Consider the following 72,089-nt stretch of genomic DNA (forward strand, 5'->3'; position numbering starts at 1 on the left):
CTTCAGCCTTGAGCACTCTTGCTCAACATTGCCTTCAAGATAGTTCTTGATTCTCTGTCCATTAACAATGAACTTCTTATCAGAATCAATGTCTTGAAGCTCCACATAACCATATGGTGATACACTTGTAATCATATAAGGTCCCCTCCACCGGGATTTCAGTTTCCCGGGGAATAGCCTGAGCCTAGAGTTAAACAACAGAACCTTTTGTCCTGGTTCAAAGATTCTAGATGACAGCTTTCTGTCATGCCACCTTTTAGATTTCTCTTTATAAAGCTTGGCATTTTCGAAAGCAGTGAATCTGAATTCCTCTAGCTCATTCAGCTGGAGCAATTTTTTTTCTCCAACTAGTTTGGCATCAAAGTTTAGGAATCTGGTTGCCCAGTAGGCCTTATGTTCCAGTTCCATGGGCAGGTGACAAGCCTTACCATACACAAGTTGGTACGGAGAGGTCCCTATAGGTGTCTTGAATGCTGTTCCGTAAGCCCACAGAGCATCATCCAAGATTCGTGCCCAATCCTTTCTACGGGTACTTACAGTCCGTTCCAGGATTCTTTTTAGTTCTCTGTTAGAAACTTCAGCTTGCCCATTTGTCTGTGGATGATATGGAGTCGCCACCTTGTGGCGAATCCCATACCGGACCATGGCTGAGTAAAGCTGTTTGTTGCAGAAGTGAGTGCCCCCATCACTGATTAGTACCCTAGGGACACCAAACCTGCTGAATATATGTTTCTGGAGGAACTTCAGCACTGTTTTAGTATCATTGGTGGGTGTGGCAATGGCCTCTACCCATTTGGATACATAGTCAACTGCCACCAGAATATAAGTGTTTGAGTATGATGGTGGGAAAGGCCCCATGAAATCAATTCCCCATACATCAAACAACTCAATCTCCAAGATTCCTTGTTGAGGCATGGCGTAACTATGAGGCAAATTACCAGCTCTTTGGCAACTGTCACAGTTATGTACAAACTCTCGGGAATCTCTATAGAGTGTAGGCCAGTAGAAACCACATTGGAGGACCTTGGTGGCTGTTCGCTCACCTCCGAAATGACCTCCATATTGAGACCCATGGCAATGCCATAAGATGCTCTGTGCTTCTTCTCTAGGCACACACCTACGGATTATTCCGTCTGCACATCTCTTAAAGAGATAGGGTTTATCCCACAAGTAGTACTTTGTATCAGAAATTAATTTTTTCTTTTGTTGCCTGCTGTACGCCTTGGGTATGAACCTTGCAGCTTTATAGTTTGCAATGTCTGTAAACCATGGTATTTCCTGAATGGCGAACAAATGCTCATCCGAAAAGGTTTCAGAGATCTTAATAGAGGGAGAGGGCGCCCCTTCTACTGGCTCTATTCGGGACAGATAATCAGCCACTTGGTTTTCTGTCTCTTTTCTGTCTCTTATTTCTATATCAAACTCTTGCAGAAGCAATACCCATCTTATAAGCCTGGGTTTTGAATCCTGCTTTGTAAGTAGATATTTAAGAACAGCATGGTCAGTGTACACAATCACTTTTGATCCTACTAAGTATGATCTAAACTTGTCAATGGCATAGACCACTGCAAGCAATTCCTTTTCTGTGGTTGTGTAATTTTTCTGGGCATCATTTAAAACACGGCTAGCATAATAAATGACATGCAGAAGTTTGTCATGCCTCTGCCCCAGTACTGCACCAATGGCGTGATCATTGGCATCACACATTAATTCAAATGGTAATGTCCAGTCTGGTGCAGAGATAACTGGTGCTGTGACCAGCTTAGCTTTCAGAGTTTCAAACGCCTGCAAGCACTCTGTGTCAAACAAAAATGGCGTGTCAGCAGCTAGCAGGTTGCTTAGAGGTTTTGCAATTTTTGAAAAATCCTTTATAAACCTCCTATAGAATCCTGCATGCCCCAGAAAGCTTCTGATTGCCTTAACATTGGCAGGTGGTGGTAATTTTTCAATTACCTCTATTTTAGCTTGATCCACCTCTATTCCCTTGTTTGAAATTTTATGCCCAAGGACAATCCCTTCAGTCACCATAAAGTGACATTTTTCCCAATTTAAAACCAGGTTGGTCTCTTGGCATCTTTTCAAAACCAGTGTCAGGTGATCAAGACAGGAGCTGAATGAGTCTCCATATACTGAGAAGTCATCTATGAAGACTTCCAGAAATTTTTCCACCATATCAGAGAAAATAGAGAGCATGCATCTCTGAAAGGTTGCAGGTGCATTACACAGCCCAAATGGCATCCTTCTATAAGCAAATACTCCAGATGGACATGTGAATGCTGTTTTCTCTTGATCCTAGGGATCTACTGCAATTTGGTTGTAGCCTGAATAGCCATCCAAAAAGCAATAATAATCATGACCTGCTAGTCTCTCAAGCATCTGGTCTATAAATGGTAGAGGAAAATGATCCTTCTTGGTGGCTGTATTGAGCCTTCTGTAGTCAATACACATGCGCCACCCTGTAACTGTTCTTGTAGGAACCAGTTCATTTTTTCATTATGAACCACTGTCATGCCTCCCTTTTTGGGGTCAACTTGAACAGGGCTCACCCAGGGGCTATCAGAAATAGGATAAATGATCCCAGCCTCCAATAATTTGGTGACCTCTTTCTGCACCACTTCCTTCATTGCAGGATTTAGCCGCCTCTGTGGTTGAACCACTGGCTTAGCATTGTCCTCCAATAAGATCTTGTGCATGCATCTAGCTGGGCTTATGCCATTAAGGTCACTTATGGATCACCCAAGAGCTGTCTTGTGTGTCCTTAGCATGTGAACTAGTGCTTCCTCTTCATGTGGATTTAAAGCAGAGCTTATGATCACTGGAAAAGTATCACCTTCTCCCAGAAATGCATATTTCAGGGATGGTGGTAATGGTTTGAGCTCGGCTTTAGGAGGTTTTTCCTCTTCCTGAGAAAATTTCAGAGACTCTTTCAATTCCTCTGAATCCTCTAGATCAGGCGGAACATCTTTAAAGATGTTTTCCAGCTCTAATTCGAGACTCTTAGCCATGTTGATCTCCTCCACCAAAGAGTCAATAAGATCAACTTTCATACAGTCTTTTGGTGTGTCTGGATGCTGCATGGCATTGACAGCATTCAACTTAAACCCATCCTCATTGACTCTCAGGGTGACTTCCCCCTTTTGGACATCAATGAGAGTTCGTCCAGTTCTAGGAAAGGTCTTCCTAGAATGAGAGTAGCACTCTTGTGCTCCTCCATCTCCAGCACTACGAAGTCAGTGGGAAAGGCGAATGGCCCAACCCTGACAATCAGGTCCTCAATCACGCCTGATGGGTATTTAATGGAGCCATCAGCAAGTTGGAGACATATCCGGGTTGGTTTAACTTCTTCAGTTAAACCAAGTTTTCTGATAGTGGATGCAGGTATTAGGTTGATGCTTTCCCCAAGATCACATAAGGCTGTCTTGGTGCAATTACCCTCTAATATGCATGGTATCAGAAAGCTTCCGGGATCTTTAAGCTTTTCAGGGAAGCTTTTCAGAATGACTGCACTGCATTCTTCAATGAGGAGAACTTTTTCAGTTTCTCTCCAATCCTTCTTATGACTTAAGATCTCTTTCATGAACTTGGCATAAGAAGGTATTTGCTCAAGTGCTTCTGCAAACGGAATCTTTATTTTAAGAGTCCTGAGATAATCTGCAAAGCGAGCAAATTACTTATCCTGCTCCTCTTGGCAGAGTTTTTGCGGATAAGGTATCTTGGCTTTATATTCCTCAACTTTGGTTGCTGCAGGTTTATTTCCTACAGAAGTGGTTGAAGAAGCCCTTTTAGAGGGGTTGTCATCAGCACTTGTGTGTGTCTGATCCCGCACTGGCAATTGAGTGCCAGGGTTGGAAGCTGGAGTGACGTTAGACGCCAACTCCTCATCTGTTCCTGGCATCTGAACGCCAGAACTGTGCTTCCTTTGGGCGTTCAACGCCAGTTCCTTGCCTATTTCTGGCGTTGAACGCCAATCCTGAGCATGGTTTGGGCATTCAGCGCCAGCCTTCCACCTAATTTCTAGCATTTTAGTGCCAGAATTATTTTTCCCCAGGATCTTACTGTCCTCAGATGGAATTTGGGTAGTTTGCTCATTTCTTGGCTTCCTGCTGCCTTGAGGTGGGGTATTTAATGTTTTCCCACTTCTTAATTGAACTGCTTGGCATTCTTCTGTTATTTGTTTTGACAGCTGCTGTTTTGTTTGCTTTAATTCTTCTTCCATATTTATATTAGCCATCCTTGTCTCTTGTAGTCTCTCCTTGAATTCGGCTAACTGTTTTGTTAGAAAATCCAATTGCTGATTGAATTCAGTAGCTTGTTCAGCAGGACTGAGTTCAGTAGTAACTGTTTTAGCCTCTTCTTTCATGGAAGGTTCGCTGCTTAAGTACAGATGCTGATTTCTGGCAACTGTATCAATGAGCTCTTGAGCTTCTTCAATTGTCTTCCTCGTGTGGATAGATCCACCAGCTGAGTAGTCTAGAGACATCTGAGCTCTTTCTGTAAGCCCATAATAGAAGATGTCTAGCTGAATGCACTCTGAAAACATTTCAGAGGGGCATTTTCTTAGCATCTCTCTGTATCTCTCCCAGGCATCATAAAGAGATTCATTATCTCCTTGTTTAAAGCCTTGGATGTCCAGCCTTAGCTGTGTCATCTGTTTTGGAGGAAAGTATTGATTCAGGAATTTTTCTGTCAGCTGTTTCCATGTCTTTATGCTAGCCTTAGGTTGGTTATTTAACCACCTCTTAGCTTGGTCTTTTACAGCAAATGGAAATAGTAATAATCTGTAGACATCCTGATCTACTTCCTTATCATGTACTGTGTCAGCAATTTGTAAAAACTGTTTCAGAAACTCTGTAGGTTCTTCCTGTGGAAGACCAGAATACTGGCAACTTTGCTGCACCATGATAATGAGCTAAGGATTCAACTCAAAGCTACTGACTCCAATGGAGGGTATACTGATACTACTCCCATATGAAGCAGTAGTGGGGTTAGCATATGACCCCAGAGTCCTTCTGGACTGTTCATTTCTACTTAGATCCATGATGGAGAAAGGGAGATGATGTAAAATAGAGAAAATATATTTTTATTTATTTATTTATTATTTATTTCGAAAATAAAATAAATTAAAATAAAATAAATAAAAATGGGTGAAGATTTTCGAAAAATGGAGAGAGAGAAAGAAAAAAATGGTTACGAAGTTTTGAAAAAGATATGATTGAAAGGATTTGATTGGAAAAGATATGATTTGAAAAAGATATGATTTTTAAATTTGATGACTAATTTAATGCTAATTTTTCGAAAATTATGAGTAGAATAAGGAAAAGATATTTTTTTGATTTTTGAATTTTATGATGAAAGAGAAAAACACACAAAAGACACACAACTTAAAATTTTTAGATCTAATGCTCCTTATTTTCGAAAATTTTGGAGGGAAAACACCAAGGAACACCAAAATTAAAATTTTAAGATCAAAATACAAGAAAGACTCAAGAACACTTTGAAGAATCACAAGAACAACAAGAACATGAAGGTAGAACACCAAACATAAAATTTTTAGAAAACCAAAATAAAATTTTCGAAAACCAAAGAAAAATCAACAAGAAAACACCAAACATAAAGTTTGGCACAAGATTTAATAGAAAAATTATTTTTGAAAAAGAAGATTTTGAAAAGAATATACCCAATTACCAAAAACACAGACTAACGCTCTAGCCAACTGAGTTATGAATGTAACACTTGTTTTGAAGAAGTATTTTTAAATAACTAAGAATGAAATATTAAATTTTTTTTTTGAAACGAATATAAAAGACTCTGACCCAAAAGTCAAAATTTTCCTAATCTAAGCAAAAAGATTCACCGTTAGTTGTTCAAACTCGAACAATCCCCGGCAACGGCGCCAAAAACTTGGTGCACGAATTGTGAATCACACTTTTCAAAACTCGTACCACTAACCAGCAAGTGCACTGGGTCGTCCAAGTAATACCTTACGTGAGTAAGGGTCGAATCCCACAGAGATTGTTGGCTTGAAGCAATCTATGGTTACCTTGTAACTCTTAGTCAGGAAAACAATTCACTTATCAAATTGAATTGTGAGGAATAAAAGAGCTTGAAATAAATACTTGTTATGCAGTAATGGAGAATATGTTGGAGTTTTGGAGATGCTTTGTCTTTTGAATCTCTGCTTTCTCCCTATCATCTTCTTCACGCACGCATGTCCCTCCTATGGCAAGCTGTGTGTTGGTGGATCACCGATGTCAATGGCTACCATCCTTCCTCTCAGTGAAAATGGTCCAGGTGCGCTGTCACCGCACGGCTAATCATCTGTAGGTTCTCGATCATACCGGAATAGGATTTACTATCCTTTTGCGTCTGTCACTACGCCCAACACTCGCGAGTTTGAAGCTCGTCACAGTCATCCAATCCCAGAATCCTACTCAGAATACCACAGACAAGGTTTAGACTTTCCGGATTCTCAAGGATGCTGCCAATGGATTCTAGCTTATACCACAGAGATTCTGATTAAGGAATCTAAGAGATACTCATTCAATCTAATGTAGAACGAAAGTGGTTGTCAGGCACACGTTCATAGGTTGAGAATGGTGATGAGTGTCACGGATCATCACATTCATCATAATTAAGCACGAATGAACATCTTAGATAGGAACAAACGTGTTTGAATAGAAAACAGAAGTAATTGCATTAATTCATCGAAACACAGCAGAACTCCTCACCCCCAACAATGGAGTTTAGAGACTCATGCCGTTAAAGAGTACAAAGTTCAGATCTAAAATGTCATGAGATACAAAATAAATCTCTAAAAGTTGTTTAAATACTAAACCAGTAACCTAGGTTTATAGAAAATGAGTAAACTATGATAGATAGTGCAGAAATCCACTTCTGGGGCCCACTTGGTGTGTGCTGGGGCTGAGACTTAAGCTTCTCACGTGCTTGGGCTATTTTGGGTGTTCAATGCCAGGTTGTAACCTGTTTCTGGCATTGAACTCCAACTTGTAACCTGTTTCTGGCGCTGGACGCCAGACTACAACATAGAACTGGCATTGAACGCCAGTTTACATCGTCTATCCTTGAGCAAAGTATGGACTATTATATATTTCTGGAAAGCCCTGGATATCTACTTTCCAACGCAATTGGAAGCGCACCAATTGGACTCTTGTAGCTCCAGAAATTTTTTTCTGAGTGCAGAGAGGTCAGAATCCAACAGCATCAGCAGTCCTTTTTCAGCCTGAATCGGATTTTTGCTCAGCTCCCTCAATTTCAGCCAGAAAATACCTGAAATTATAGAAAAACACAAAAACTCATAGTAAAGTCCAGAAATATGAATTTTGCCTAAAAACTAATGAAAATATACTAAAAACTAACCAAATTATACTAAAAACTATATGAAATTAACCCCAAAAAGCGTATAAAATATCCGCTCATCAATGACCAAGTAGAACAACAACCTTTTATTATTACACTTTGGAAAATTCAACAAGGATAGAACTTCTAATTAATCTTCTCCCGGTCAAGGCTTTTATTTGAATTATATAAATTCTCTCGTTAATTTTCGTTGCTTAAATTTACAATTATTTATTTTTCTGTTCCTCAAACTCAAAAATTTCTTGGAAAACCTCTGACCAATAAGATGCACTCTTTTGTCAACTCGTTGGGAGACGACTTGGGATTTCTACTCCCAGTATTTTGTTCTTAATTTTGTGACAACTCTTTTCTAAATTGATAAGCGGATTTTTGCTGGTTAAGAACTGTACTTGCAACATATTTCTCATATTAATTTCTTAATCAGCTAATTTCCACCAGCATCACAAACCATAGGCTCCCAAGGTTGATCATTCTCTTGTAAGCCAGGATCCCACACTTTGTTTTCACATCCGTCTTCAATTTGATCACTTTGATTCCGTCCGAGTGGTAAAGAAGTCGAATTCTCATGAAGGCACCAAACGATCCTTCTAGACCCATTCAATTGAGCGCTACACCAATCCATGCTCCTCAATTTTGAGCTTCCAACCATAATGAGCCTAGACTTACAACGCCAACCACTAAACATCCTCTTCTTACGCTTAATTCAACAAAGCGCCCTAAGTTGGCCATCCGTTTCAAGAATACCATATTCAAGTGGGATACTAAAGCTAAGAATTAGAAGTTTTACCCACTCAAATGAAGGATTAGATGATAACATAGGTGGAGGAGTTCCCAACGGTCTTGACAAAGCATGCTCTACTCCCGTCCATCCTCTTCTAGAGGCATCCACCACTTGGCAAGGTTCTTCAACCTCTACCTCTTGCCAAGCTTCCTCAAGTTCACATTTTTCTTCACCAAATTCTTCTATCTCTTCCCCATCACTTTCATCATAGATATGAGGCTTAGTGAAGTCTACCTCATCATCAATTCCAAGCATATTGGGGAAGGACTCATCATGCTCAAAAGGATCATATGTTGATGCGGAATCATCATATATAGGAGGGCTTATTGCTTGGAACACTTCTTCCAATTCTTCACTCATAATATGCCTTGGAGGTTGCACATCCTCTTCAACATTGCTTTCTAGCCCAATGGAAGAAGACTCAACAAGATCATCAAGGGGATTGATCAATGTGGACAAAAAATCACTAATGATAGAATCTACTTCTTGATCAATTTTGCTCAACTCTCTATCCAATTCCTTAACATCACTCTCCTCTTTAACATCCCTTTTAAACTCCGTGGAAGAAGGCTTTTCAACTTGAGATTCCTCTATGTACTCAACATATCCTAAATATCCATCCACTACTTCCTTTTGTTCAATAATCTCTACCTCCTCCTCTTGTTGCACTTCTTGCTTTAACTCCTCTTCCTCACCTTGGAGTTCCAAATTCACTCCGTCACTAAGTTCTTTGGGTGCTTCTCCACATTCAACAATGGGAGTGCCTTGATCGCATAGGCTTAGGCGGGATGAGACCATGTTGCTAACGGCTTCCGCTACAGTGGCGAACACGGATTCTATTTTCTTGAACTCTTCTTCATGCTTCATACACCTAGCTAGAAGTTCTTGTTGCTCTCGCATTAGGTCTTCTGATGAAGGTGGTGGTGGAAGAGAAAGTTCATTGTTTGAGGGGAAGACATTATAGTTGGAAGGTGGTTCCTATAGGTGAAAGTCTTGAGGTGGTGTGTATGGAATTTGTGGTTCTTGGGAGTATTGGTGTTGGAGTGGTGGTGGCTCTAGATATGGTTCATATGGCGGTTGGTATGGTGGATATGGGTTGGGGTCATATGGAGGTGAATGGCGGTATGAGGCTTGTGAGTATGGTAGAGGGCTATGTTGAGGAGGGGGATCATATGTATGTGGTGGTTGTGGTTGACAATCACAATAAGGGTCATTACACACATTGGATTGGTATGCATTAGGATTAGGATTATACCAAAAAGAGTTCGAAGGGGGTTGTTACCAAGAAGGTTGTCCATAAGCTTGGGGCTCCTCCCATCTTTGATTTCCAAATCCTTGATGCACACCCTCATTGAAGCTTCCATTTCCTACAACATAGTTTGAACCACACTCATAGCCAAAGTGATGAGAATTCATAGTGAAAGAGAAAATAAAAGCAAAAGCTAACAAGATTTAAAGAAAACAAAATCCTACAACTAGCAAAACCTAACAAACAAACCAAAAATCAAGTTATTCACAATATGTACATTAGCCAATAACATAGCACCATTGCAATTCCCCGGCAACGGTGCCATTTTGATGCTCGGAATCCTTGTACGGTATAGAATTTCCTCAATTGAATGAATTCTCATTGCAAGTATAGTTCTACACTGATGAGCGGATAATTTATACGCTTTTTGGCATTGTTTTTAGGTAGTTTTTAATATGTTTTAGTTACTTTTTACTATATTTTTATTACTTTTTAATTAAAAATCACATTTCTGGACTTTACTATGAGTTTGTGTATTTTTCTATGATTTTAGGTATTTTCTGGTTAAAATTGAGTGACTTGAGCAAAAATCTGATTCAGAGGCTCAAAAAGGACTGCAGATGCTGTTGGATTCTGACCTCCCTGCACTCGAAGTGGATTTTCTGGAGCTACAGAAGCCCAACTGGCATGCTCTCAATTGCGTTGGAAATTAGACATCCTGGGCTTTCCAGAAATATATAATAGTCTATACTTTGCCCGAGATTTGATGGCCCAAACCGGTGTTCCAAGTCAGCATAAAAATCCTGGCATCAAAACGCCAGAACTGGCATAAAAGCTGGAGTTAAACGCCCAAACTGGCACAAAAGCTGGCGTTTAACTCCAAGAAAAGTCTCTACATGTGAAAGCTTCAATGTTCAGCCCAAGCACACACCAAGTGGGCCCGGAAGAAAATTTCTGTATTAATTACTTATTTCTGTAACCCTAGGCTACTAGTTTTCTATAAATAGGACCTTTTGCTATTGTATTTATATACTTTTCATAGACTTTCATCTTTGATTAGTCGTATGATATCTTAGACCTTTATAGAGGCTGGCCATTCGGCCATGCCTGAACCTTCATTACTTTTGTATTTTCAACGGTGGAGTTTCTATACACCATAGATTAAGGTGTGGAGCTCTGCTGTTCCTCATGAATTAATGCAAAGTAATATTGTTTTCCTATTCAACTCAAGCCTATTTCTTCTCTAAGATATACACTCGTTCTTCAACATGAGGAATGTGATGATCCGTGACACTCATCATCATTCTCACCTATAAATGCGTGACTGACAACCACTTCCGTTCTACTTGCAATAGCTTGAGTGCGTATCTCTTAGCCTCCTGATTCATGACGCATGGTTGCCTCGCCTGACAACCGAGCCTTCCATTCCATGAGATCAGAGTCTTTGTGGTATAGGCTAGAATCAATTGGCAGCATTCTTGAGATCCGAAAAGTCTAAACCTTGTCTGTGGTATTCCGAGTAGGATCTGGGAAAGGATGACTGTGACGAGCTTCAAACTCGCGAGTGTTGGGCGTAGTGACAAACGCAAAAGGATCAATAGATCCTATTCCAACATGATCGAGAACCAACAGCTGATTAGCCGTGCGGTGACAGCGCATTTGGACCATTTCCACTGAGAGGACGGGAGGTAGCCATTGACAACGGTGAAACCCAACAGAAGCTTTCCATGGAAAGAAGTATGAATGATTGGAAGAAGGAAATAGGAAAGCAGAGATTCAGAAGGAACAAAGCATCTTCATACGCTTATCTGAAATTCTCACCAATGAATTACATAAGTATCTCTATCCTATTTTATGTTTTATTCATCTTTTAATTATCAATTCACCATAACCATTTGAATCTGCCTGACTGAGATTTACAAGATGACCATAGCTTGCTTCAAGCCGACAATCTCTATGGGATCGACCCTTACTCACGTAAGGTTTATTACTTGGACGACCCAGTACACTTGCTGGTTAGTTGTGCGGAGTTGTGACAAAGAGTTGAGATTACAATTGTGCGTACCAAGTTGTTGGCACCATTGATGATCACAATTTCGTGCAACCAAGTTTTTGGCGCCGTTGCCGGGGATTGTTCGAGTTTGGACAACTGACGGTTCATCTTGTTGCTCAGATTAGGTAATTTTATTTTATGTTTAAGCTTTTTACTTTTTATTTTCGAAAAAAAAATTGCAAAAAAATAATATTTCTATTATGTTTTTCAGAGTTTTTAAGAATGAATTCTAGAGTTTCATGATGATTTGTTGAAGTCTGGCTAGTTGTGAAACCATGTCTAAGCTTTTGGACCAAGGTTTCAACTTATCATCACAAGGGCTTGTTAATTTCTATCAATCTTGCTGTTGAACGTAATGATCTGCTAAAGCTTGGCTGGCCATTGGCCATGTCTAGTGTTTTGGACCGAAGCTTTCACTGAAAGCTTGGCTGGCTAGTAAGCCATGTCTAATTCCTGGACCGGAGTTTTAGACTAACATTTCATGATTCCTGGAATTATCATTAAGAATTTTGAATTCCTTATATTCTTTTCCATATAATTTTTGAAAAATAAAAAAAATTTATAAAATCTTAAAATAAAAAAATTTTATATTTCTTGTTTGACTCTAGTGTCTAATTTTAAGTTTGGTGTCAATTGCATGTCTTTATTCTTCTAATTTTCGAAAATTACATGCATTATGTTCATCATTGATCTTCAAGTTATTCTTGATGATTTTCTTACTCTGATATTTAAATTCTCTTATTTTGTGTCTTTTGTTGTTTATCATATGCATTTTCAAATTATTATAGTCATTAGTATACAAACTTCTAAGTTTGGTGTCTTGCATGCACTGTTGATTTAATATTAGTTTTCCATGATTAGTTGCATTTTGATTATTTCTCATCATTAAAAAAAATTTCCAGAAAAAAATTTCAAAATTATGTTTTTTTCAAGTCAATAATTGATACGCACGGAAACTTGTCTCTCAACAAATCTCCCTCGGCAAGTGTACCAAATTGTCGTCAAGTAAAAACTCATAATAGAGTGAGGTCGAATCCCACAGGGATTGATTGGTCAAGCAACTTTAATTAGAGGAATGTTCTAGTTGAGCGTAGCAGAATTTGGTTTGAGTGTTGCTGGAAATTAAATGGCGGGAAAGTAAATAGCAGAAAATGTAAATGCAGAAAGTAAATAGCTGAAAGTAAATGATGGAAAGTAAATTACAGAATTGTAAATGGGAATGGGGAAGATGCTCATAAAAGTAAATTGTAGAAGTTAAAGAGAATAGGTAAGATCAGAAATGGGGATTCATTGGGCGTAGGAGATGTTGCATTCTCCGGATCAAGTTCATTCCCATCTCTTCCTCAATCAATGCATTCATTGATCTCCTTGGCAATCTTAAGTGATCGAATTCCAATTCCTTGGTAATTCAATCTCTCAAATCTTGATCAATAGCCAATTCCTTGGTCAATTGCTCATGAGAAGAGATGAAGTATGGTCACTGATTATACCACATGCATTCCCAAATCAAGTATTGGTAGGATTATAGTCACCATACCCATCCAAACCCAATTTGGTCCAACATGAGAAAGCATTTCTAGCATGATCTCTTCATTCCTCTTCCAAGGTTCAGAAGAGATCCAAATATGAATAGCTTCTTTTCCAAGATAACTACCTAATTGGATGAAGATTGCAAGCTTTCTAGTAAAATCAAGAGAAAAGATAGAAGAAGAGTAATGAAAATTAGTATTGATCCATCAAATTAAAACAGAGCTCCCTAACCCAATGAAAGGGGTTTAGTTGTTCATAGCTCTGGAAATAGAAAACAAAGATGGAGAATACATCATGAAACTAGAACTAGAAGTGCAGAGAAAGTAAATTATACAGAGAGTAGTTCTCAATTTCCAATCCCCCAAAAGCTTCTTTCCTAATTCAAAACTACCCCTATATATACTACTCTTCTGATCTTCTAGTTGGTTCTTCATGATTTGGATATGGGCCTTTGGATCTTGAGTTTGAAGCAGTTATACTCTTCAGTGGGCTTAGCTTTACTTGGAGAGAGAAAGTGTGAAGTAGGCAGGGTGTTTACCTTAGGATGTTAGTGGCATTAACGTTAAGTGAGAGTGTGGGTTCGAAAACGTTAGTGGCAATCACCTTTTTCACTAACGTTCCTCACCCAGGGATGATCCACGTTAACTTCAACGTTAGTGGCACTAACGTGACCACTAACGTTGCCTCTTGGTCCTTCGCACACGTTATTGGGACTCACCTTTCCCAATAATGTTGAGAGTCTTCCCTTCCCCCTATGTTAGAGTCCACGTTAACTAGGTTAACGTGGCTCTTAACGTAAGCTTGCAAATCCTTCGAGAACGTTAGTGACACTTACCTTTGTCACTAACGTTCCAGTGTGCCCCTACTTCCCACGTTAGAGTCCACGTTAACTAGGTTAACGTGGCTTCTAACGTAGCAATGATAGCCATTTCCAACGTTAGTGACAAAGGCGAGTGTCACTAACGTTGGCTCATCATTCCCTTATCCATGTTAGCTTCCACGTTAACTAAGTTAACGTGGGAGTTAACGTTGCTCACATTGGATCTTTCTCCAACTCCAAGAGCAATCAACCAAGGCCTTTATCAACCCAATTCCATCAAGAACAAAGGCCCAATTCAAGGCTTGAAGACCATTTTAAGAAAGTGTATAAATAGCTTATGATTTAAGTTCTCAAGGGAGTTTTTTTTGGAGAACTTTCCGTTTTAGTTTTGCTGAGAGCTTTTGGAATTTTTTGAGTTTCTAAGTTTCGGAGAGGAGAATTGAATTCTCTTCTTCTTAGTTTTCTTGTTTTCAATTTCAATTACATTTGTCTTGGATCTTGGGTTGAAGAATTGAGGAAATTCTGTCTCAATCTCACCTTGAGATCTCTCTGTCTCACTTTACTGCAACTTTTGGAATTTGCATTTGGTTTTGCTTCTTCTACTGCTTGATCTTTAAATTCTCTTGCAATTGATTTCTGGATTGGATCTAGGAAGGCATTGAGATCTAGACTTTAGGAAGGCATTGATTTCTCTTGCAATTCACTTTACTGCTTGATCTTTTACTTCCCTGCTTGTTGCAATTTTACTTTTTCTTGTTTAAATTCTGCAAATCCACTTCCTAATTCCCTTTACAATTCAAGCCATTTACATTTCTTGCACTTTAAGATTCTGCAATTTACATTTCTTGCGTTCTAAGTTTCTGCCATTTAATTTCTTGTTCTTTAAGATTCAGTACTTTATTTTCTGTTCTCTTTAATTTCATGCAATTTACCCATTCCCTTTACTTTCCATGGAATTTAAAGTCTGTTAATCACAAATCACTCAACCAAATCTTGATTCGCTTGACTAAATTAACCACTAAACTAAAATTGCTCAATCCTTCAATCCCTGTGGGATCGACCTCACTCCCGTGAGTTTTTATTACTTGATGCGACCCGGTGCACTTGCCGGTTAGATTTGTATGTTTGGAATTCATTTTCCGAAAATACACATCAGAATCTCGAAAATTCTTGCCCAGTTTCTTACCTTAAGAAATTAAAAAATTTAAGTTTTGGTTTTGAGTAGATTTTGTGTTTTCAATTGATTAGGTGGTCTCTATTGGTGTTTTATGCCCCAAACACCATCGAGAAAGGTAAGGAAACTATTTTCCTTGTGAATTTGTGTATTTAGAAACCCTAGGTATTGATTTATAGTTATTTATATAGTTTTAGTTGAGTTCTTGCAATTGTTGGAGTTGATTTGGAGCTTTGAAGGTAAGATTGGTGATTTGTTGGGATCAAAAGCTTGTTTAGACTCAAATTGGTGTTTTGTGCATATTGGGAATCGGCCAAGGTATGGTTTCAGTTTCCTCTATGTCCCGGCAACGGCACTAAAAACTTACCGACAAGTGTACCGGGTCGTATCAAGTAGCAAAACTCACAAAAGTGAGGTCGATCCCACAAGGATTGATGGATTAAGAAATTTTAGTATGGTGATGAGTCTATTCAAGCTAACAAGTGATATTTTGAATGAAATTTGATTAATAGAAAGTAAATTGCAAGAAATTAAAATACTGAAAGTAAATTGGCTGAAACTTAAATGACAAGAGAGGTAAATTGTTGAAACTTAAAGAGCAAGAAAGTAAAAGAGCTGAATCTTAAATTACGAGAAAGTAAAAGCTGAATGTAAGTGGCAGAAATTATAAATTGTAGGAATGTAAACAAAGAATTGGGTACTGGGTAATGAAAAATAACAGGAGCAAAGATTGATGGTGAGTGAGATCACTAGGGGTCAAAGATATTGATTTCTCTTGAATTAATCGTGACCAATTCCTTCTCAATCATGTGAAATAGATCTATGGTAGATTATAAGTAATTGGATCCCAATCTCTTGGTGATTTAATTTCTCTTATCACAAACAATTGCCAATCTCTTGATCTAATTGCTCATGAGAAGAGATGAATATCAATAGCTAATCCTTAGTACCACATAACTCTCAGGATCTCAATTCAGGGTGGTTACATCTCACATACCAACTCAGAATGTATCAATTAAGAGAATTATGAAAGGATGAACTCTAAACTAACTTCTGTGACTCCTTTCTCAAGTTCATCACATAATTCAAATAGATTCAATCCCTCTCTTGATAGTAATTGAATCTGTAAAGAACAAAAGTTTCCTCTTAGATGAATTCACTTGAATTGAGAGGAAAAGAAAAATTATCAATTCATTGAAACCAACAGAGCTCCACCCCCTAGTGAAGATGGGGTTTAGTGATTCATAGCCCTAAGTTCAAACAGAATATTCAAATTGAAGATGAGACTCAGCATTAAAAAGGAAAAGAAAATCAAAACTATAAATAGAAAGTAAAACTGGAAAAGTAATGCAGAGTTCTCAGTTGAAAAGTAAAATTCAAAAGTGCAAAGAGTACAAAAAATATATCTGAAAGGAAAAGAAACTGAGAAAGTAGATCCAGCAAAAGTCCTTAGCAATTCAAGATGCCCCCTATTTATACTAGTTCAGTGGCTGGTTCAGGTGTACTTGCCAGTGCTTCAAGTGGGCTTTTTAATTGTACTTGAATTCAGCTTCCAGGAGAACGCAGCGCTCTTTGCAAAAATGGAGCTCTCAGGTACCGACGCGTATGCATCCTCTACGCGTGCACGTCGTCATCTTCTCAGTACTTGTCACGCGTCTGGGTGATGTATGCCCACGCGTCCTTTGGTAGCGCTCTCCTTGAGAATGCTACGCTCGCGCCAGTAACGTTGTCCCACGCGTACGCGTCTACTACGCGTACGCGTGGATATCAAAATGTCACTTCCATGCTGCCGCTCCATCCACGCGTTTGCGTGATCCTCCACTATTGCCACGCCCATGCGTGCGCGTGATGAGTGAATTCTTTGATGGTATAGAATTTCTTCAAATGAATAAATTATCATTGCAAGTATAGTTCTATACCAGCAAACAATCCTCCCAATAAAAAATTTGGTTTTGTCACAAGTACAAACCCCAATGAAAATTAACTGAAGTATTTAGACTCCGGGACGTCTCACAAGGAATTGCAATGAAGTGGTCAATTATTGGCTATGAAGGTGAAAGGGGGGTTTGATTTATAAAAGGGCAAGAAATTAAATGGGCAAGAAAAGTAAATAAAGTAAGCAATTAAAGAAAGCAAGTAATAAAGAGGGACATTCATGGCGAGGGTTGAGAATATAGGCTTTCTATCCTAGTCATACAATGATTAATTCATCTTATTTAGTCAACTCCAACAAATGGAAGAAGGTATCATGTTCTCTTCACATAGGGAGAATGTCAAACAAGACTAATCAATCATATCACAATAATAAACAAGAATTTATCTCATTACGTCATCCCCGAAGATGGAAGAAGGTATCATATTATCTCCACGCTCGAAGAAAGTCTAACAAGATTAGCTAATCTCAATCCAAATGTCCTAATCAACTCACTAAGTGAATTAGCAAGAGATTAGAGTTAATGGAAACAATACTAGCTAACAACTCTAGATCGCCAACATGAGTTGGGTTCTCATGACTCAAGATTACCTAAGTACTCTTTCCAAGCCAAGAATGCTCAAAATCTACTCTAAAGCCCAACCAAGTATTTTGTCAAACACTTGGCGGGTATGAAAGGAAAGCATGATAAATGACAAGAAATATTAAATCTACCAACTACCAATTGCAAGGAAAGTAAAATTTACAACTCAAATCAACAATAAAAGAACATCAAACATCAAATTTCATTAAATATAAACCAAATCCAAAAAGAGTTCATCATCACAAAAGAGAGCAAAAAGGGAAAATAACAAGAGAGAACAAGAGAATTACACTACTAGGGCATGAAAATGTAGAAGAAGTAAGATGCAAACAATAATCAAAACCTAGATCTAAGATGAAAATAAGCCTAAGAACCCTAATTCTAGAGAGAAGAGGGAGCTTCTCTCTCTAGAAACTAAACTACATGATGCTATTCTACAACTAAGTGCTCCCCCTTTGCTCAAGCCTCAAATCTGCATGAAATACCCTCATAAACGAGTTGGATTTGGGTCTTGGCAGCTCAGAAATCGCCCCCAGCGATTTCACTTTAAGTGGGTCACATGCCGAGTGTCATGCGTGCGCGTCGATGGCAAAATCCCTACTCACGCGTACGCGTGCTTGACGCGTGCGCGTGGCTTTAAAAATCTCCAATGCACGCGTACGCGTCCCTGACACGTGCATTTCTTCATGAATTTTCCATTTTGCATGCTTTTCTCTTCATTTCTTCCATCCGATACTTACCTTATGAACCTGAAATCACTCGACAAACACATCAAGGCATCGAATGGAATTAAAGTGAATTAAAATCACCAATTTTAGGGCCTAAAAAGCATGTTTTTACACTTAAGCACAAATTAAGGGAGAATTATAAAACCATGCTATTTCATTGAATAAATGTGAAAAAAGGTGATAAAATCCCCCAAAATAAGCACAAGATAAACCACAAAATTGGGGTTTATCAGCGCGTCATTGACGAGTACACGTTGATAGCCAAACTTTGACTCCCACTTGAGAATTGTCGCAGGCGCTCTTTGAAAAAGAGCGTGGCGCTCGTTGCTGAAGAGTGCTGATCCTCCTCCCACGCGTACGTGTGGGTCATCGAAAGTGTCGCTCCATGCATACGCGTCACATATGCATACGCGTTGCTGAAGAATGTAGTGCTCTTTGAAAGAGAGCGCAGTGCCATGGGTCATGTTACAGGTGAACGTAGCGTTCTCCAAATGAGCGTAGCGCTCTTTCTTCCCTGCCATGATCACAAAGTAACTTCATCAAAGCTCTGCATCTCAAATTTTTCATCATTCAAATATTTATCACTTTTCTTATATCATTTGCATAGAATTAAGCACAAAATCACGTAGCTCTTGACATATTAATGTATGATGAGAACTTCATTCAAATGCTTATTTAATTGGAATAATATGCATGAAATTAAGCTAAAACTACTTAAACTAACTAGTTAATCTAAACAAAAATGCAAATGCATCATAATATATAATATTTATGGATACTTAGGCTAGTGACCCATAAGATAGGATGGATTGAAATGGCTTGTTGAATTTGTTGAATGATGATGTATGATGCATTGATGACTTTGATGATTTGGATGAATAATATTGTTGAGGTTAATAAATAGTGTTGAATATTGATATTGTGAATGATTGAAGTTGATTATTATGATTGGTAGTGATAAAACGATGATTGATGACGATATTGGTGGATAAATTATTATAGTGTTATGTATTTGATAGTTGAGGTTGAGGATTATGTAAATATGACTGGAAGTTGGTGTGAATGGCGAATTGTGACACAAAGGGTAAGTTATGAGGTAAATTGGAGTTTGGTGTAGTTTTGAATTAGTTTTGGTTATGAATTTTAAGGATTTGAGAAATTAGTGAAACTTTGGTAAAAATGGATTTTTAGTGAACTTCGACGGATTATATCTTGAGCTACAGTTTTTAAATTTAATGAATTTGATATCAAATTAAAGATAATTCAAAAAGTTTTAAAACAGTATAGACTTTGTAGAAATTTCAATTTTGTAGGGAAAGATATGATCGTTGGAAGTTGGCGTCAGTAATCTGAATTCTGTGATATTGCAGAATTTGTGATTTCTGGTTTGGGTGCACAAGCACACTCCTATGGACATCCCCTGATCAGTGGCTATTTTTGACTTGTGTGTACGCACAGCCTTGTGCGCACGCACACCCTGTGAATTTTTGAAAACGTGCATACGCACATTCTGGTGTGCACGCACACACAGGGAGATGCCTATTGTTGGGAGCGCTAGCACACTCTGGTGCGCACACACACCTTGAGAAGTTTGCAAGTTGTGCGTATGCACAGCCTCGTGCACATGCACGCGCTGGAAGGTTCATTCTGTTGAGGGCATTCACACGTATCTGTACATTTACGCAGAATCAAAACTTTTACTTACTGTGTGTATGCACACCTCTATGCGTACGCACACTTTTAGAAAACTCTTTGGGGAGTGCGTACACACAACCTTATGCGTACGCACACTACCCTATTTTTTAAAGAAAACCTTTTTTTTAACTGTTTTACCTTCCCAGCAAGCTTGTAAACTTCCATAACACTCATTTAAGATTCTTTAACTTGATTTTAGGCTTTGAAACATAGAGGATACCATAAGTAGGAAAACTAGATAATTTCATATAAAAAGTTTAGAAGACGGAGTCTTAGAATTCTGGAGTACTGAGGAGGTATTAGTTAAGTGAGATGGCAGAGTACTGTAATGATGATTAATGTGATGAGTTGGGGAATGATGACTGTACTGAGTACTGAAAAATGTTTTCTGAAAATCCCTAATATATTGTTTTCTACTGAAATTGTTGAGACGCTATGCGCCTGGCAGGGATCCTGCCTGTCGAGGTCACGACGATGGCATAAGGGCAGTGGTTATCCCACTAACGTTAAGATGTGAGGTCCGTGGCAAGAGTATCCTGCTCGCATCCCTTTGGAATCACCATAGTGTGCAGGCACTGACATCCTGGACCGTGATCCGGGCAAGATATCTCGGGGGTTCCATTATGAGACCGAAGGGTGACATCTCCATGGAGATGTGTCGGGTTGGCAGTTGAACCGACATCTGAGGCTGGTTTCTTATTACTATTATATCCTCTTATATATACTTATATTTTGTTATCTTATACCCTTACCTTGTGCCTTAAGTTTGTAGCTTCGTTTAAACGTTTTGTGCTTTTTTAACTCTGTTTTTTAGCTTATTCCTTCATCGAGCTTCTAGAATTATTATTCCTTTCTATATATAATATGTATAAGCCTTAGAATTGTTGTAACCTTTGATTAACCTTTACTTTACGGCAAGAGGTAAGGCTTAGGGTAATTAGGGCGTTACATTTAGTGGTATCAGAGTGGTTCGTCCTCGTGAGCCTGAGGGATAGACTGATTATGCTTTATTGCAGACTCTGAGTCATTTTTCTTTCATACTATTTAGGTTATCTTCTTGATATTTCATAGCATGCTTGTTTGTGGGTACCTTTTTTGGATAATTGAAGCACTAGGCTTTTGATATTGAGACTGATCACCTTGATATCGATTGTTTGGTGTGGACATGACCCTGAATGGTGACTTGCAGACGAGGTCAGACACGTACTCGAAGAGAGAGTAAGGGTAATTGTGCACGTATTCCCATACTATGCACAACTGAACCAGCAAGTCCACTGGGTCGTTTAAGTAATACCTGAGGTGAGTCAGGGTCGATCCCTCTGTTCATACCCTAAACCCGAGCTTTAAGGCCGGGTCGGCAAAGGATCAGGGGACTGAATTCGAAGAGGGCTCTCTCACTCCCACCAATCTCTTCCTAAAGAGCTCGGAGGACCACCAGAAGGCCCAAAGAGGCCCAAACCAACAAGGCCACTGCCTACTAGAAGGCGGTTGCCAAAAGATATGATCTATCCCACAAGAAAGATACGATAAGAATCTTCTCCCCCAAAGAAGATCACCAAAAACCACTATAAATACACTGGAATCCCCCAAGTATAACTCATATCCCAATTCTACTAAAAACCTGCCTAAAGCCCATGCTAACTTAAGCATTGGAGTTTCTTGCAGGTACCACCACCCAACCACACGAGGAGCTCAGATAAGGCGGCACCTCCACATCTGAAGGTCGGAAGCCGACACTCGGAGACGACCCGAATTTCACGTTCGGTCCGAATTCCACGTTTTAGGTAACCCTCGGAATATTAGCGCCGTTGCCGGAGAACCTAGAAGTCATCCCATAATCATGGCAAGCAACCCACCTAACAACGACCTTACATCTGGATTAGAAGACGGTACGCCGATAAAAAACCCAAATTTCGTACCTCCCACCATCACCAAAGGAAACGCACCACTCTAAGGGGTGTAAACAACCTCAAAACACGAAGATCCTAGACGCCATCCACGAACAACAGGATCGCCTCAAACAGCTTGAACGAGAGGCTGAGCACCAACGGGAGGCCAAGCGATACCTTTAAAGAGAAACAAGACGGCGCAGAGAGCGAGAAGAAAAACTCCAGAAGCCCAAAGCCGACCTCAAATCCCGCCCTACCCGAACCAACCGCGAGACCAGGCCCTTCAGAGAGCAAGACCTGTTTTCAGAGAAAATTATGAAGGCAAAAGTCCTCAAGGATTTCAAACCCCTCGACATGGACCTATACGACGGAGGATCCGATCCGAGCCATCATCTCAGCAACTTCAAGAGTCAGATGACCTCACCGAGGCCTTCGACGCAACTCGCTGCAAAGCTTTCCCGGTCACCCTCACTAAAACAACTAAAAGTGCTTCGATAGCCTACCTCCAAGGTTAATCACCAGCTTCGATGATCTCACCAAGAAATTCCTGGCCAGATTCTCTATTCAAAGGGACAAAACCAAGCACAAACCAAGTCTACTCGAAATCAAGCAAGGAGATCAGGAGAGCTTTCAGACATATATGGAAAGATTTAATAAAGCATGTTTTGACATACAAAATCTCCCCACCGAAGCAGCCATCATGGGGCTGATAAACAGCCTACGAGAAGGGCCATTCAGCCAGTCCATATCCAAAAAGCACCCACCTCCCTGAACAAAGTACAAGAACGGGCCGAGAAATATATCAACATGGAAGAAAACTTCCGACTGGGAGAAACCTCAAGAGCCAATTTTCCTACTCTTCCCGAGACAGAGATAAAGAGCCAAAAAAGAAGGAGTCAACTGCCGAGAAGCCCAGGAAATATCACAACTACACCCCCTCCGGGTATTCCTAGTAGACGTCTATAGGAAAATATATCACACTGAGAAGATCCCACCACCTCGTCAGATCAAACACAAAAGTGGAGGAAGTCGAATGGAATATTGTGAATACCACAAGCTCTTCGGTCACCCCACCAACGAATGCTACAACCTTAAAAATGTCACAGAGTAGTTGGCCCAGAAAGGATGACTGGACTGATTCCTAGCCAACAGAACAGACAATCCACAGATGAGAAGAAAGGATGAAGAGGGAGGACAGACAGAATGCCCCCTCCCACCCCATAAAGGCATGTCCATATAATTAATGGAGGATTTGCAGGAGGGGGAATCTCATGATCATTCCGTAAAAGGCACCTTAAAGAGGTATACTATGTCGGAGAGGAGAGTCAATTACCCGACATACCCACGATCTCTTTTAACAAAGAGGACACCACAGGCATCGCCCCAGGGCATGACTATCCCGTAGTAATCACCATCATAGTGGCAAACGCCCACCTCCACCAAACTTTGGTTGACCAGGAAAGTTCTGTTGATATCCTATTCCAAACCGCTTTCAACAAACTCGATCTCAAAGAAAAGGAGCTAAAAGCATATCCCAATAGCCTGTTTGGACTGGGCGACACTCCGATACAACCACTTGGATACATCTTGCTGCACACTACATTTGCAAAAGGGGCTCGGTCCAGAACTTTAAGCGTTGACTACATTGTAGTCGACGTAGGCTCAGCGTATAACGCCTTCATAGGCCGGACGACTCTAAACTGACTCACCGCGGTAGTCTCCACTCCACACCTATGCATGAAGTTCCCAACTACAGAAGGCATAGCCACCATAAAAGGCGATCAGAAACTCGCAAGACGATGCTACAATGATAGTCTGAACCTAAAAGATGGCCCCGGAGGGAAGGAGGCTAACGCCATGGAATTCAGAGGAGCCCGAGAACGCAAAGGATTATGCCCTCAAGCAGAAGGCGAGACCGAGGAAATACAGGTCGGGGATACCCGGATAAGACAACAAAAATAGGAGCGAACCTAAAGGAAGACCTAAAGGAGCCACTCATGAAGCTCCTAAAAGAAAACTCGGACCTCTTCGCCTGGAAAGCTACCGACATGCATGGCATTGATCCCGGACTGATGAGCCACATATTAGCCATATACCCCGAGTCTCGACCAATACAACAAAAACGCAGGAAGCTCAGACTGGAAAGATCACAGGTCGTAGAGGAGCAAGTACAGGCCTTGCTGGAGGCAGGATTCATAAGAGAGGTTAAGTACCCACTGTGGCTGGCCAATGTCGTGCTCGTAAAAAAGCCAAATGGAAAGTGGAGAATAATGGGCAGCAGCCTATCTAGTTCATCAGCAAAGCCATACAAGGGGCGGAACTAAACTACTAGAAGATCAAAAAGTTTGCCCTTGCCCTCGTACTCACAGCCAGAAGACTCCGACAATCAACCCATGAAGCATATTTTGCAGAAAACGGACCTGGCAGGCAGGATCCTGCAATGGGCAGTCGAGCTGTTCGAGTTCGACCACAAGTATGAGGCCCAGACCGCCATCAAGTCCCAGTACCTAGCCGACTTCATCGCCAAGTATACCGACACGCCGGGAACTCCCGTCTCGTGGAACTTGTACGTCGGCGGCTCGTCAAACAAAGCTGGAAGCGAGGTGAGCATCATCTTGGAAAGTGACCAAGGAACCCAAATAGAACTATCCCTCAAGTTCGAGTTCCCCGAGTCAAACAACCAAGTAGAATATGAAGCCCTGCTAGCTGGCTTAAGGCTGGTCAAAGAGGTCGGGGTCCAGAAGCTCACCATCTTCAGTGACTCACAAGTCATCATTTCACAGATCAAAGGAAGTTACCAAGCGAAAGACCCCACTATGAAGAAATACTTAGACAAAACCAAGGAGCAGCTCAACGACTTCAGTAGATGTGTGATCCGACACATACCCCGATAGTAAAATATCTGAGCTGACGCACTCTCAAAACTAGCCAGCACCAAGCCGAGGGGCAACAACAGAAGCCTCATCCAAAATACTTTACAGCATCCATCAACTTCAAGGGAGGAGAAGGTGTTAAGTATATCAGACCAAGACTAAGGATGGATGACCCCTATAATCAACTACCTCAAGTCCAAAACACTTCCCACAGAAAAGAAAGACACTAAAAGACTCATAAGGGAGGCACAACACTACACTATAATGCACGACGTCCTGTACAAAAGAGGGATCTCGACACCCCTCCTCAAATGCGTACCGACCTCTGTCACAAAGGAAGTCCTAGAGGAAGTTCACAGCGGCATGTCTGGTAACCACTTCGGACCCAGGTATCAATATTTATGCCATGTATTTAATTTTATTCATTCTTCACTCTCGCAGTAGTAACCACGGTGGCAACAAAATAGAGTTCAAATTCAATGGAGTCGGAAATGGAAATGAGTTCAATAAAAATGAAACTACAGATAGCTTACAATAAATTATCGAAGCAGCAACAACAGGGTTTCCGGGCAGCTCCAGTGGCAGTGGGAAGCTTCAGTGTCAGCCAAACGGCGATGGTAACGGATCAGAATGGATCTAAAGCAAGGGCAGAGCAACAAAACCAACAGTTCCAGCAGTGGCAGTGGCTTCTTCTCAGATTCCAGAAACTAGAAGCAGAAGCAGAACTGGCGAGCTTCTCCATTCGGTCCTCCAGCGATGATGTCCGGCGATGTAGCGGCTCGGCGACGGCGAAACGGCGGCGGTCAGTGGCGCGTCAGCCGCGACTGGATGCAGCTCCTCCAGCCCGCGTCTTCCTCTCTCCCAGCGGCGCTCAGTCTTGGGCTTCCTCTCCGACGCGACACGGCGGCGATCGGCGCAGCTCGTGGCTCCATGGGTGACCGCGGTGAGGCACGAGCTCCTTCTCTCTTCCGACGCGAACTCTCTCTCTCTCCTCCCTCTGTCCTTCACGCGGTTCTGGAGGCAGCGTCAGGGGTCGGTGGCGACGTTGTTAGATCGTGACAGCAAGGCGCAGTGGTAGCGGTTCCAGGCCAGCAGTAGCGCGCGATGGAGGAGGCGGCGGTGAAGTAGCAGACTCGACCGGTTGGATGACGGCGCGGTGAAGCTCCCTCTCTTTCCCTCAGCTCGATGGCGACGGCGGCGAGGCCCCCCAGCCAGCGCCGTCCCTTCCTCTCTGATTCCCATCTTCCCCTATTTCCATTTTCCCCCTTTTTCTTGCTGTGAGGTTTCCGTGGGTGAGGGATGGGGTCTCTAGGGTTAGGATTTCCAATTTGGGAAATTAGGGTTTCTAATTCAATTTGGGAATTAGGGTTAGAAATTAAGATTTTATAAAAGAATATGGATAGATATGAATAGATATTTTGATAAAATTGAAGGGTAGAGTAATTTTAAAATCAAATGTACTCTATTAAAAATATTTAGGAGCATTATTTATCATCATATTGCTAAGTTCAATTAATTATTTCTAGTTTACATTATAAAATGAACAAGTTAATTATATTTTGTAAAGTACAATTTAAATTCAAATATCAATTTTCTAGATTAAATCATACAAATCTCTATTATTTTTCTATCTCTGAATCTTTAATTTCAATTTATAAAATAATTAATTATAATAAAAATTGTGCATAAATATTAACTAGCTTAAACATAAAGTATTTATAAAAATTAATCTAATAATTTCTAATAAAATAATTTCTAGGAGTTCAAATTAATAACATAATTCATTCAAAATAGAATTTATTTAAATTTAATTATACAATTCTTCTTATTTTTCAATTACCAAACTTATAATTTCAATTATACCAGATATCCAAGAAAGACTATATAAAAAATTCTAATTAATTTAAACTTCAATTATCATGAAATTCTATTTAATTATCATTAGTAAAATAATTTTCTTAAAATAAATCACAAATAACTAATTATTTGATTTTTAAAAACTAGGGTTGTTACATGGAGCTTGGCGGATATAGTAGGCATAAGCCCTCAAGTTTGTGAGCATAGGACATTTTTAGAAGAGGGAGCAAGGCCTGTCCATCAACCCCAAAGAAGACTGAATCCCACCATCTTGGAAGTTGTCAAGAAGGAAGTGACCAGACTGCTGGAAGATGATATCATCTACCCCATTACAAGTAGTGCCCAAGAAGTCTGGAGTCACTACCATGAAGAATGAGTATGGAGAGCTCAGAGCAACTAGAGTGTGGAATTTCTGGAAGGTGTGCATTGATTACAGGTGCCTCAACTAGACCACTCGTAAGGATCACTACCCTCTGCCATTCATTGATCAAATGCTGGATCACCTGTTAGGTAAATCGTATTACTGCTTTTTAAATGGTTACACAGGCTATTTTCATATTCATATAGCTCCTGAAGATCAGGAAAAGACTACTTTTACATGTCCCTTTGGGACATATGCTTATAAGAGAATGCCTTTTGGCTTATGCAATGCACCAGCTACTTTCCAAAGGTGCATGATGAGTCTTTTCTCTGATCTTATTGAGAGCTGTATGGAAGTTTTCATGGATGATTTTAGCGTACACAGTGATTCCTTTAGCCTTTGCTTGGATATTTTATCTAGAGTATTAGACAGGTGTGTTAGTTCAAACCTAGTTTTGAATTTTGAAAAGTGTCATTTTATGGTCAAACAAGGTATTGTTCTAGGACATGTTGTCTCTAATACTGGTATTTTTGTAGATCCAGCAAAGGTAGATGTCATTTCTAGTTTACCTTACCCCTCCTCCGTGAGGGAAGTCCGTTCGTTCCTTGGCCATGCAGGTTTCTACCGGAGATTCATCAAGGACTTCAGTAAGGTAGCATTACCTTTATCCAGACTACTGCAGAAAGATGTTGAGTTCGAACTGAGTGAGGATTGTATGGAAGCGTTTGATAAGCTGAAGATTGCCTTGACTCAAGATCCAATTGTGAGAGGACCAGACTAGAGCCAGCCCTTTGAGATTATGTGTGATGCCTCCAACCATACTGTAGGAGTGGCACTGGCCCAGCGCGCAGGTAAGGATCCTTTGGTAATTGCATATGCTTCAAAGACCTTAGACACTACTCAGTCTAACTACACTACCACTGAAAAAGAGCTTCTGGTTATTGTTTTTGCTCTGGATAAATTCCGAGCCTATTTACTTGGTACTAAGGTTGTAGTGTACTCAGATCATGCAGCTCTAAAATATTTATTAGCAAAAAAAGAGTCCAAACCAAGGTTAATACATTGGATACTGCTGCTGCAAGAATTTGATTTAGAAATTAAGGATAGGAGTTGTTCTCAGAATTTAGTGGCGGACCACTTGAGTCGCCTTGAGCACGTCAAGGATGACTCCACTCCTATCAATGATGCTTTTCTATTTGATAGCTTGCATGCAGTATCTGAAGTAGTTCCTTGGTATGAACCTGTAGCTAATTATCTAGTTAGTCATACCTTCCCTCCCAATTTTACTAAGCATCAGAAGGACAAGCTGAAAAGCGAGTCCAAATATTATATATAGGATGACCCATATTTATGGAGGTATGGTGCTGACCAGATAATTAGAAGGTGTGTGCCTCAATCAGAATTCCAGTCCATTTTAGAGGCCTACCACTCTTCTGAGAGTGGTGGACATTTTAGCCCTCAAAGAACAGCTAGAAAAATTTTAGACCGTGGATTCTGGTGGCCCACTCTTTTTAAAGATGCTACTGCCTTCTGTAAATCTTGTTCCCTATGCCAGAGGTTTGGTAATATATTCAAGAGGGATGAGATGCCCGAACAAATTATGTTGTTCTGTGAGATTTTTGATGTTTGGGGCATTGACTTCATGGGTCTGTTTCCAAACTTTAGCGGTTTCTTATATATATTGTTAGCTGTAGATTATGTTTCTAAATGGGTGGAAGCAATTCCTACCCATACTGATGATGCTAACACTGTTGTCTCTTTTGTTAGAAACCATATTATCTGTCACTTTGGGTTACCACGAGCAATCGTGAGTGATCAAGGCACCCATTTTTGTAATAGGAGATTGACCGCTCTACTGAAGAGGCATGGCGTTATTCACAAGGTAGCAACAGCTTACCATCCCAGACTAATGGACAAACGGAGCTGTCTAACAGAGAGATAAAGCATATCCTAGAGAAGATAGTCAAGCCTCAGAGGAAGGATTGGAGCACCAGTCTACAAGATGCACTTTGGGCATATCGGACAACATACAAGACACCCATTGGGATGAGTCCCTTCCACTTAGTGTACGGAAAGGCTTGCCACCTCCCAGTGGAGGTGAAACACAAGGCTTTCTGGGCTGTGAGAGATTGCAACATGGGATTTGAGAAAGCTGGCGCTGAAAGGAAGTAGCAACTAGCAGAACTGTAGACCCTTTGACTCAAAGCTTATGACAACTCCAGATTATACAAAGAGAAGATGAAGGTTGTGCATAACAAGCACATCAAGAGAAGAGAGTTCAGACCTGGAGATTTGGTTCTCCTTTACAACTCCAAGTTGAGACTCATGCCAGGCAAGCTGAGATCCAGATGGGAAGGTCCCTACAGAGTAGAGAAGGCAGAGCCATATGGAGTCTTTCACCTGAGTCACCCTTCAAGCTCCAAATTCATCAAGGTCAATAGACATCGCTTAAAGCTATATCATGGTGAGAAGATAAAGAAAAACAAGGAGCTGGAGATCTTCCTAATAGAAGATCTACCAACAGAAGTAGATTGAGCTTGTGGACCGACCAACTTAAGGATGTTAAAGCAAAGTGTTAGGTGGGAGACAACCCACCATGGTATGATCATTCTTTTCTCTCTTCTTAGGTTTATTTAGTGACTCTTCTCATGATTTCTGCATATAGTCTGCATTTGCATCTGCATATTGCATAAAAAAAAGAGAGAAAGTGGCAGCAAGTTGCGTGGGAGCAATGCAGAAAGTGTGCCAATCGCACAAGCATCACTACGCGCACGCGTCCCTAAAGTGTGCGCATCATTTGAATATTTGGTACCTCACGCGTACGCGTCAATGACGCGCACACGTGATCTAGGAAAATCGACGTAAAAAGGTGTCAGGCCGAAAGTTGTGATGGCCTGGTGCAGGAACTGTGCCCAAGGCACTAAGTCACTCACGTGTACGCGTCCCTGACGCGTGCGCGTCATTTTCAAATTCTGAACACTCACGCGTACGCGTCAATGATGTGCACGTGTCGTATGCCATTTTGGCACACACCCTAAAACAAATAGAGAGTTGTGCGTGTGCAAGGCTGTCTTCGCGCGAGTAGCACAAACACGGTCACACGTACATGTGACCGACGCCTACGCATCGCCTCCCCATGTGCGCGACCCACGCGTACGCGTGGAGTACACGTGCGCATCACTCGTGCAACACCACCAGATCCCTGCGCTGCCACTTTTCTTATCTTTTCTTTTCCAATCCTAATTTCTTTCTTCTTTCTTCTTTCTTTCTCTCCTTTCTTCTTTATTCTCCATTCTTTTTCTCCATCTTCTTTCTTTACTCTTTTCTTCTTCTTCCCACTTCCATCATATTTTCTTCACCTCACATTCTCCATTACCTCTCTTTATCACCTTCTTCTCAAGGTTCTTCCTTTCTATTTTCTTTCTTCTCTTCTTATTATTTATTTATTTTTTGCATTATTTTACTTGGTGTTGGAAATCTAATTGGGTGATTGTTTTCTTCCATAATTGCTTGTGGATTATTAAGGAGTTGTTTGACAATTATCACTAATTATTTTTGGGTTACTTGCATGTTCAAATTTAATATTTTCAATAACATATTGACCATGCATACTAAGTGTTTGTGAAAAATCCCGTATGGGATTGTGCATTTTTAATTATTCTATCCTTCAACTCTAATGCCTGTTTTTCACAAAACCCTTTCAATATTTTACTAATTGAATATAATTGTCAATACAAACGTGATTGTTAGTTTGTTACGAGTGATAATACATTTTAGCTATGGATGCTTGATCTATGCCACTCATGGCTTTGCCGGCATGCTAATAAACATCTTGCATCTACTTGTCATAATATCCACTTGCTATATTTCCATTGATGAACTGATCACATATAGTCGCGACCATGTGTTAACGACATCCTTCTTTACCTTGGCATTGATTATCACTTGTACTGTCCTCCTCCTTGCTTTAACCCTTGGCTTTACATGTTACCCTCCTTTTCCCTTTTCAGGATGGCCATTAAGAAGGGTAAAGAGAAAGCTGCTCCCAAACCACTGACAAGGAGAGGAACAAAAAGAGCGCCAGTTGCGAAACCATCTTCAACATCAGTAAAGCCCTCAACAAAGCGAGTCAAGATGATCATCAAGGTCAATGAAACTGAGAAAGCTTTTCCGGCCAGAGACACCGCGCGGCTTACTAACTGCTACTGTGAGCAGATGTTCCCCATCCTGGCTGAGCGGAACTACAACAATGAGCACCTACCCATCCTCCCTACCCACATTGTTGAGTTTGTTGAGCCCCGCATTGAGCGTAGACAATGGGGATTCTTACGAAGATAGCCACGACAGGTTAACCTTTCATGGGTAGTTGAATTCTACTCCAATTTTCACATGCCAACTCTGCAGTCTGTCTATGTCCATCAGAAGCAAGTCCTTCTTTCCGAAGGGGCCATTCAGCGCGCCTTAGATCTTCCTCCTGCACCAGAAGGACTAGACGCACACCAAGAAGCCTCTTTCAAGTGCCAGACATACCAATTTGACTGGGACGCCGTCCTCAGAGTTATAGCACAACCTGGCAGCAGATGGATATATGGATACCATCGATCCTGACCTAAGGGCATTTGGCTTCAGCACTTCCTTGGAGGCTCGAGTGTGGGCACAGATTATGTCCCACTACTTCTTTTCGAGCACTCACGAGGACCTTTCTTAGGAATTGACAAGGACCTGAGGATCAAACTAATTGGTCCACTTGACCTTTGCTTTATTAAAGGCTAACTAAGTGGGATTAAAACTCAATTCTCATCACCATTGATAAGGATAACTATGATAGGACTTCCAATTTCTCATACCTTGCCAAGAGTTTATTTTATAATTATTTATTTATTTTATTTATCGTTTAAATTACTTGTTCCTTACTTTCAAAACCCCCAATTTACAAAACTCATAACCAATAATAAGAACATACCTCCCTGCAGTTCCTTGAGAAGACGACCCGAGGTTTAAATACTTCGGTTATCAATTTTAAAGGGGTTTGTTACTTTGGTTTAGAAGCTATACCTACAACGAGGATTTATCTGCAAATTTCTAGACCACGCAAAAGTCCTCTCTTCAGGCCTCCCAACACCAAACTTAGAGTTTAACTGTGGGGGCTTTGGTTGACTCTGCAGTGAGGGATGCTTTTCATGCTTACTCTCCATGGTTACAGAAGGAGATCATTGAGTTTTAAATACAAGGTTGTCCTCATTCAGTTGAAGGACCAATTCTCCTCTGTCCACATCAATCACAGCTCTTGCTGTGGCTAGGAAGGGTCTTCCAAGGATGATGGATTCATCCTCATCCTTCCCAGTGTCTAGGATTATGAAATCAGCAGGGATGTAAAGACCTTCAACCTTTAATAACACGTCCTCTACTTATCCATAAGACTATTTTCTTGAGTTGTCTGCCATCTTTAAAGAGATTTTGGCAGCTTGCACCTCAAAGATCCCAAGTTTTTCCATTATAGAGAGTGGCATTAACTTTATGCCTGACCCCAGGTCACACAGAGCCTTCTCAAAGGTCATGGTGCCTATGTTACATATTAGGAATTTACCAGGATCCTGTTTCTTTTGAGGTAATTTCTGCCTATCCAATGCATTTAGTTCATTGGTGAGCAAGGGAGGTTCATCTTCCCAAGTCTCATTACGAAATAATTTGGCATTCAGCTTCATGATTGCACTAAGGTACTTAGTAACTTGATCTTCAATAATGTCTTCATCCTCTTCAGAGGATGAATACTCATCAGAGCTCATGAAGGGCAGAAGGAGGTTCAATGAAATCTCTATGGTCTCTAGATGAGCCTCAGATTACTTTGGTTCCTCAAAGGGAAACTCCTTATTGGTCACTGAACGTCCCAGGAGGTCTTCCTCACTAGGATTCACGTCCTCCTCCTCTTCTTTGGGTTCGGCCACTCCAAGTAAGGTAATGGCCTTTCACTCTCTTTTTGGATTCTCTTCTGTATTGCTTGGGAGAGTACTAGGAGGAGTTTTAGTGACCCTTTTACTCAGCTGGCCCACTTGTGCGTCTAAATTTCTAATGGAGGACCTTGTTTCATTCATGAAACTTAAAGTGGCCTTAGATAGATCAGAGACTATATTTGCTAAGCTAGATGGATTCTGCTCAGAATTCTCTGTCTGTTACTGAGTAGATGATGGAAAAGGCTTGCTATTGCTAAACCTGTTTCTTCCACCATTACTAAAGCTTTGTTGAGGCTTTTGTTGATCCTTCATTAGAAATTTGGATGATTTCTCCATGAGGGATTATAGGTATTCCCATAGGGTTCCCCCATGTAATTCACCTCTGCTATTGTAGGGTTCTCAGGATCATAAGCTTCTTCTTTAGAAGATGCCTCTTGAGTACTGTTGGATGCAGCTTGCAATCCATTCAGACTCTGAGAAATCATATTGACTTGCTGAGTCAATATTTTATTCTGAGCCAATATAGCATTCAGAGTATCAATTTCAAGAACTCCCTTCCTCTGAGGCGTCCCATTACTCACAGGATTCCTTTCAGAAGTGTACATGAACTGGTTATTTGTAACCATGTCAATGAGCCTGAGCTTCTGCAGGCATTTTCTTTAGGTGAATGGATCTACCTGCAGAATTGTCCAATAATATCTTTGATAATTCAGACAGACTATCATAGAATATATCCAGGATAGTCCATTCTGAAAGCATGTCAGAAGGACACTTTTTGGTCAGTTGCTTATATCTCTCCCAAGCATCATAGAGGGATTCACCTTCTTTCTGTTTGAAGGTTTGAACATCTACTCTAAGCTTGCTAAGCTTTTGAGGAGGAAAGAACTTGGCTAAGAAAGTCGTGACCAGCTTATCCCAAGGGTTCAGGCTATCTTTAGGTTGAGAGTCCAACCATATTCTAGCTCTGTCTCTTACAGCAAATGGGAAAAGCATAAGCCTGTAGACCTCGGAGTCAACCCCATTGGTCTTAACAGTATTACAGATTTGCAAGAATTCAGTTAAGAACTGAAAAGGATCTTCTGATAGAAGTCCATGAAACTTGCAGTTCTGTTGCATCAGAGAAACTAATTGAGGCTTTAGCTCAAAGTTGTTTGCTCCAATGGCAGGGATTGAGATGCTTCTTCCATGTAAATTGGAATTTGGTGCCGTAAAGTCACCAAGCATCTTCCTTGCATTATTATTATTATTTTCGGCCATGTCAACTTCTTTTTCGAAAATTTCTGTTAGATTTTCTCCAAAGAGTTGTGCTTTAGCTCCCCTTAGCTTCCTCTTTAGAGTCCTTTCAGGTTCAGGATCGGCTTCAACAAGAATGTTCTTATCCTTGTTCCTGCTCATATGAAAAAGAAGAAAACAGAAAAGTATAGAATCCTCTATGTCACAGTATAAAGACTCCTTTATGTGAGTAGAAGAAGAGGAGAATAGAAGAAGGAGAAGAGAAAAATTCAAAAATTAATTAAAATAAAATAAAAATATTTTTGTTTTTATTTTAAATATTAATTATAATTCGAAAATTAAAAAGAGAAATAAAATTAAATTAAAATTTAAAATAATTAGTTAATTAAAAATAATTTTGAAAAAGGGGGAAGGAGTTTTCAAAAATTAGAGAGAGAAAATTAGTTAGGTGGTTTTGAAAAAGATATGATTGAAATAGAAAACTTTTAAAATCAAACAAAAAGTTAGGTAGTTAATTGAAAAAGGATTTGAAAATCAAATTTGAAAAGATAGGAAGTTAGAAAAGATTTTGAAAATTGATTTTTGAAAAAGATATGATTTGAAATTTAATTTGAAAAATATTTGAAAAGGAAATTAAAAAGATTTGATTTTTGAAATTAAAGTTGATTACTTGACTAACAAGAAACTAAAAGATATGATTTTAAAATTTAAAGAATGAACCTTTCTTAATAGGCAAGTAACAACTTAAAAAAATTTTGAATTAAAACATTAAATGCTAGTGAGATTTTCGAAAATATGAACTAAGAATGAGAAAAAGATTTTGAAAATCAATTTAAAAAAAAAAAAGAAATTTCGAAAATTATGTAAAAAAAATGAAAAATATTTTATTTTTGAAAAAGATTTGAAAAGGATAGAATTTTTAAATTGAAAATTTGATTTGACTCATAAGAAACAACTAAATTTTAAAAATTTTTGAAAGAGTCAACTCAAATATTCGAATTTTATGAGAAGAAAAAGGAAAAGATATTTTTTTGATTTTTGAATTTTAATGATGAGAGAGAAAATCATCAAAAAGACTCAATGCATGAAAGTTTTGGATCAAAACAAATGATGCATGCAAGAACTCGATGAATGTCAAGATGAACACCAAGAACACTTTGAATGTCAATATGAACACCAAGACTTGTTTTTGAAAATTTTTAAGAAAAGAAAAACATGCAAGACACCAAACTTAAAAATGTTTCATGTATAAACACTAACAAATTGAAAATGCATATGAAAAATAAGAAAAGATACTTAACATGAAAAATTAAAGATCAATCAAAGAAATTCATCAAGAACAACTTGAAGATCATGAAGAATACATGCATGAGTTTTCAAAAAATGCACAAATTTTAAAAACATGCAAATGGCATCAAACTTAAAATTTGACACAAGAATCAAACAAGAAACACAAAATTATTTTTGTTTTTATGATTTTATTAAATTTGTTTTTTGATTTTTTTGAAAATTAATTGGAAAAAGAAAATTAAGGATTTCAAAATTTTTAATGAGAATTCCAGGAATCATCCAATGTTAGTCTAAAGCTCCAGTCCAGGAATTAGACATGGCTCACTAGCCAGCCAAGCTTTCAGTGAAAGCTCCAGTCCAAAACACTAGACATGGCCACTGGCCAGCCAAGCTTTAGCAGATACAAATCAGGCATACAACAGCTGAATTAGTGAGAGTCCACGGACTCTTGTGATGATTAGTTGAAATCTCGGTCCAAAAGATTAAACATGGCTTCACAGCCAGCCAGATTTCAACAGATCATCATGAAACTCTAGAATTCATTCTTAAAAATTCTGAAGCCATAGAATAATTTATTTTTATAAATTTTTTGAAAAATTTTCGAAAATAAAAAGAATAAAAACAAAAACTTAAAATTAAAATAAAATTACCTAATCTGAGCAACAAGATGAACCGTCAGTTGTCCAAACTCGAAGAATCCCCGACAACGGCGCCAAAAACTTGGTGCGCAGAAATTGTAACGGTTCATTCCTTGGTAACGGCACTAAAAACTTAATACGCACGTTCATAATCTTAGTTATTTGTCACAACTTCGCACAACTAACCAGCAAGTGCACTGGGTCGTCCAAGTAATAAACCTTACGTGAGTAAGGGTCGATCCCACGGAGATTGTCGGCTTGAAGCAAGCTATGGTCACCTTGTAAATCTCAGTTAGGTGGATTCAAATAGTTATGGTGAATTGATAGTTAAAATATAATTAAAATATAAATAGGATAGAGATACTTATGTAATTCATTGGTGAGAATTTCAGATAAGCGTATATAGATGCTTTTGTTCTTTCTGAATCTCTTCTTTCCTACTGCTTTCATCCAATCCTTCATACTCCTTTCTATGGCAAGCTTTATGTAGGGCATCACCATTGTCAATGGCTACATCCCGTCCTCTCAGTGAAAATGGTCCAAAATACGCTGTCACCGCACGGCTAATCATTTGTCGGTTCTCGATCATACTAGAATAGGATTCAGTAATCCTTTTGCGTCTGTCACTACGCCCAGCACTCGCGAGTTTGAAGCTCGTCACAGCCATCCCTTCCCAGATCCTACTCGGAATACCACAGACAAGTTTTAGACTTTCCGGATCTCAAGAATGGCCGCCAATAGTTCTAGCCTATACCACGAAGACTCTGATCTCACGATCAGAAGGCTAAGAGATACACATTCAAGCTTGTTTGCATGTAGAACGGAAGTGTTTGTCAGGCACTCGTTCATAAGTGAGAATGATGATGAGCGTCACATAATCATCACATTCATCATGTTCTTGTGTATGAATGGATATCTTAGAGAAGAAATAGGCTTGAATTGAATAGAAAAACAGTAGTACTTTGCATTAATTCATGAGGAACACCAGAGCTCCACACCTTAATCTATGGTGTATAGAAACTCTACCGTTGAAAATACATAAGAATAGGGTCCAGGCATGGTCGAATGGCTAGCCCCCATAAAGGTCTAAGATATCATAGAACTAATCAAAGATCAGATGCCTAACATGATAGTAAAAAGTTCTATTTATACTGAACTAGTTACTAGGGTTACAGAAATGAGTAAATGATGCAGAAATCCACTTCCAGGCCCACTTGGTGTGTGCTTGGGCTGAGCATTGAAGCTTTCACGTGCAGAGGTCTTCCTTAGAGTTAAACGCCACTATGTAACCTATTTCTGGCGTTTAACTCTGCTTTGCAACCTGTTTCTAGCATTTAACTCTAGAATAGGGCAGAGAGCTGGCGTCGAACGCCAGTTTGCGTCATCTAAACTCGTGCAAAGTATGGACTATTATATATTTCTGGAAATCCCTGGATGTCTACTTTCCAACGCAATTGAGAGCGCGCCATTTGGACTCCTGTAGCTCCAGAAAATCCACTTTGAGTGCGGGGAGGTCAGAATCCAACAGCATCTGCAGTTCTTCTTCAACCTCTGAATATGATTTTTGCTCAAGTCCCTCAATTTCAGCCAGAAAATATATGAAATCACAGAAAAACACACAAACTCATAGTAAAGTCTAGAAATGTGATTTTTATTTAAAAACTAATAAAAATATACTAAAAACTAACTAAATCATACTAAAAATTATGTAAAAAACAATGCCAAAAAGCGTATAAATTATCCGCTCATCATCCTCCTTGTTTTATATTTTACCACATCACTAGCCTTAAGCAGAAAAAACAAATTAATTACCCCAATTGAATCTTTGGTTAGCTTAAGATAGAGATTGTGTATCAACTAAGTGTGGGGAAATTGTGGGAACATGGGTTAATAAGGGAATGTGTTATGGTTCTACTTTGATAAAATATTAGGAATTTGGGTACCTACTCATGTGAGACCAGAAAAATTAAAAAAAAAATCCATGTGCATTGATATGTTATGTTTAGTTTTATATTTTTAATAAAAAAATCAAAAATATTCAATTAAATAAATAAATAAATAAGGGGACAAAATTACACCAATGTTAAGCTAATGAAAGATCAATGCATATGTGATACAATTAAAGAAGAGTTATGAATGAGTATGTAATGCAAAAGTGGGAATTTTGGGTAGCTAGGCATGATTTTAGAAGTATATAGAGTGTGTGTATAGGTGAGAGCTTTGGTTAGTGATGCACGGAAACTTGTCTCTCAACAATTTTCCTTCGGCAAGTATACCGAATTGTCGTCAAGTAAAAACTCACAATAGAGTGAGGTCGAATCCCACAGGGATTGATTGGTCAAGCAACTTTAATTAGAGGGATGTTCTAGTTGAGCGAAGCAGAATTTGGTTTGAGAGTTGCAGGAATTTAAATGGCGGGAAAGTAATTAGCAGAAAATGTAAATGCTGAAAGTAAAGAGCTGAAAATAAATGACGGAAAGTAAATTGCAGAATCTTAAATGGGAATGGGGAGGATGCTCATAAAAGTAAATTGTAGAAATTAAAAAGAATGGGTAAGATCAGAATGGGGAATTCATTGGGTTTAGGAGATGTTGCATTCTCCGAATCAAGTTTATTTTCATCTCTTCCTCAATCAATGCGTTCATTAATCTCCTTGGCAATCTTAAGTGATCGAATTACAATTCCTTGTAATTCAATCTCTCAAATCTTGATCAATAGCCAATTCCTTGGTCAATTGCTCATGAGAAGAGATGAAGTATGGTTACTAATTATACCACATGCATTCCCAAATCAAGTGTTGGTAGAATTATAGTCACCATATCCTTCCAACCCCAATTTGGTCCAACATGAGAAAGCATTTCTAGCATGATCTCTTCATTTCTCTTCCAAGGTTCAGAAGAGATCCAAGTATGAATAGCTTCTTTTCCAAGATAACTACCCAATTGGATGAAGATTGAAAGCTTTCTAGTAAAATCAAGAGAAAAGATAGAAGAAGAATAATGAAAACTAATATTGATCCATCAAATTACAACAGAGCTCCCTAACCCAATGAAGGGGGTTTAGTTGTTCATAGCTCTGGAAATGGAAAACAAAGATGGAGAATACATTCTAAAAAATAAACTAGAAGTGCAGAGTAAATTATACAGAGAATAGTTCTCAAATCTCCAACTTCCCGAAAGCTCCTCTCTAATTCAAAACTACCCCTATATATACTACTCTTCTGATCTTCTAGGTGGTTCTTCAAGTCTTGGATATGGGCCTTTGGATCTTGAGTTTGAAGCAGTTATCCTCTTCAGTGGGCTTAGCTTTACTTGCAGAGAGAAAGTGTGAAGTAGGTAGGGTATTTAGCTAAGGACGTTAGTGGCGTTAACATTAAGTGAGAGTGTGGGTTCGAGAACGTTAGTGACAATCACATTTTTCACTAACGTTCCTAACCCAGGGATGATCCACGTTAACTTCAACATTAGTGGCACCAACATGACCACTAACATTGCCTCTAGGTCCTTCGCACACATTATTGGGACTCACCTTTTCCAATAACGTTGAGAGTCCTCCCTTCCCCCTACGTTAGAGTCCACGTTAACTTAGTTAACGTGGCTCTTAACGTAGGCTTGCCAATCCTTCGAGAACGTTAGTGACACTTACCTTTGTCACTAACGTTCCAAGATGCCCCTACTTCCCATGTTAGAATCTACGTTAACTAAGTTAACGTGGCTTCTAACGTGGTGATGATAGCCATCTCCAACGTTAGTGACAAAGGTGAGTGTCACTAACGTTGGATCATCATCCTTCCCTCCACGTTAGCTTCCACGTTAACTAAGTTAACGTGGGAGTTAACGTGGCTCATAGTTGCTCATTGTGGCTCATTCCAACGTTACTGACAAAGGTGAGTGTCACTAAGGTTGGCGATTATTTGCTTTCTCCACGTTAGCTTCCACGTTAACTAAGTTAACGTGGGAGTTAATGTGGCTCAAAGTGGCTTAGTCCAACGTTAGTGACGAAGGTGAGTGTCACTAACGTTGGCCATTCTTTTGCTTCCCAACGTTAGAGTCCACGTTAACTAAGTTAACGTGGCCAATATGAGCTTGGTCCAACGTTAGTGAAAAAGGTGAGTGTCACTAACGTTGGATCCACTTTCTTCTTCCACGTTAGAGTTCACGTTAACTTAGTTAACGTGACTCTTAACGTGGGCTATGATGGCTTCGAGGACGTTATTGGTGATTACTTTTCTCATTAACGTTGCAAGCTAGCTCCTATTCCACGTTAGTGAGACTAACGTGGCTGCTAACGTGGTTCTTTCTTGCTTCCTTTGTCCTGAAATCAAGCAATAAAGTGCATCAAAGTTCTAATCCACATCATGAGACATGCATCATCCAATTTGTCACTAAATTCATGCATAATTCTCATGAAATCATGTAAAGTGCACCATGTTTGCTTGAATCAAGATGTAAGTGAAATTCTACCCCAAAACTTGCTTATTTCCTAAGAAAGTGCATGAAACTACCCTAAAACAGTAAAGAAAAGGTCAGTGAAACTGGCAAAAATGCCCTGGCATCACAACACCAAAATTAAAGCTTGCTTGTCCCTAAGCAAGCACTGGAACAAGAGAATGATGAATAAAATGCCAAGAGAAATGAGTCATTATTGTGGAAGTTATGTCCTTGGTTTTATGGTGGTTTCATGCATATCAACTTAGGTTCATTCCTTTACTGGCTTTCAGACCTTTATCATGTCCTGGAATACCCACTTGACTGCACCTTATGAAACTTTTATTCATTGATCCTTTTTGTCATTTCAGGGCTCGTTTGTGTTCTCAGACTAGGTGCTCTGTGAGGGGGCGACTCTTTAAGATAAGCTTTCAGCTAGCACTCCCGAACCAGTTGGTTCAAGGTGCTTGGTGTTAAGACACCCCTAAGGACTTACTCCCTCAAGTCTCTTTTCCCCATACATACACACCACAGGCACATGGTTTGTTATTTTCTTTCTTGAGACCTTGGTGTCCAGCACCTCTTTGGGTTACTAAGCGTTCTATAACAAAGGTTACTTTTGATAGTGGACTTTCAACTGATAATCCCGAGTTAGTTAACCCAAGTTACCAAGTGATAAGGCACCCCTAAGAGCTTATTCATCCAAGTAAATCCCTTACACAAGAACACCACAGACACTTGCCTCAAGATTCAAACCCTTGGTGCCTAGCCTTATTTCTTACTCTTTTTCTTTTATTCTTTAACTTTCATTTTTTTCTTTCCCTTTTTCTTATTCGGATCTTATTATTTAGCTAGTCTCATTGGGTGTGTTTCAAGCATATAATTCAGGACAGATAGTTGCCTTCCCACCTTATTGGTGAACTAACTTAGCTAATCTATTACCACACCACAAGATTAGGAATTTACTCCACAATATGGATTCCACTCTGGTTTTTGATAACACGCATTCTCTTTTTATTTGATTAAAAAGGAGACAAACATACAAGTAAGCAAGGTGAAGATGCAGCAGGTATCATGGACAGCACACATATGACAAAAGCAATAAAAACAAACATTAAATTCTAATGATTTTAAACTAATGAGTAACTATTAATCAAGGGCACCTTGGGACTTCCAATTTTTTAGCATTTCTAGTATATGGAATTAAGTAACAATACAACCTTCGGGTGATGGTTTCTAGCTGTCCCCTTGTTATCATCATCCATAGTTTTTGCTCCTTCACTTCCTTGGATGATGGTGCACCATTTCCTCAGAAGGCTCCTGCCAAGTTATTGGAAGTTGCTTGTTCCCAAAGCACTTGAGAAATAGTTAGCTTGCATGTATGCTTGTGAATTTCTAAACTTAATTTGGTGTGTGAACACCAAACTTAGTTCCTTGCCTAGTACAACAGATTGCATACTTGCAAAGAGCTTCATACGTTGTTATTAACTAAGCAACTATTAACTAAAGACTAAACTACTGCTAAGTGGTTCCCTTGATTAGTTGGAGCTAGCATTTTGCCATTGGAGTGTAGTGTGATTCTAACTAATATCTTCGGTGGAACACCAAACTTAGAATTACACTTTCACTCTTGGATTGTTTTGGTGTGAAACACCAAACTTAGCTTCTTGTAATACAGGGAAACAACTTGTGGTCTTTATTCAAATGACGATGAAAAAGAAACTACCTTAGGTTGGGTTGCCTCCCAACAAAGCGCTCTTTTAGCGTCACTAGCTTGACGTTCTGCCTTTATCAGGGTGGTTGGTAGTGCTTCAAGTCTTCCCCCTTGCAGTAAATCTATCTCCATTGGCTTCATCAAGGATCTCCACATGTTCCAAGGAGAGAACTCTGTTGATGGTAAAAACTTTAGGTAGCTGAGATGGGATGGTGGGGAGATCGGGGGGAATGGCTGGGAAGTAAGCTGAGATTACTTTATCCCCTGGAGAGAAGTCCTCTGTAGGGATCTTCTTGTTCCTCCACCTCTTTGGTACCTTCTTCTTTGTTCCTTTTGATGTTGCCTTGCTCTTTGTGACCTCCTCTTCCAAATAGGTTTTGTTGCTGGTCTCATATAGCTCTGGTGATTTAGGTTCCTCCTGATTTTCTTTGAGCTGTGACAGCTGCTGATTGCCTTGTTCCTCAACTAAGGGGATTCCCAGATGTGCTGGTTGTGCTTCAGTACTTGTTTCTTCCTTCAGTATCTCACTATGATCTTTGCTTGGTTCTTTGTTCTCTTGATCTGTTTCTTGTGAGGGCTTGAAAACATTGAAAGTGAGTTGTTCATCATGAATCCTCAAAATTAGCTCCCCTCGCTCCACATCTATAAGTTCTCTGGCTGTAGCTAGGAATGGTCTTCCCAATATGATTGGGTGAAGGTGACTCTCTTCCATGTCCAAGATGACAAAGTCTGTGGGCAGGAAGTATTTTCCAACCTTCACCAGCACATTTTCAACTACTCTTACTGCTTGTTTTTGAGTTTTGTCAGCCAGCCTTATAACTACATCTGTAGGTATTATCTCATTGATCTGCAGCCTCTTCACAAGGGATAAAGGCATTAGGTTGATGCTTGCTCCTAAATCGCAGAGTCCTTTATCAAACATTGATTCTCCTATGGCACAGGGGATGTAGAAACTCCCTGGGTCCTTCCTCTTTGTAGGCAGCTCTGGTTGAATGAGAGCACTGCACTCCTTATTCATCACTATTGTTTGTCCTCCCTTGAGTGAGCTTTTCTTGGTCAGCAACTCCTTCATATACTTAATGTATGAGGGCATTTGTTGGAGGGCCTTGATGAATGGTATGTTTACATGGAGAGATGCAAACATATCAAGAAACCTTGAGTATAGTATCTTCTCTACACAGCCATTTAGTAATTGGGGAAAGGGTACATAGAGTCTCAGCAGCTCCTTTTGTGTCAGCTCCTTCGGTGTAATTGTGGTTTCTTGATGATTCTCCCCCTGCTTTCCTGCTGAAGTATCTTCAGGTTGTTCTAATGGGTTGTTCAGCTCTTCCTTAGTCTCCTTATTACTTATAGTAACCATCTTGCAATCTTCCCATCTGACTTTCTTTGCTTCACCTCTCAGATTTTTCTCTGTGTCACTTGGGAAGTTATCAGTAGGTTTGGGAATCTGTTCGGAGAGGTATCCCACTTGAAATTCCAGCCTCTTGATGGTGTCTCCCTGATTTGTGATATTGGCTCGCACCTCCTCCTTGTATACCTTATTATCTTGAATCTCTTTGCATATGCCCTCAAGTAGAGTCTCAATTCTGGAGAGTCTATCTTCAGATGATGGTGGGTTGGGATTGGAGTGATGAGAAGGGTTGTTTTGGTTTTGGTATGGATGTGGAGAGGTGTGTTAGGGTGGTGTTGATATAATCTCTGTGTGGAATGTTGGTGAGCTGCATGGTTGTTGGGGTGTTGACGTCTCTGATCTTGGCTTTGATCTTGTTGATTTCCCCACCCAAAGTTTGGGTGGTTCCTCCAACCAGGGTTGTAGGTCTTGGAGTATGGATCATGGGTTTGCCTGGATGAGTTTCTAATGTAATTGGCTTGTTCTTGCTCATCCTCTGCCTCTGCATTCACTCCCTCTTGGGTTGCTGATGAGGTGGTGATTGCTGCTACTTGGTTCCTCTCCATCTTCTTGGTGAGGTCAGCCAGCTGCTTGGTAATAAGCTTGTTTTGGGCCAGCAGTGCATCCACATTGTTTAGCTCCATCGCTCCTCTAGTGTTGCCTCTTTCAGAAGCATAGAACTAGTCATTCTCAGCTACAGTCTCAATGACATCTATGGCTTCTTCAATGGTCTTTTTCTTGTTCAGAGATCCCCCGGATGAATGGTCTACTGCCTTCTTTGATTCATAAGAAAGACCTTCATAGAAAATGTGTAGCTGCACCATTCATTGAACATATCTGGTGGACACCTTCTTGTCAGGTCCTTAAACCTCTCCCATGCTTCATATAGAGTCTCACCATCTTGCTGCCTGAAGGTTTGCACCTCAGCTCTCAGCCTGTTGATCTGTTGAGGAGGATAGAATCTTGCCAAGAATTTGTTTACCATATTTTCCTAGGTTGCAAAACTCTCCTTTGGGAAGGATTCCAGCCATTTAGATGCCTTGTCCTTGAGTGAGAAAGGGAACAGAAGTAGTCTATAGGTGTCAGGATGAACACCATTAGACTTCATAGTATCACATATCCTCAGGAAGGTGGTCAGATGTTGATTGGGGTCTTCTTGGACACACCCTCCGAATGAAAAATTGTTCTGAACAAGGGTGATGAGCTGTGACTTTAGTTCAAAGTTGTTGGCATGTATGGTTGGCCTTTGGATGCTACTCCCACAATTTCCTGGGTTTGGATTGATGTACGAACCCATAACCCTTCTCTCTTGCCCAGCCTGATGTGCTGGACCTTCTCGGCCATGGTTGTGAGCCTCTTCTTCATGATGGTTCTCCATATTCTCCTCCATGTCTGGTTCAAAGTATTCCTCCTCTTCTTTCGCACCAACTTCTCGTTTTCCTCTTGCTTCCCTCCTTAATCTAAGAAAGGTTCTTTCAGGTTCAGAATCAAATGAAGTTGAAGCCCCGCCTCTTCTCCCTGTCATACAACCAACAAGGCACAGGAAAGGAAATAAATGCAGAAACTATTCTTGTTAGAAATGCTGTTAGTGTGAGTGATGCAATATATCGAACAGTTAGTGGGTTAGTGAACTGAATTGTAAATAACGAAGAAAGAGGAGTAAGGGGTAAAGGGAAGAAAATAACTAAAACTGAAAGTAAATTACTCAAACAGAAATTTAAATCAAACAAAAGAAAAATCCTCAATCTAGTTATCCTCCAACCTAATCATTGTTGATACAAAATCAATCCCTGGCAACGGCGCCATAAACTTGATGCACGGAAACTTGTCTCTCAACAATTTTCCTTCGGCAAGTATACCGAATTATCGTCAAGTAAAAACTCACAATAGAGTGAGGTCGAATCCCACAGGGATTGATTGGTCAAGCAACTTTAATTAGAGGGATGTTCTAGTTGTGCGAAGCAGAATTTGGTTTGAGAGTTACAGGAATTTAAATGGCGGAAAAGTAATTAGCAGAAAATCTAAATGCTAAAAGTAAAGAGCTGAAAATAAATGACGGAAAGTAAATTGCAGAATCTTAAATGGGAATGGGGAGGATGCTCATAAAAGTAAATTGCATAAATTAAAAAGAATGGGTAAGATCAGAATGGGGAATTCATTGGGTTTAGGAGATGTTGCATTCTCCGGATCAAGTTCATTTTCATCTCTTCCTCAATCAATGCGTTTATTGATCTCCTTGGCAATCTTAAGTGATCGAATTACAATTCCTTGCAATTCCATCTCTCAAATCTTGATCAATAGCCAATTCCTTGGTCAATTGCTCATGAGAAGAGATGAAGTATGATCACTGATTATACCACATGCATTTCCAAATCAAGTGTTGGTAGAATTATAGTCACCATATCCTTCCAACCCCAATTTGGTCCAACATGAGAAAGCATTTATAGCATGATCTCTTCATTCCTCTTCCAAGGTTCAAAAGAGATCCAAGTATGAATAGCTTCTTTTCCAAGATAACTACCCAATTGGATGAAGATTGAAAGCTTTCTAGTAAAATCAAGAGAAAAGATAGAAGAAGAATAATGAAAACTAATATTGATCCATCAAATTACAACAGAGCTTCCTAACCTAATGAAGGGGGTTTAGTTGTTCATAGCTCTGGAAATGGAAAACAAAGATGGAAAATACATTCTAAAAAATAAACTAGAAGTGCAGAGTAAATTATACAGAGAGTAATTCTCAAATCTCCAACTTTCCAAAAGCTCCTCTCTAATTCAAAACTACCCCTATATATACTACTCTTCTGATCTTCTAGTTAGTTCTTCAAGTCTTGGATATGGGCCTTTGGATCTTGAGTTTAAAGTAGTTATCCTCTTCAGTGGGCTTAGCTTTACTTTCAGAGAGAAAGTGTGAAGTAGGCAGGGTATTTAGCTCAGGACGTTAGTGGCGTTAACGTTAAGTGAGAGTGTGGGTTCGAGAACGTTAGTGACAATCACCTTTTTCACTAACGTTCCTAACCCAGGGATGATCCACGTTAACTTCAACGTTAGTGGCACCAACATGACCACTAACGTTGCCTCTAGGTCCTTCGCACACGTTATTGGGACTCACCTTTTCCAATAACGTTGAGAGTCCTCCCTTCTCCCTACGTTAGAGTCCACGTTAACTTAGTTAACGTGGCTCTTAACGTAGGCTTGCCAATTCTTCGAGAACGTTAGTGACACTTACCTTTGTCACTAACGTTCCAAGATGCTCCTACTTCCCATGTTAGAATCTACGTTAACTAAGTTAACGTGGCTTCTAACGTGGTGATGATAGCCATCTCCAACGTTAGTGACAAAGGTGAGTGTCACTAACGTTGGCTCATCATCCTTCCCTCCACGTTAGCTTCCACGTTAACTAAGTTAACGTGGGAGTTAACGTGGCTCATAGTGGCTCATTGTGGCTCATTCCAACGTTAGTGACAAATGTGAGTGTCACTAACGTTGGCGATTATTTGCTTTCTCCACGTTAGCTTCCACGTTAACTAAGTTAACGTGGGAGTTAACGTGGCTCAAAGTGGCTTAGTCCAACGTTAGTGACAAAGGTGAGTCTCACTAACGTTGGCCATTCTTTTGCTTCCCAACGTTAGAGTCCACGTTAACTAAGTTAACGTGGCCCTTAACGTAGCCAATATGAGCTTGGTCCAACGTCAGTGAAAAAGGTGAGTGTCACTAACGTTGGCTCCACTTTCTTCTTCCACGTTAGAGTTCACGTTAACTTAGTTAACGTGACTCTTAACGTGGGCTATGATGGCTTCGAGGACGTTATTGGCGGTTACTTTTCTTATTAACGTTGCAAGCTAGCTCCCATTCCACGTTAGTGGTCACGTTAGTGAGACTAACGTGGCTGCTAACTTGGTTCTTTCTTGCTTCCTTTGTCCTGAAATCAAGCAATAAAGTGCATCAAAGTTCTAATCCACATCATGAGACATGCATCATCCAATTTGTCACTAAATTCATGCATAATTCTCATGAAATCATGTGAAGTACACCATGTTTGCTTGAATCAAGATGTAAGTGAAATTATACCCCAAAACTTGCTTATTTCCTAAGAAAGTGCATGAAACTACCCTAAAACAGTAAAGAAAAGGTCAGTGAAACTGGCCAGAATGCCCTGGCATCAGTTAGTCAATGATTCAATTTATAGCTCACTTAGCCATATATATACCCTCTCCTTTACCTTAGCCCCATTACAACCTTGAAAAGACCTAATGATGTTTGCTTTGGTACATTAAATACTTGTTGATTGGTTAGGTGAAGAACAAAGTTTAGAAAGCATGACTAGAGAAGACTAGAGTGAATTACCCCATACACCTGAGTGATTAGAGTGCACATACACTACCAGTGAGGGTTCAACGCTTGATTCTATGTTCCCTGTGATGACAAGTCATCTTATGCTAGTTTTACAAGCATTTTTAATTAGTTTCATTAGTTTTTATGCACTTTCTTGCACCATAAGTAAGTAATTGGAATGAATTTTCATGATCATCTTGAATCAATCAAACATCATTTATTTTACACAAAATCATAGGTTTTATGCTAGAATTAATTAATTAATTAAAAGATGCAAAGATCTAGTGATTTTGGTGGGACTTTGATTAGTTGTTTGGTTGTTTGTAGGTGAAGAAATGATGGAAAGAGGAATTCTTGGCACACTTTTGAAGTTTGAGCACGCTTTGGACCTTAGGCCATGCTTTAAAAAGCGTGGCCCATGAAAATAAAGAGTGGCGCTCAACCAAGGCCAAGCACCAAGGGAGCAAGGCCAACGTTCACTTTATTGAACGTAGCGCTCCAAGAGAGGAACCAAACTCGCGCATGCATCAAGGCAAGGGGGGTAGTGCTCAAAAATTTGAGCGTAGCACTCCCTTTTGCCCACTTTTTTGTGACTCTTGGCAAGGAAAGCAAAGCTGGCCAAGGGAAGCAAACGCACACCACATATGTGCTGGCCAAGGCTCGAAGAGGAAGCATGCATAATGAAGAATATCGCTCAAAAACTCTAGCGCAGCGCTCCCATCTTCTACCTTTTTCGTGCTCTTTTGGAACCAAGAAAAGCCAAGCATGCACAAAGCAAGACTCACCAAGAGGAAGTGTTGGAAAATTCAAGCGTAGCGCTCCCTTTTGCTGCCTTTTTCGTGCCTCAACCAAAGAAAGCAAAGCTCACCCAAGGCTCAGCATCATGTAGCGCTCAAAGAGTGAGTGGAACGCTCACAAAGTTAATGCTAGGCTAAGAAGCAATTGCAACCAAGGTTCACCAGCCAAGAGTGAACGTAACGCTCACTATACCAAACGGAGCGCTCCCCTGGAAGGTTCCCACACACCAAACCAATTTGAACCAAAGCCAACTGGACCCATCTTTCTTCAAATCCAAAAACCAAAAGGCCCACTCCAAGCTTTGAAGACCAAAATAGAAAGTGTATAAATAGGATTAAATTTGATTTGTAGAGAACCTTTGAGATCATTTTTATTTTTCACTTTTGAATTTTCATTTGAGGAATTTGGGAATTGGGAATTGAATTTAGTTTTCTTTCTGTTTTCATTTTCTTTTCTTCTGCAACTTCTATTGTTTGTTCTTGGATTTTGAATTGAGATTGAAGAGCTCCATTGATTCTAAATCTGAGAATCATCCTTCACTCTTCTTCTCAATTGTTCTAAGAATTGGATCTGAGTTTAGTTTTCTGTTTTCATTTTCTTTCTTCTATAACTTTTAATTTCTGTTTAGGGTTTTTGAATTGAGATTGAAGAATTTCATTGAATCTGGATCTGAGAATCATCTTTGCTTTTCTTTCATATAGTTTTGGGAATTTGAGAATTGGATGTAAGTTTCATTTACTGTTTTCCTTTTTATTTCTTCTGCAATTACTTTTCTTCTTGATCAAGGGAGCAATTGAGATCTAGATCTGATTGCTAGTCTCATTACTCTTCTTCGATCTTCAATTTCTCTTTTAGGATTTCATAATTCATTCAAGTTTTCTTGCTGTTTTGTTTCTTGAAGCAATTTTTCCATTTCTGTTCTTGTTGTTGAGATCTAGATCTGAATTCTTGCATTTCATAGCTCTCTGATTTACTTTAGTTTGCAATTTCTTGTTCAAGTCCAAACCGCAGCACCCAAATCCTTTTACTCTTTAAGCAATTTACATTTCTCAGTAATTTAGATTCAGCACTTTGCATTTCTTGCACTTTAAGTTTTTGCAATTTACTTTTCTTGTAATTTAAGCTTCAGCTCTTTTACTTTCTTGCACTTTAAGTTACTGCAATTTATCTCTTCTACACTTTAATTTTCTGCTCAATTTACCTTCTGCACTCTTTATTTACTTCCAATTTAGCTTCTGTCAATCAAAATCACTCAAACCATCAAACATTCGGTTAACTAAATTAATCACCTAACTAAAATTTCTCAATCTATCAATCCCTGTGGGATCGACCTCACTCTTGTGAGTTATTACTACTTGATGTAACCCGGTACACTTGCCGGTGGTTTTTGTGAGGAATCATTTTTCCACCCATCAAGTTTTTGGCACCGTTGTTGGGGATTGATTTAGATTGACAATGATTAAGTAAGGTGATAGTCTAGATTAAGCATTTTATTTTTTTTTTACTAAGCACACTAACTGTTTGAATTTTTGCTTAAACTAACCTTAACATAACTCTAGCAATAGAGTGGATTGTTTGTTGTTTCTGGTGTTGTATGTATGACAGAAGCAAGGAGAGAGGTCTCCACCTCTGGTGATATTGATGAAAGAACTCTTCGAAGAATAAGAAGAGAAGCCAGAGGAAAGGGATTCATTGGTGGAGAGGAATCGGAGGAAGAAATTCAAGAGATGGAGGTGAATGCCCCAAATCCACAAGAGGGAGTGGCTAACAATGGTCATCCTCAAAGTAGGGTTCTAGCCTCCTATACTTTTCCTAATCCAAGGCACTGTGGGAGTAGCATACTTACTCCAAATGTCAATGCAAACAACTTTGAATTGAAGCCTCAACTCATCACATTGGTGCAAAACAACTGTTCTTATGGAGGAGGCCCTTTGGAGGATCCAAACCAGCATCTATCTACCTTTCTGAGGATATGTAGCACAGTGAAAACCAATGGTGTACATGCTGATATTTACAAGTTGTTGCTGATTCCATTTTCCCTGAGAGACAAAGCTGCTCAATGGTTGGAGGCATTTCCAAGAGAAAGCATTAACAATTGGGAGGATCTAGTGAACAAGTTTCTATCCAAGTTCTATCCTCCCTAAATGATCATCAGACTCAAAATAGAGGTCCAAACATTCACTCAGATGGATGGAGAGTCATTGTATGATGCCTGGGAAAGATACAAAGCTCTACTCAGGAAGTGCCCATCAGAGATGTTCAATGAATGGGATAAACTTCAAAACTTCTATGAAGGATTGACATTGAGAGCTCAAGAGGCACTTGACTACTCAGCAGGAGGTTCATTACAACTCATGAAGACAGCTGAGCAGCTCAAAACCTCATTGACACTGTAACAAACAACTAATACTTCTATGGTCACCAAAGGCAACGCCAACTAGCTCAAAGGAAGGGTGTATTGGAGCTGGAAGGCATAGATACCATCTTAGCTCAAAACAAAGTGATGCATCAACAGATTCAACAACATATGGAGATGATGGCCAAGAGGATTGATGGACTTCAAGTTGCAGCAGTGAATACTCGTAATCAACCATCATGGGGGCAAAATGAGGAACTCTATGAAGAGCAGCAACAAGAGCAAGTCAACTATATGCGCAACTAATGAAGAAGCTTGCAATAGAGGAAGTCAAGCCTACCAGGATGTCACTCCAAATGGCTGACAGATCACTTAAGATACCAAATGGGGTTGTGGAGAATTTATTAGTGAAGATTGGAGAGTTTATTTTCCCTACTGACTTTGTTATCCTGGACATGGAAGAAGAGGGACACAGTTCAATCATATTGGGATGGCCTTTTTTTGCAACAGCAAGAGCCATCATTGATGTGGAGAAAGGAGAGATGACCCTCAGGGTGCATGATGAGAAGATGATCATCAATGTCTTCAAGGCCATGCAATATCCTCTAGAGAAAGAAAAGCACGTGAGAGTGGAAATGATAGAAGAAGTGGAGGAGGAGCTACTAGAAGATGACTACCAGGAGGAACAAGAAGAGGAAATAGAGGTGGAACAAGAGTTCATAGAAGAGGAAGTGGTAGAGATCTCCTTTGAAAGCAAGACAGAGGAGAAGCCAAAACAAGAGTTAAAACCTCTCCCCTCTCATCTCAAATATGTGTTTCTTGGAGAAGCAGAGGCCCTGCCAGTAATCATAAACTCCTCCTTGAACATAGAAGAAGAAGCAAAGCCGATTGAAGTGTTGAAAGCTCGCAAGACAGCCTTGGGATGGACAATTGATGATATCAAATGCATAAGCCCTGCCATTTGTATGCATAAAATTCTATTGGAGGAAGATTCAAAGCCTGTAGTTCAACCCCAAAGAAGACTTAATCCAACTATGAAGGAGGTGGTTCAAAAAGAAGTGATGAAGCTATGGAATGCTGGGATAATCTTTCCAATCTCTGACAGCTCATGGGTGAGTCCGGTTCAAGTTATACCAAAGAAGGAAGGAATGACAGTCATCTCCAATGAGAAGAATGGGTTAATTCCCACTAGGACAGTGATTGGGTGGAAGATGTGCATAGATTATAGAAGACTGAATGATGCTACAAGGAAAGATCACTTTCCTCTCCTATTCATCGACCAGATGCTGGAAAGATTGGCTGGGCATGCCTATTATTGCTTCCTGGATGGGTACTCTGGGTACAATCAAATAGTGGTGGATCCCAAGGATCAAGAAAAGACTTCCTTCACCTGTCCATTTGGAGTTTTTGCTTACAGAAGGATGCCCTTTGGTCTGTGTGATGCCTCTGCAACTTTTCAAAGGTGTATGCTTTCTATATTCTCTGACATGGTGGAAAAGTTTTTAGAAGTCTTCATGGATGATTTTTCTGTCTTTGGCAATTCATTAATACTTGCTTGCATCTTTTAACTCTTGTTTTGAAAAGATGCCAAGAAACTAACCTAGTATTGAATTGGGAGAAATGCCATTTCATGGTTCCTGAAGGGATAGTTCTTAGGCATAAGGTTTCAAGCAAAGGTATAGAAGTTGACAAAGCTAAAATAGAAATCATTGAAAAACTTCCTATACCTGTTAATGTGGAAGCAGTAAGGAGTTTTCTTGGACATGCTGGTTTTTACAGGAGGTTCATCAAAGACTTTTCAAAAATAGCAAAACCATTGAGCAATTTGCTAATGAATGATAGTCCTTTCATCTTTGATTACAATTGCAAGCATGCCTTTGAAACTTTAAAGAGAAAACTCATTACAGTAGTAATTATCACACCCCCTGATTGGGAATTACCTTTTGAACTTTTGTGTGATGCAAGTGACTTTGCAATTGGTGCTGTACTGGGGCAAAAAAAAGACAAGCTGCATCATGTTATATACTATGCTAGCAAGGTGTTAAATGAGGCACAGAAAAATTATACCACCACTGAGAAACAGCTCTTGGCAATTGTATATGCATTTGATAAATTTAGACAATACTTGATTGGTTCAAAGGTTATAGTGTATACTAATAATGCTGCTTTCAAGTATCTCATGTCTAAACAGGATTCAAAGCCAAGGCTTATTAGGTGGGTGTTACTGCTACAAGAATTTGATATTGAAGTGAGAGATAGGAAAGGGAATGAGAATCAAGTAGCAGACCACTTGTCAAAACTACCACAAGAGGTTAATGAAGCTCCACATTTAGTGAATGAAAGCTTTCCAGATGAACACCTCTTGCAAATCCAACAAGCTCCATGGTTTGCAAACCTTGCAAACTACAAGGTTGGAAGGAAGATTTCCCAAGAATTCACCAAGCAACAAGTGAAGAAGCTGCTCAATGATGCCAAGAAGTTATTATGGGATGAACCATTCTTATTCAAGAGGTGTCCAAATGGAGTGATTAGGAAATGTGTTCCTGAGAGTGAGATGAGAGACATACTATGGCATTGTCATGGTTCAGCTTATGGTGGACATTTTGGACCAGAAAGAACAGTAGCCAAAGTACTTCAAAGTGGATTTTATTGGCCAACCATCTTCAAGGATGATAGAGAGTTTGTTCATCAATGCAATGAGTGCCAAAGAGCTGGAGGACTGATAAGAAGGAATGAGATGCCTTAGAACTACATCTTGGAGGTAGAACTCTTTGATCTTTGGGGAATAGATTTTATGGGCCCCTTTCCACCATCATATTCTTTCAAATACATACTTGTGGCAGTAAAGTATGTCTCAAAGTGGGTGAAAGCCATAGCAACAACCACATGTGATGCACAAATTGTCCTTCAATTCCTTAAGAAGCACATTTTTACTAGGTATGGAGTGCCTAAGGGTTTTGTTAGTGATAGTGGTAGTCATTTTTACAACAAATAGATGGAGAAACTACTTCACAAATATGGGGTGATGCACAAAGTAGCTACACCATACCATCCACAAACCAATGGCCAAGAAGAGCTTGCAAATAGGGAGTTGAAGAGGATTTTGGAGAAAACAGTGGGGAGTACAAGAAAGGATTGGGCCAGAAAATTAGAAGATGCTCTCTAGGCATATAGGACAGCCTTCAAAACTCCTATTGGGAAGTCTCCTTTTCAGTTGTTGTATGGCAAGTCTTGTCACCTTCCTGTAGAGCTTGAGCACAAAGCTTTCTGGGCCACTAAACTCCTCAACCTTGATTCTCAAGCAACAGGAGAGAAGAGGTTATTGCAATTAAATGAGTTGGATGAGTTTAGACTGGAAGCTTATGAAAATGCGTATACAAGGAAAAAGCTAAAAGATGGCATGACGAAAAGATCTCAAAGAAGGAGCTCAAACGAGGACAGCAAGTACTCTTGTACAACTCAAGACTCAAAGCTTTCCCTGGCAAACTCAAGTCTAGATGGACTGGTCCCTACTTGGTGACAAAGGTTCTTCTTTATGGAAGCCTTGAACTGCTAGATGAAGCAACAAAGAATAATTTCACAGTAAATGGTCACATGGCAAAGCATTACTTGGGAAGCCATTGGAACAAAGAGAAGGAGATTCAGAAATTTAGCTGAGCAAGAATGAAGGATGTCAAGCTAGTGACATTAAAAGAGTGCTTGTTGGGAGGCAACCCAATCAAAGGTAGTTTTCTTATCTTAACTATTTCAATAAGAAGGGTAAGTAGTTTTATCTGCATTGCAAGGAGCTAAGTTTGGTGTTACACACCAAAACAATTTAAGGGTGAATGAAGAATGCAAAGTTTGGTGTTCCACCAAAAATCTCATTTAAAGACACAATTAAACCCTCTGCATAACTGGTTACTAGCTCCAAGCAATCAGGAAAACCACTAAACCAATGTCTGTTTTCTAGTTTTAGCTGTATCACTTTCAACAAAAGCACAAAGTTTCATGTAATTAATGCAGCATAAATAGTAGCAAGGGACTAAGTTTGGTGTTGCCCACCAAAGTAAGTTCAAGAAACTACAATAGTTCATACATGCTAACTGATAAACCACTATTTTATGGTTTATCTTGTGCTCAATTGAGTGGATTTTATCAACTCTTTACCCACTTATTCATACTATTTGCATGGTTTTACTTTTTCCTTCCTGATTTTGTGCTATGATTGAAAACATGCTTCCTTTGCCTTATATTTGCTAATATTAATCCTCTCTTATTACCATTAGATGCCTTGATATGTGTGTTAAGTGTTTTCAGAGATTACAGGGCAGGAATGGTTTGGAGGATGGAAAGGAAGCATGCAAAAGTGGAAGGAATACAAGAAGATGAAGGAACTGCAAAGCTGTCAACCTGACCCTCTCGCACTAAAACGGTCATAACTTGAGCTACTGAGATCCAAACGACACGGTTCTAGTTGCGTTGGAAAGCTAACGTCTGGGGCTTCGATTTAATACATAATATACCATAGTTTCCCTGACGCTAAGCAACGCGAACGCGCGCTCCACGTGGACGCGTCACAGTGACGAAAATCAGCGTGGCAGATTTCTTCTCCAGCGAGTTTTGGGCTGTTTTCGACCCTGTTTTCGGCCCAGAAAACACAGATTAGAGGCTATAAAGTGGAGGAATCCATTCATTTATAATCATCAGCTCATAATTCATAATTTTTAGTTTTAGATGTAGTTTTTAGAGAGTGAGGTTCTCTCCTCTCTCTTAGGTTTTAGGATTAGGATTTCTTATTATTTCAACTTTATTATTTCAACTTCCTCTCAGGTTCGATATTCCTTTTACTTTATATTTCTCTTTTACTTTCAGATACTTTAATGCTTTCATTTAATTACTTATGTTACCAAATTGGCTTATGAACCATTCATGTTAGGATTTTCTCTATTTGATATGAATTGAGGTATTTCAGATTTATGATTCCTATTTAGTTTTTTTTTTTATATTCTTGGCTTTAATTGATTAAATGGAGGCTCTTGAGTTATCAAACTTATCGTGATTGATTGTTATGTCTGCTAATTCAATTGAATTCCACTAACTCTAGTCTTTCCTTAGGAGTTGGCTAGGACTTGGGGATCTAACCAATTAGTCCACTTGACTTTCCCTTGCTTTTGTAAAGGTTAACTAAGTGGGATTAACTTCAATTCTCATAAGAATAACTAGGATAGGACTTCTGAATTTTCATACCTTACCAAGAGTTTAGTTTACAGTTATTTATTTATTTTACTTGTCATTTAAATTACTTGTTCCTTACTTTCAAAACCCCCAATTTACAAAACTCATAACCAATAATAAGAACATACCTCCCTGCAGTTCCTTGAGAAGACGACCCGAGGTTTGAATACTTCGGTTATCAATTTTTAAGGGGTTTGTTACTTGTGACAACCAAAACGTTTGTAAGAAAGGATGATTGCTTGGTTTACAAACTATACTTGCAACGGGAATTTATTCTGAATTCTAAACCGTCAATCTTCCGTTCTTCACTAACCATTTGCCTAAGTGCTTTGAAAAACAAGCAACTTCTAATAATTATGCAGAAAGACATTCAACCTCTTAAAAGAATCATCACCAAAGGAAATGCAAAAGTAAATGATGATGATGACAAAGGAAAGCTGCAAGACACTCCTGAGAGGTTGTATTGTCACAAAATTCATCTTGTTTTGAATCGCTCTAAATGAGAAGTTGCTGCTTACCTTAATATTTAGTTCAAATAATACAAATTTTGATGTCTGCACTAGTTTAAATGCTTGTTGTCACTCATCTGCTTTAAATTCATGTTTTGTCTCCCGTTTTGCATCAATAAGAGAAAATGATAAAATAAGAAAGTGATTGTTCAAAGTGGTAGAAATTAGAATGAAACTTGTGGTGGTAATTGCTTGATTGAATGAAAAGCTCAATAATAAAAGCTGTATAATAGAGTGTTCCTTGTAGTGTGAACTTGGTTACTATCATAAAACCTGTTATAAATGAAATTCCCTGGAAAATGAAGCAAAGTGAGAAAGAAAAAGAAAAGAAAAGCCAAGAATTGGCAAAGAAACAAACAATAAGGCTAGACACCAATAGCTTGGACCTTAGGACATATGTCTGTGATGCTTGTTGTACTAGGATATGCTTGAACAATTAGGTTCTGTGGAGTCTTTTAAAACTTGGTAACTTGGATTAACTAATTCGGGATTACCAACCGAAAGTCCATTATCAAGAGCAACCTAGCTACAAAGCATTTAGTGATCCAAAGAGATGTTGGGTATCAATGTTCCTAAGAAGATTTGTGAGCCAAGTGTCTGAAGTGAAGAAGTGTTGAGCAAAATTAAGCCAAAAGGCTGCTGTAACACTTGACACTGAGTCATCATTAAGAAATAAGCTTTCTAAGCAAAAGAAAGAAGGAAAAAACCAAAGGGGGATCAATCAAAGAGCTAGGAAGTATGACAACAACTCTAGTGAATCCTCAAAGAAGCATTTCTTATCTATTAGCAAAGAATAATTGAGCTGCATTTTTGTCTGCATAAAACCCCATGATTCAAATTCTATTATCTGCTAAATAAGGACGTGTATGCTTCTCTGTTTCATTTCATTTCTTCTCATGTTTAGTGCTTGCTTGGGGACAAGCAAGATTTAAGTTTGATGTTGTGATGACAAGTCATCTTATGCTAGTTTTACAAGCATTTTTCATTAGTTTCATTAGGTTTTATGCACTTTCTTGCACCATAAGTAAGTAATTGGAATGGATTTTCATGATCATCTTGAATCAATCAAACATCATTTATTTTACATAAAATCATAGGTTTTATGCTAGAATTAATTAATTAATTAAAAGATGAAAAGATCTAGTGATTTTGGTGGGACTTTGATTAGTTGTTTGGTTGCTTGTAGGTGAAGAAATGATGGAAAGAGGAATTTTTGGCACACTTTTGAAGTTTGAGCACGCTTTGGACCTTAGGCCACACTTTAAAAAGCATGGACGATGAAAATAAAGCGTGGCGCTCAACCAAGGCCAAGCACCAAGGGAGCAAGGCCAACGTTCACTTTATTGAACGTAGCGCTCCAAGAGAGGAACCAAACTAGCGCATGCATCAAGGAAAGGGGATAGCGCTAAAAAATTTGAGCGTAGCGCTCCGTTTTGCCCACTTTTTCGTTACTCTTGGCAAGGCAAGCAAAGCTGGCCAAGGGAAGCAAAACGCACACCACATATGCGCTGGCCAAGGCTCGAAGAGGAAGTATGCACAATGAAGAGTAGCGCTCAAAAACTCAAGCGCAGCGCTCCCATCTGCTTCCTTTTTGTGCTCTTTTGGAAACAAGGAAAGCCAAGCATGCACAAAGCAAGACTCACCAAGAGGAAGCGTTGGAAAATTCAAGCGTAGCGCTCCCTTTTACTACCTTTTTTGTGCCTCAAGGAAAGAAAGCAAAGCTCACCCAAGGCTCAGCATCATGTAGCGCTCAAAGAGTGAGCGGAATGCTCACAAAGTGAACGCTAGGCCAAGGAGCAATTGCAACCAAGGTTCACCAACCAAGAGTGAACGTAACGCTCACTACACCAAATGGAGCGCTCCCCTGGAAGGTTTCTACACACCAAACCAATTTGAACCAAATCCAATCGGACCCATGTTTCTTTAAATCCAATAACCAAAAGGCCCACTATAAGCTTTGCAGACCAAAATAGAAAGTGTATAAATAGGATTAAGTTTGATTTGTAGAGAACCTTTGAGATCATTTTTATTTTTCACTTTTGAATTTTCATTTGAGGAATTTGGGAATTGGGAATTGAATTTAGTATTCTTGCTGTTTTCATTTTCTTTTCTTCTGCAACTTCTATTGTTTGTTCTTGGATTTTGAATTGAGATTGAAGAGCTCCATTAATTCTAAATATGAGAATCATCCTTCACTCTTCTTCTCAATTGTTCTAAGAATTGGATCTGAGTTTAGTTTTCTGTTTTCATTTTCTTCCTTGTGCAACTTTTAATTTTTGTTTTGGGTTTTTGAATTGAGATTGAAGAATTTCATTGAATCTGGATCTGAGAATCATCTTTGCTTTTCTTTCATATAGTTTTGAGAATTTGAGAATTGGATCTAAGTTTCATTTACTATTTTCCTTTTCATTTCTTCTGCACTTACTTTTCTGCTTGATCAAGGGAGCAATTGAGATCTAGATCTGATTGCTAATCTCATTGCTCTTCTTCGATCTTCAATTTCTCTTTTAGGATTTCATAATTGATCAAGTTTTCTTGCTGTTTTGTTTTTTGAAGCAATTTTTCCATTTATGTTCTTACTGTTGAGATCCAGATCTGAATTCTTGCATCTCATAGTTCTCTGATTTACTTTAGTTTGCAATTTCATGTTCAAGTCCAAACCCCAGCACCCAAATCCTTTTACTCTTTAAGCAATTTACATTTCTCAGTAATTTAGATTCAGCACTTTACATTTCTTGCACTTTAAGTTTCTGCAATTTACTTTTCTTGTAATATAAGCTTCAACTCTTTTACTTTCTTGCACTTTAAGTTACTGCCATTTATCTCTTCTGCACTTTACTTTTCTGCTCAATTTACCTTTTGCACTCTTATTTACTTGCAATTTAGCTTCTGTCAATTAAAACCACTCAAACCATCAAACATTCGTGATGAGCGGATAATTTATACCCTTTTTGGCATTATTTTTACATAGTTTTTAGTATAATTTAGTTACTTTTTATTATATTTTTATTAGTTTTTATTCAAAAATCACATTTCTGGACATTACTATGAGTTTGTGTGTTTTTTGTAATTTCAGGTATTTTCTGGCTGAAATTGAGGGACCTGAGCAAAAATCTTATTTAGAGGCTGAAAAAGGACTGCAGATGCTATTGGATTCTGACCCTCCTGCACTCGAAATGGATTTTCTGGAGTTACAGAAGCCCAATATGCGCGCTCTAAATTGCGTTGGAAAGTAGACATTCTGGGCTTTCCAGCAATATATAATAGTCTATACTTTGCGTGAGAATTGATGGCCTAAACTGGCGTTCAAAGTCAGCCTAAAACTTTCCGAACGCCAGAATTGGCACCTTTTTTGGCGTTAAACGCCCATTCTGGCACCCAGGGTGGCGTTTAATGCCAACTTTGGGCATATGCACGTGAAAGCTTGGAAGCTCAGCCCAGACACGCACCAAGTGGGTCCCGAAAGTGGATTTCTGCACTATCTGCACTTAGTTACTCATTTCTGTAAACATAAGTTACTAGTCTAGTATAAAAACTAGTTTTAGAGATTCATTTTGGACCTCATGACATTTTTACACTTCATTTATATTTTCTACGGCATGAGTCTCTAAACTCCATGGGTGGGAGTGAGGAACTCTGCTGTGTTTCAATGGATTAATGCAATTACTACTGTTTTCTATTCAATCACGCTTGATTCTATTCTAAGATACTCACTCGTACTTCAATCTGGAGAATGATATGATCCGTGACACTCATTATTATTCTTAATTCTATGAACGCATGCCTGACAACCACTTCCGTTCTATCTGAGCTCAACGTAGTCATTGGGCGACAGCTTGAGTGCATAACTCTTGGATATCTAATACACGGACCGAGTCCGTGAGATAAGTATCTTCGTGGTATAGGCTAGAACCAATTGGCAGCATTCCTGGGATCCGGAAAGTCTAAACCTTGTCTGTGGTATTCCAAGTAGGATCTGGGAAGGGATGACTGTGACGAGTTTTAAACTTGCGAATGTTGGACGCAGTGACAGTGTGCAAAAGGACAAGGGTCCTATTCCGACGCTAGTGGGAACCGACAAATGATTAGCCGTGTGGTAGCTGTACTTGGTATTTTTCATCTGAGACGAGAAATCCGACAGTTGATTAGCCGTGCAGAGATCGCACCTGGTATTTTTCATCTGAGAGGATCATACAGCTCTCCATTGAAGGAAGCCATGCGTGTTTGGAGAAGAAGACAGTAGAAAAGTAGAGATTCAGACGACAGAGCATCTCTGGAACCTCAGCCTTTTTCTCATTACTGAATCACAAGTACTATTTATTTCATGTTATTTATTTTTCATAAATTCAATCACTCTTATCATTAATCTCCTGACTAAGATTTACAAAATAACCATAGCTTGCTTCAAGCCGACAATTTCCGTGGGATCGACCCTTACTCACGTAAGGTATTACTTGGACAACCCAGTGTACTTGCTGGTTAGTTGAATGAGCTGGAAGAATTCATACTCAATGCTTTCTAAAATGCTAAAATTTATAAAGAGAAAGCAAAAAGATGGCATGACAAAAGGCTATCATCTAGAGTCTTTGAGCCAGGACAGAAGGTCCTGCTGTTTAACTCTAGGCTCAGATTGTTCCCTGGGAAATTAAAATCCCGGTGGAGGGGACCATATGTGATTACAAGTGTGTCCCCACATGGTTATGTAGAGCTTCAAGATGTTGATTCTGACACAAAGTTCATTGTTAATGGACAGAGAATCAAACATTATCTTGAAGGCAATGTTGAGCAAGAATACTCAAAACTGAGACTAAATTAAAAAGCTCAGTGAGTCCAGCTAAAGACAATAAAGAAGTTCTTGCTGGGAGGTAACCCAGCCATAAAATTAGATGTTTATAACAATTATATAAGTTCATTTAATTTTGTTACTCATGTTTGTTAAAGCTTTTCAGTGAACAAGTCAAGGAAATAGAGGTTCAGAACATAAAGCAGAAGAATCACAGAGAAAAAGAACTCACTGGCGTTAAAACGCCAGTAAAGAGGCAATTTGGGTGTTAAATGCCAGAATGGGCAGCATTCTGAGCGTTTAATGCCAGAATTGGCAGCATTCTGGGCGTTCAGAAAAACGCCGAGTAAAGAAGGATTTCTGGCATTTAACGCCAGCCAGGGTATCTGGCTTGGCGTTAAACGCCCAAATAGGCTGTCTAGTGGGCGTTAAACGCCAAAATGGATATCATTCTTGGCGTTTAACGCTAGGATGACACAAGGGAGGTAATTTTGTTTCCAATTCGATTTTTTTTCAATTTTTCATGTTTTAATTCATAATTTTTTGCATCAAACATATTTTAAAGTTTCATCTTTCAATTTCTGTTTTCAAAAATTAATAATCTTTCCAATTCTTTTTAATTCTCATTTTAATTCTTTTCATTTCCTTCTAAAAAGTTTTCAAAGCTTACATATCTTTTCAAATTCTTTTCAACTCTTTTTCTTGTATACATTAATATGTTTTCAAAATTAATTGCATCACTCTTCTTCTACTCCCTTTTATCTTATTTCGCTCGAGGACGAGCAAAGCTTTTAAGTTTGGTGTGGAAAAGCTCGGTTTTTTTTTTTTGTTTTTCCATAACCATTAATGGCACCTAAGGCCGGAGAAACCTCTAAGAAGAGAAAAGGGAAGGCAGTTGCTTCCAACTCCGAGTCATGGGAGATGGAGAAATTCATCTCAAAAGCCCATCACTAGAAAGAGGATGGAGCAAACAAGAGAGCCCACTCATGGACTTCAATAAGAGCATTCCATTATCCTCCATAAAATCAGAGAGGACCAAAAGGCCATGAAAGAGGAGCAACAAAGGAAAGGAAGAGATATTGAGGTGCTAAAGCACTCCATGGGATTTTCAAAAAGAAGAACTAGCCACCATCACTAAAGTGAACCCATTCTTTAATTCTGTTGTTCTTATTTTTCTGTATTTTGAATTCTATGCTTTATGTTTTGTCTATGTTTGTGTCTTTATTACATGATCATGAGTGTTTAGAGTCTATGTCTTAAAGCTATGAATGATTCCATGAATCCCTCACCTTTCTTAATTAAATAATATTTTTATTTGCAAAAGAAAAAGAAGTACATGGGTTTCAAAATTTATCTTGAAATTAGTTAATTATTTTGATGCGGTGGCAATACTTTTTGTTTTCTGAATGAATGCTTGAACAGTGCATATTTTTGAATTTGTTGTTTATGAATGTTAAAATTGTTGGCTCTTGAAAGAATAATGAAAAAAGAGAAATGTTATTGATAATCTGAAAAATCATAAAATTAATTCTTGAAGCAAGAAAAAGTAGTGAAAAGCTTGCAGAAAAAAAAAAAGAGAGAAGAAAAAAAAATGGCGAAAAAAAAGAAGCAAGAAAAAGAAAAATCAAGCAGAAAAATCCAATAGCCCTTTAAACCAAAAGGCAAGGGTAAAAAGGATCCAAGGCTTTGAGCATTAATGGATAGGAGGGCCCAAACGAATAAAATCCTGGACTAAGCAGCTAACCAAGCTGTCCCTAACCATGTGCTTGTGGCGTGAAGGTGTCAAGTGAAAAGCTTGAGACTGAGCGGTTAAAGTCGTGGTCCAAAGCAAAAAGAGTGTGCTTAAGAGCTCTGGGCACCTCTAATTGGGGACTCTAGCAAAGCTGAGTCACAATCTGAAAAGGTTCACCCAGTTATGTGTCTGTGGCATTTATATATCTGGTAGTAATACTGGAAAACAAAATGCTTAGGGTCACGGCCAAGACTCATAAAGTAGCTGTGTTCAAGAATCAACATACTGAACTAGGAGAATCAATAACACTATCTGAATTTTGAGTTCTTATGGATGCCAATCATTCTGAACTTCAAAGGATAAAGTGAGATGCCAAAACTGTTCAAAAGCAAAAAGGCTACAAGTCCCGCTCATCTAATTAAAACTAATTTTCATTGATATTTTTGAGATTTATTGTATTCTCTATTCTTTTTATCCTATTTTGTTTTTAGTTGCTTGGAGACAAGCAACAATTTAAGTTTGGTGTTGTGATGAGCGGATAATTTATACCCTTTTTGGCATTGTTTTTAGTATAATTTAGTTACTTTTTATTATATTTTTATTAGTTTTTATTCAAAAATCACATTTCTGGACTTTACTATGAGTTTGTGTATTTTTTTAATTTCTGGTATTTTCTGACTGAAATTGAGGGTCCTGAGCAAAAATCTTATTTAGAGGCTGAAAAAGGACTGCAGATGTGGTTGGATTCTGACCCTCCTGCACTCAAAATGGATTTTCTGGAGCTACAAATACCTAATTGGCATGCTCTCAATTGCGTTAGAAAGTAGACATCCTGGTCTTTTTAGAAATATATATTAGTCTATACTTTGCTTGATAATTGATGGCCCAAACTAGCATTCAAAGTCAGCCTAAAACTTTCTGGCATAAAATGCCAGAACTGGCACCTTTTTCGGCGTTAAACGCCCATTCTGGCACCCAGGGTGGCGTTTAATACCAACTTTGGGCATATGCACGTGAAAGCTTGGAAGCTCAGCCCAGACATGCACCAAGTGGGTCCCGAAAGTGGATTTCTGCACTATCTGCACTTAGTTACTCATTTTCTGTAAACCTAAGTTACTAGTCTAGTATAAAAACTACTTTTAGAGATTCATTTTGGACCTCATGACATTTTTACACTTCATTTTAATTTTCTACAGCATAAGTCTCTAAACCCCATAGGTGGGGGTGAGGAGCTCTGTTGTGTTTCAATGGATTAATGCAATTACTACTGTTTTCTATTCAATCACGCTTGATTCTATTCTAAGATACTCACTCGTACTTCAATCTGGAGAATGATATGATCCGTGACACTCATTATTATTCTCAATTCTATGAATGCGTGCCTGACTACCACTTCCGCTCTATCTGAGCTCAACGTAGTCATTAGGCGACAGCTTAAGTGCGTATCTCTTGGATATCTAATACACGGACCGAGTCCATGAGATTAGTATCTTTGTGCTATAGTCTAGAACTAATTGGCAGCATTCCTGGGATCCGGAAAGTGTAAACCTTGTCTGTGGTATTCCGAGTAGGATCCGGGAAGGGATGATTGTGACGAGCTTCAAACCTGCGAATGTCGGGCGCAGTGACAGTGTGCAAAAGGACAAGGGTCCTATTCCGACGCTAGTGGGAACCGACAGATGATTAGCCATGCAGTAGTTGTACTTGGTATTTTTTATCCCAAACGAGAAATCTGACAGTTGATTAGCTATGCAGAGATCGTACTGGTATTTTTCAGCCAAGAGGATCATACAGCTTGCCATTGAAGGAAGCCATGCGTGTTTGGAGAAGAAAACAGTAGAAAAGCAGAGATTCAGACGACAGAGCATCTCTGGATCCTCAGCCTGTTTCTCATTACTGAATCACAAGTACTATTTATTTCATGTTATTTATTTTTCATAAATTCAATCACTCTTATCATTAATCTCCTGACTAAGATTTACAAAATAACCATAGCTTGCTTCAAGCCGACAATCTCCATGGGATCAACCCTTACTCACGTCAGGTATTACTTGGACGACCCAGTGCACTTGCTGGTTAGTTGTGCGGAGTTGTGAAAAATGTAATCACGATTTCCCACACCAATTCGCTTAACTAAATTCATCACCTAACTAAAATTACTCAATCCATCAATCCCTGTGGGGTCGACCTCACTCTTGTGAGTTATTACTACTTGATGCGACCCGGTACACTTGCCGGTGGGTTTCGTGTGGAATCGTTTTTCCACCCATCACCCTGCTTTCATGAGCTATCTTCTCACAAGTTTACTTGTCTTTTATTATATGATTTGAATTACTGGAATTTGATTTATTTTTGTCTTGGAGAACTTGTTTACTTTTAACCTAGTAGGCAGAAACATCTTAGCATATAGTTGCATTCATATATAGGTTACATTTCATGAGTCTTACTTTCCTCATTCATTTATTTTATCTCCATTAGCTTAGCATGAAGACATGCTAATGTTTAAGTTTGGGGAGTTTGATAAACCATTATTTTATGGTTTATCTTGTGCTGATTTGAGTGGCTTTTATCAAGTCTTTAGACACTTAATCATACTGTTTGCATGATTTTACAATTCTTTCCTAGTTTTGTTCTATGATTGAAAACTTGCTTCCAAAGCCTTTAATTTGTGTATTTTAATTCCCCTTTATACCATTCAATGCCATGATCCATGTGTTAAGTGTTTCAGGCTTTATAGGGCAGGAATGGCTTAGTGGATGGAGAGGAAGCTTGCAAAAATAGAAGGAACACAAAAAACAAAGGAGATAACCAGCAAGCATCGACGCGCACAGCGCATGAATTGGAGTTTTCACAAAGTCGCGTGCACATGCTTGACGCATACGCGTGACAAGGAAAATCGCCCAACGACGCGCACGTGTGACTGACGTGTACGCATGACTGACGGGTACGTGTGACATGCGCGATGTGCAGAAGTTGCAGAAAAATGCTGGGGGCGATTTTGGGCCGAGTTTGGACCCAGTTTTCGGCCCAGAAACACAGACTAGAGCCAGGGGACAGCAGAGACTCAACACATATTTTCATTACGCATTGTTTTAGTTTAGTTTTTGAATCTGAGAGAGAAATTACTCTTCCTCTAGGTTTTCTTTTACATTCTTAGATTTCTAGTTTTATGCTTTTGGCTTTTGGATATTGAGAAGATTCATTACCTCCGTTGAAGTTGCTATTCTAGTTTGCTTTCTTTTTCCCTTACTCTTCCATATCCTTAATTTTTGTTCAGAATTACAATTGGATTGTTTTTAGAATTTATTAATGCAAGGAACTATTTTAACTTTTAATTAATTTTTAGTTATTGTTTATCATATCTTCCTTTTATTCCTTTTTTAATTATGTGAAAGTTATATTCATGTTAATGGAGTAGTTTCTTAACTTGATTGGGAGTTGATTAAGAGGAGAACTTTGAGTTGGAATACTCAAGTGTTAATCTTAATTGGAAGTTGTTAGCTGACTCTCTAGTCTCTGATAATAACCTTCCCTTGGGAGAGGATTAGGACTTGAGTGATAGAGTTGGTTAGTTAGTTACTTGACTTTCCCTTATTAAGTAAGGGATGACTGGTGCACGAATTGTGAATCACACTTTTCACAACTCGTACCACTAACCAGCAAGTGCACTGGGTCATCAAAGTATTACCTTACGTGAGTAAGGGTCGAATCCCACGGAGATTGTTGGCTTGAAGCAATCTATGGTTACCTTGTAACTCTTAGTCAGGAAAACAATTCACTTATCAAATTGAATTGTGAGGAATAAAAGAGCATGAAATAAATACTTGTTATGCAGTAATGGAAATATGTTGGAGTTTTGGAGATGCTTTGTCTTTTGAATCTCTGCTTTCTCCCTATCATCTTCTTCACGCACGCATGTCCCTCCTATGGCAAGCTGTGTGTTGGTGGATCACCGATGTCAATGGCTACCATCCTTCCTCTCAGTGAAAATGGTCCAGGTGCGCTGTCACCGCACGGCTAATCATCTGTAGGTTCTCGATCATACCGGAATAGGATTTACTATCCTTTTGCGTCTGTCACTACGCCCAGCACTCGCGAGTTTGATGCTCGTCACAGTCATCCAATCCCAGAATCCTACTCGGAATACCACAGACAAGGTTTAGACTTTCTGGATTCTCAAGGATGCTGCCAATGGATTCTAGCTTATACCACGGAGATTCTGATTAAGGAATTTAAGAGATACTCATTCAATCTAATGTAGAATGGAAGTGGTTGTCAGGCACACGTTCATAGGTTGAGAATGGTGATGAGTGTCACGGATCATCATATTCATCATAATTAAGCACGAATGAACATCTTAGACAGGAACAAGTGTGTTTGAATAGAAAACAGAAGTAATTGCATTAATTCATCGAAACACAGCAGAGCTCCTCACCCCCAACAATGGAGTTTAGAGACTCATGCCGTTAAAGAGTACAAAGTTCAGATCTAAAATGTCATGAGATACAAAATAAATCTCCAAAAGTTGTTTAAATACTAAACCAGTAACCTAGGTTAACAGAAAATGAGTAAACTATGATAGATAGTGCAGAAATCCACTTCTGGGGCCCACTTGGTGTGTGTTGGGGCTGAGACTTAAGCTTCTCATGTGCTTGGGCTGTTTTGGGCATTCAACGCCAGGTTGTAACCTGTTTCTGGCGTTGAACTCTAACTTGTAACCTGTTTCTGGCGCTGGACGCCAGACTGCAACATGGAACTGGAGTTGAACGCCAGTTTACATCATCTATATTTGAGAAAAATATGGACTATTATATATTGCTGGAAAGCCCTGGATGTCTACTTTCCAACGCAATTGAAAGCGCACCAATTGGACTCATGTAGCTCCAGAAATTCCATTCCGAGTGCAGAGAGGTCAGAATCCAACAGCATCAGCAGTCCTTTTTCAGCCTGAATCGGATTTTTGCTCAGCTCCCTCAATTTCAGCCAGAAAATACCTGAAATTACAGAAAAACACACAAACTCATAGTAAAGTCCAGAAATATGAATTTTTCCTAAAAACTAATAAAAATATACTAAAATTTAACCAAATCATACTAAAAACTATATGAAATTAACCCCAAAAAGCGTATAAAATATTCGCTCATCACAACACCAAACTTAAACTGTTGCTTGTCCCCAAGCAACTAGACAAATAAAATAGAATACAAATAAATCACGAAGCAATAATATCTCAGAGTTCTTGAGTGAAGCTCAGATTCTAATTAGATGAGCGGGACTAGTAGCTTTTTTTTGCTTCCGAACAGTTTTGGCATCTCACTCTATCCATTGAAGCTCAGAATGATTGGCATCTATAGGAACTCAGAATTCAAATAATATTATTGATTCTCCTAGTTCAGTATGTTGATTCTTGAACACAACTACTTTATGAGTCTTGGCCGTGGCCCTAAGCACTTTGTTTTCCAGTATTACCACCGGATACATAAATGCCACAGACACATAATTGGGTGAACCTTTTCAGATTGTGACTCAGCTTTGCTAAAGTCCCCAATTAGAGGTGTCCAGAGTTCTTAAGCACACTGTTCTTTTTGCTTTGGACCTTGACTTTAACCGCTCAGTCTCAAGTTTTCACTTGACACCTTCACGCCACAAGCACATGGTTAGGGACAGCTTGGTTTAGCCGCTTTGACCAGGATTTGATTCCCTTAGGTCTTCCTATCCACTGATGCTCAAAGCCTTGGATCCTTTTTATTACCCTTGTCTTTTGGTTTTAAGGGCTATTGGCTTTTTCTGCTTGCTCTTTTTTTTTTTTTGCAAGCTTTGTATTCACTGCTTTTTCTTGCTTCAAGAATCATTTTTATGATTTTTCAGATTATCAATAACATGTCTCATGTTCATCATTCTTTCAAGAGTCAACATATTTAACATTCAAGAACATCAAATTCCAAAGACATATGCTCTGTTCAGGCATTCATTCAGAAGGCAGAAAGCATTGCCACCACATGCAAACAATTAGAATTTGTTTTATTAAAAACTCAAAAAATATTGCCTCTTTATTCTAAAGAAAATCTTCTATTTTATTCATGTTTAATGATGATGAGAAAAATAAATTATAGCTTAATTGGAGATAAAATTACTACTAATTACTACTATAAATTCTAAGGTAAAACTCAAATAAGAACAATTATCACAGAGTTAAGGCTAAGATTAGAACTCAACAACCTTGAGTTTAGGATGTGGATGTTCCTCTAGTCTGTGGGGTGCTTGGTCCTTCCAGAGATAACTTCTGACGCTTCAGTTCCTTTAAGTCACGCCCTTGCTCTTCTTGTTCCCTGAGCAATTTGCAGAGCATACTGTTTTGATTTTGCTGTTCTTCCTTTATTTGGTCCATAGATTCTTGCAACTTGGTAACAGATGCTTCAAGCTGTTCCCAATATTCAAATTGAGGGACTTCCGGGAGAAATTCTTGTGCCCTCCTCTTAATGGGGTCATCCTGCACTTGTTGTTTTTCCATTGTGGTTTTAGTGATTGGTTGCTCCACTGAGATGTACTCCGTTATTCCCATCCTTACTCCAGCATCCTTGCAGAGCATAGAGATTAGGCTTGGATAAGCTAGCCTGGCATCCTTGGAGTTCTTGTTTGTAAGTATGTAAAATTCAGATGGAATCAGTTGATGAACTTCCACTTCTTTTTCCAACATAATGCAATGGATCATCACTGCTCTTTTAACGGTGACTTCAGAACGGTTGCTAGTGGGCAATATAGAACGCCCAATGAAGTCCAGCCATCCTCTGGCGACTGGTTTGAGATCTTCTCTCTTGAGTTGATTTGGGACACCCTTGCTGCTGGTGGTCCACCTGGCTCCAGGGATGCATATATCCTCTAGAATCTTGTCCAGGCCTTTGTTTGTTCTCATCATTCTCCTATTAAAAGAGTCTGGATCATCTTTCAGCTGAGGTAGCTTAAAGATCTCCCTGACTTTGTCAGGGTGGATGTGAACAATCTTTCCTCTGACCATAGTCCGATAGTCATAGAGGGCAGTTCCAGATATTCTCTGCCTGTCTGTTTGCCACAGATTAGCGTAGAACTCCTAAACCATATTCCTTCCCACTTTTGTTTCAGGATTAGCTAGGACTTCCCAGTTCCTGTTTCAAATCTGCTCTTGGATCTCCGGATATTCATCTTCTTTCAGATCGAACTTGACTTCCGGGATCACTGATCTTAGACCCATTATTTTGTAGTAATGGTCTGAATGTTCTTTGGTTAAAAAATTCTCTTGATTCCAAAGTGGTTTTGGAATACTCTCTTTTTTGCCTCTTGGAGTGGGTTATTTTCCTTTAGGAGCCATGATCTTAGATGGTATGGTTTAGTGATCACGGATAAACACACCAAACTTAGAGGTTTGCTTGTCCTCAAGCAAAAGAAGAGAAATGAGAGGGATAGAAGGAGAGCTACTGTCGAATGGTGGATGAGAGGAGGGAGGCCGAATGTGGCTTTAAAAGGGAGGGGGGTGGGTTTTCGAAAATTTTAAAAAGATAAGATAGAAGATATGATTTAAAAAATTAAATTTGATATAAAAAGATGTGATTTAAAATTGAAAAGATATGAAAGATATTTGAAAAAGATAAGTCTGGATTTTGGAAAAGATAATGTGGAGATTTGAAAAAGATATTGATGAGTTGAAAAGATTTTAGAAGGAAAAAAGATAGATTTGTTTTGGAAAATTTGAAAAAGAGTTGGATTGGATTGAAAAAGAATTTCTGTTTATGGATTAAGATACATTTGATATTTTTAAAGTGGGGTTTTTAGAAATTAGGGATTTTAGAAATTAGGGTTTGTAACATGTTTATGCAGGAAATCATGAATTGAAACATGAAAATTAAAATTAAAATGAAAAATATGAAGTAAAAACGAATTTACCTCCTCCCCACCATCCTAGCGTTAAACGCCCAAATGCTGCATGTTTTGGGCGTTTAACGCCCAAATGCTGCTTCTCCTGGGCGTTTAACGCCCAGCTGTTGCTTCTTTCTGGCGTTGAACGCCAGGAACTCCTTTGTCACTAGGCATTTTTCTGAACGCCCAGGATGCTGTAAATCTGGCGTTAAACGCCCAGAAGGAGCTTCTTTCTGGCGTTCAACGCCCAGAAGATGCTTCTTTCTGGCGTTTAACGCCCAGATAGCTATCCTTACTAGCGTTTAACACCCATTGGATGCTTCTTTTAGGCGTTGAACGCCCAAAACAGACTTTTACTGGTGTTTTCTTGCCAGTGAGCTCTCTTTCTCAGTTTTGTGTGCTGAATCCTTCTGTAGCCATGTGAACTTATACAATTGACTCTTTACCTTAGTGGAAATGAACTTTATATAAACAAATGAAATCAAGAACAGGGAAAAATAACAGAAAAAGTCTTCCCAATGGCTGGGTTGCCTCCCAACAAGCGCTTCTTTATTGTCTTTAGCTAGAGCTTGCTGAGCTTTTAATCTAGCTTCAGCCTTGAGCACTCTTGCTCAACATTGCCTTCAAGATAGTTCTTGATTCTCTGTCCATTAACAATGAACTTCTTATCAGAATCAATGTCTTGAAGCTCCACATAACCATATGGTGATACACTTGTAATCATATAAGGTCCCCTCCACCGGGATTTCAGTTTCCCGGGGAATAGCCTGAGCCTAGAGTTAAACAACAGAACCTTTTGTCCTGGTTCAAAGATTCTAGATGACAGCTTTCTGTCATGCCACCTTTTAGATTTCTCTTTATAAAGCTTGGCATTTTCGAAAGCAGTGAATCTGAATTCCTCTAGCTCATTCAGCTGGAGCAATT

At 39.2% G+C, this 72,089-nt stretch overlaps 1 protein-coding gene and 2 non-coding genes across 3 annotated transcripts; all 3 read left to right on the forward strand.

The window, feature by feature from the left end:
* The first annotated feature begins 24,205 nt into the window (after positions 1–24,205).
* Positions 24,206–24,706, forward strand: LOC148568084 (uncharacterized). The gene has a single exon (XM_088484655.1). The coding sequence runs from the start codon at positions 24,206–24,208 to the stop codon at positions 24,704–24,706; it is 501 nt and encodes a 166-aa protein (XP_088340781.1).
* An 8,901-nt stretch (positions 24,707–33,607) lies between these two features.
* On the forward strand, positions 33,608–33,715 carry LOC148568085 (small nucleolar RNA R71). The gene has a single exon (XR_015882009.1). It is a non-coding gene; the product is annotated as a small nucleolar RNA R71 (small nucleolar RNA).
* A 10,661-nt stretch (positions 33,716–44,376) lies between these two features.
* On the forward strand, positions 44,377–44,483 carry LOC148568086 (small nucleolar RNA R71). The gene has a single exon (XR_015882615.1). It is a non-coding gene; the product is annotated as a small nucleolar RNA R71 (small nucleolar RNA).
* Positions 44,484–72,089: the final 27,606 nt, after the last annotated feature.

The sequence above is a fragment of the Arachis ipaensis genome, chromosome B4 (genome assembly GCF_059453495.1).
Source record: "Arachis ipaensis isolate K30076 ecotype BB chromosome B4, ASM5945349v1, whole genome shotgun sequence".
In the NCBI taxonomy this organism is placed as follows: Eukaryota; Viridiplantae; Streptophyta; class Magnoliopsida; order Fabales; family Fabaceae; genus Arachis; species Arachis ipaensis.

Coding starts and splice junctions, on each gene's coding strand:
- LOC148568084 (XM_088484655.1), top strand. CDS start 24,206: ATGAAGCATATTTTGCAGAAAACGGACCTGGCAGGCAGGATCCTGCAA.